Source organism: Primulina huaijiensis, chromosome 14 (genome assembly GCF_012295235.1).
Source record: "Primulina huaijiensis isolate GDHJ02 chromosome 14, ASM1229523v2, whole genome shotgun sequence".
In the NCBI taxonomy this organism is placed as follows: Eukaryota; Viridiplantae; Streptophyta; class Magnoliopsida; order Lamiales; family Gesneriaceae; genus Primulina; species Primulina huaijiensis.
The window spans coordinates 4,033,167-4,103,573 of NC_133319.1; the positions used below are offsets into that span (position 1 = coordinate 4,033,167).

A 70,407-nucleotide genomic window follows, 5' to 3' on the forward strand; every position below is an offset into this window, starting at 1 on the left:
ATACCATTTGAATCAAATCATTTGTTTTGTATACCTTTGAGCAGATGGTAATTCAAGAATTAAATCTTTACTCACGCATATTAAAATTAAAAGTGACATAAATAACAAAAGGTAATCTGTTAGTACACTTGATTAATAGCGGTACACTACAACAAGTGTAAATAGTATCTTTGTCGCTTATCATATCATATATTTTAAATAGAGTAAATATCTTGTGAGACGGTCTTACGAATCTTTATCTGTGACACGACTCAATTCTATCGATATTCACAATAAAAAATAATATTCTTAGCATAAAAAGTAATATTTTTCATGAATGATCCAAATAAGAGATATGTTTCACAAAATACGACCCGTGAGACCGTCTCACACAAGTTTTTGCCAATATGCATTTATAGATATCAATTTCTTAGGTAAAAAAATGCATTTTACTTCTGCAATAAATGTTATCTGTCAAGTAATATCAAATATGTAATATTTGGTTTCGTCATTTTTTTTTATTTCAGAAGTAGTTCGATTTCGAACCGGTTTTGCCTCTTGACCGGTCAAAGATTTTGATTTTATATTGACCACGACTTCAGTTTTTATGCAAAGTAAAATATATATTTTTATTTCACATGGACCCGATTCTGATTCAAATCAAACAAATTTCCATGTTTCGAAGCAAGCGTAGATATAATTTGCAAGAAAAAAAAAATTACAAATCACAGAAATTTTGTTTTTCACTTTTTCATTTACAGAAATTAAGTGCCAGCTTTATCTTCTGTATTATTAATTGAATTTTTAGGGATAAATGCATCCAGGTTCTCACAAATTGTGTAACATTTCCAAAAATTAACTTACGTTATTTTCCCCCTCGATGAACCTTGCTCAAGAATCCAATTTCAAATTCGCACTTGTTTAGGACACAATAATTGGAAAAGCTAATGTCAAGGTAATAATTAAGGAAAATCTAATTGGATTTAGCCATTGACTAAGATGGAGATATTTATTTTAAAATACTACATTGAAATGTGAACTATATTTTTAAAATTAAAAAAAAATTTTATTACCGAACCATATTTACGAGTTTTAGCTTCCAAAAATATTGGTATATAAGTTGCTATATGTTGAACCAAAGCAATGAATTTTAAAATAAGTAAACTCAATCTCTTCTATATTTAATTTAAGTTGATATTGGATTCTTATTTTTAAATTTTGATTGTTTCATTCCCCATTAACGGTATGTGTTTGTTTACCTTAATTAAAAATACGATCCTATTTTTCATTTATATATGTGAAAAAGATATATTTATTATTTTTAATTTATACATATCCATTTACGTATGCATGCATGATTATTATTGACTGTATGTACATGTTATTTTGTTGATTATAGGTTATATTATATAATAAAATATAGAATGATAATTCTACAATAAATTGATCTAAGTAGTAACAGAAGACAAGGTTCCTAAAACGAGGGAAACTTCAATTTTTTCCTTGAGAATTTAAAGGAAAGTGAGCGATGGGGTTTCCATTATTTATTTTAGAAACTTCCCAAGATTCCGTATCAGTTTTTTTTTGTTTTTCCTATTGCGAAAAATGTAAAATATTCAAATGTGAAATGGCTTGTTTTGTGGCTTCTTGTGATAAATTATTTTAATTTTATCATATTTAAAAAGCCATTGTTTTATTCTAAGGTTGCTGATTCTTTGTCTTTTAGCAAACTTTCCATTCTATATAAACCTCAAATTCTTCTCACTCATACTGTTATTCAAGAACATATCATTTCACAAAGAAATGGTGATGGGAGATATGGCTGATTTATGGGGATACGATGAGGTGAACTTCTGAAAGCTATGCTTCGTTTCTTGATTTTTTTGGTCACTTTTTATCTTGAATTGATTCCCATTTCAAAGTTAATGGTTATTGTGTTTTGTGCTAAGTGACATTTAGTCTGAGATATCAGTATCTTTGATGGCATTTTAATGCTTAAAGATGTTTAGAATTGGCTTTAAATTCAACAATCCCCTTGAGTCCCATTTTAATTGAGACTCAGTTGAGTGGTGTTTGGTGGAGGAAACCACCCCTGAATCCTTTGTGAGTGTAACTGCAGATCTTGTGCAAGTATTTCTATTTATGTAAAGCTTTGAATGTTTTTTCGATAATGTCGGAATCTTTTGTTCCCCTGTTCAGAAAAATTTGTCGATGATTCACTGAAAAAACTTGTTCTCCGTCTTTTATGATAGGAAACAACGTTCTTTCATTCTGTTTAAAAATAACTTCTCTTATTTATGCAGTATCATGAAGCAGAGCAACTGGGGCAGAAGCTTCTTGTAACGTCCCTCGAACTCGAAAAGTTGAAGGCCGAAGCGAAGGAGGAAGTGAGGAAGAACAACGAGTTAAGCTACCTACTAAGGTTTGCCTTGAGAGAAAGGGATGAAGCCAAGATTCAACTCCAAAACCTGCTCAACACCACCGAAAAGAACCTACCCTCCATTCCTCGTTTCCACGTCGATAGCCCTGTCCCAAAACCTGCTGCAAAGGCCAATTCAAGCGTAACAGAATCCAATAGTCTCTCAGAAACATACAACTACCACTCACACGGGTCCTCCCCTGTGGACTGCCTTTTTGATTCTGTCCCGTCACCTGAATTCACAAACATCAACTTTGTTGTCACCAACAACCCTTTGGTCCAAGAACCAAGTGGTACTATTCCTAACAGCCGTGTCACGTCCGAGGTTATGCCAAGGTTCGACGAAGGCTCGTTTGTGATAGACAATCTTGTGAGGGGGAGACCATTGCCTCAACGAGGGAGGTTTCTGCAGGCTGTTCTTGATGCCGGGCCACTTGTTCACACGCTTTTCATGGCTGGGCCGCTGCCTAGGTGGCGGAATCCTCCACAGCTTCAGGCGGCTCAGATTCCTCCTGTATCGATCAAAGGAAGTGACACCGATATTTTCGCTCAGAAACCGCCAGCTAATTCAGGACTTTTGCCTCAAAGATTACTAAATCTTCAGCCTTTCCCACAGATGTCTTGTGGGCCGTCCCAAGTTTTGTCAGCACCTATGTTGAGTTTCGCTAATGTGGCGTCCGGATCATGTCTGAGTAATAGTTCAGCGACGCCTTCTGGGTTAAATGTTAGTGCCTGTGTCCCTTTTGGTAAGAGGCAGAGGCTATGCTAAATTGATTCAAGTTGTTCCAACAATTTTTGTACATTTCGGTCGGGATTGGTGTAAATGCTGTAGTTTGATTTTGGTCTCAAGTGGATTAGGGTTTGAATTCTGTTAAATGTAGTTGATTTGAATGTTTGATAAGTTAAGGTTAAATTTTCAATTCAGCTTATTTTAATTATCGTATATTAGAAAATCTATATGGATAAATACTATGGTAAATAAACTACATGACCCGTAGAATATGAAGAATCTCCATGACTGGTGGACGGCCTAGATTCAACATCTTTTGGGATTTTGGTATTTGAGACAATTTGAGCCATTAGATATCTATGCTTGGGACCCATTTTTTTCCTCTTAAAATATACTGGGCCAGCCCGTTATTGAATTGGGCTAGTCTTTTTTAAATTCCCTCTCGTATCATTGGGCTGAATTCCAGCCAATTGCTCATAACTATGCTCCATGAACTTGTATTGTTCACACATTATTCTCAAAAAGCAGTAAAATTAATTTAAATTTTAGATCTCTAAAAATTGGCAAATTAAATTTATCCTACAATGCACATGTTGTAATGTATACGTATATACATACATACTGTAAGGTCCGAATTATGTTATCCCAGTGTATGAAAGTCCACAAAAATGAAATCCCATTAAATTGGGAATATTTCGACGGTTTGAGAGTTTGGTCTGCACACAATGAGGAAGTTCATCCGCGATCAATGATCGTTGAAGTCCGGTTAAACTGCTTGGAGAAATTAACAAAAATACATAGAAGATCACTGGAAAAGACTTTACACAACTCAGAAGTCCGGTTAAACGGCTTGGAGAAACTAACAAAAATACTTAGAAAATCATCGGAAAAGACTTTACGCAACTCCTCAATCAACAACTCAATCAAAAATGCTATGTAAATTTCGTTATTTATAGTTTACTTATTTCTAGTTTCTATGATTTTAGTATTCTTTAGCTTTAACATATTTCTTCAGTTTTTTTTTCAATTTCTAGTTATAAAAAGGTCGTTTTATAAAAACATATTATATCTTGAACGAAAAAGTACCTAAACTTTATCATCAGAAAGCAAGAACGAGGGAGAAAGAAAATGATTTCTAGTGTGTTTTCAAGTTTAACACATCCTCTATTTATACAAGCTGATCAATAGACGCCGAAGCACCAATAGCAAGTAAGATAAAGCATCAACAGTTAGACATGTGTAAAAAGTAGTATAACCTAGTGTGTTTTCAAGTTGAACATGTTACTAGTAATATTTTAACTTTACTTAAAATCATTCAATTTTTTACTCTTTGTTTTTGCTTTATTATTATTTGAAATTACAATTCTAGTAGAATTCTCAATGTTGTTGGCTACTAATATTTTCAAATCCAAATTCTATATTTTTTCGTGCTGCCAAAACAGATTATAAATGTTTAGTTTTCAACTCGTCCAAATTTTTTTTTATTACAACGCACGCTGGGAAAGGAAATCGAACCCGAGGAGGGAGCCAGCTTAAGCTGGTGGGTGAGATCATTGGGCTAAAGCCCCGGTCTCCAACTCGTCCAATTTATGTGAGTTATGATATGTTAAATTCATTTTTTAAATATCTTATCCTATCCTATGAAATCTCGATTCAATAATTTTAATGTACCTGCAGACGTGGAGCAAAAGTTTAGCTCCAAGAGAAAGGCTGAAGAGATCTTCTTCCCTCCGCCAAAATTAAATTCACCAATCATTAATCTCTTCCCATTTTGTTTAATTCAGTAATAATTTTTTTAGCAATAATCGTTAGGAATTGGAACACTTTATTATTTTGTTTCTTTTATTTTCAGTTTATATTATTTAACTTTCTCATTTTCATTTTTAAATGGATGCTAGCTATTAAATTATTTTATCATGGTTTTTTCGGGATGTTCGAAAGTTTAAAATAATAATAAATATTTCTTTCCACCATAATTTTTTGCACCGTCGATATTATATGTTTCGTATGGTTAATACGTTATAAAATTAATTACGTGAAGCACATGTGACAGAGCTTGTTGGACCATCATCCTCTGGTAAAACTCAAGCATGAGTGCTTTTCTTGCATGATTAACGAAGATCACCAACTGATCAGGATCAACTGGTCCACAAAGCTGATATTTTTTTAACCTTCAGTAATTTCGTTGTATTGATCTGCTGCATAGCTTTGCCTGCAAGCTGCGTCAAATTTTGCCAAAAAATATTCGGGCATGGTCGTGTACTTTGAGTCAGGCAACTCCGTCTCACCAAAAAGAATGGCACAGCTTCTCAGTCCGTCTTCCAATCCTGCTAATCCAGAGATTCAAAATGTAATTTTTCAGGGTTGTTTTGCTATCTCTTTCTTTACATCTGTTGCTTTTCCAAACAATCATTAGAAAGAAATCAAATAAATTTCTGATTCAATCATATAGATGCCCGTTGCTCTGGATTTATTGTTGTCAATTTTGCAGTTGTCTTTCCATTCATTTGACAACAGCATATGACTCAGTTGATACTTGATAGTGAATCAAATTTATATCCAGAGTCTAACACAATTATGTTTGCAGAGAGTTGAATCCACATAACATGTCACGGGAAAAACCAGTAACTATTTCTATTTTCATATGTTTAATCGTTTTGCAGGTTAACCAAATTCTTGAACAACTAATGAGCAGCATAGTGCATTACTCTGTATTTGACATCTATACTCTACTGGATCTGCTTCATCGGTTGTTGCATGGTTTGAAATCTCAGGTTTTCATGATGCAACATCGTTTTAATTTTTACATATTCTTATTTTTTAGCCTCTGGAATATGATTTCGTTGTATGTATAGGCGGAGCCAAGTGCATTTATACCCGAGCTGGCTCAATTTTTTTTTAAAAAAATTATATGTAAATTTTGTATAATTTTGAAATAATATGATATTAGAAAAAATTATATGTAAATTTTGTATAATTTTAAAATAATATGATATTAACCCAGATAAATCAATTTAAAATATTAAAAAATTATAAAGTTTAAAATTCTAGCTCGGGCAGAGCCATATTTCTGGTTCCGCCACTGGTTGTATGTATCAAAAAATTTCATTCAGATGTGTTGCCAAGTCAGGATGCTTATAATTGATTCACTTCCATCATTTATATCCCCAGTTCTTGGAGGTGGTGGTGCACATGGTATATGTTCCATAAACACAATTGACACTTCATTATCTAGTATCGATACCTTCAAATTTCTTATGAATCAAAATTGTGTTTCACACTTTCTATGTTTTTAGATAAACAAGGACTAACTTGTACCATTTGTGCAGATAATTATCCCAAATAAATGTGTTGTATAAGTATATTTTAGGATAGAAAGAGTGTCCTTGTCTTTACCAAATAAGATTGTTTAATATTTTCTGTATGTCTTAAGAATTTACTAACCAAACTTGGGATGTTATATGATTTCTAGCCTGCAGTGAAATTATACATGTTTTTATAAAATAAGTAAATGATTTCTCGTGCAGTGAAATTACTCGGTGTGATTTATTTTGACAAGGCGCATGTGCCGCCTTGAGCCTGGGTTTCAATATGCTCTCCGAATTTAACGCCTATGGTGGTCCGAATAACACAAATGACTGCTGCCAGGTGACCAACCATATGGTGGCTGGGGAGGCTGGTGCTTCTAAACCAGCATTGGGAGAGAGTTGGAAGAACATCTCGCACGTTAAGGCTTTTGCTATTCAGATACATGCATGTTGCTAATCCTTCCTGCATTTCACTACTCGGATGGTGTGACGGTACTATCATCATCATAAGCTCTAGTAGATTGATTTGATGACGAATGGCCTCTCAAGCCAGCAACCGAATCTCTTACTGAATCCACGCATAAAACAGTCTCATATAAATTTTTATGTAACAGAAAATAATTAGAAAGGTAATTGAAATCGAAGCCATTCCTTATGAGTTATTAATTATATTACTGCTGCACAAACACACGTATTGCGTATTTGTATAATATTTTTTTATAATTCATTTGGTTTATATTTAAATAAAGATCAAAATATAATTATAAAAAATAATGAGAAACTGCATTGCAATTTTGATATATAAATTAAAAAAATAAATAAAAAAAAGAAAAAAAAACCTAAATAAAAAATCTATCCACTTAATTATATATTAAAATTTTAGCACTTTATTAATATATATATATAATTATTAAAATAGATTATGATATTAAAAATTAGTTATTTTAAATATCTTAAAATTAATAATATATATTATAAATATAATGAAGTTGGAAATGGAATTGATTGTTGAGCCCTTGCTACCAGCTGTTCGATGAGTACTTTATTTTCTTTTCTTTTCTAGTTTTTAATAGGCTTTGGTGAGTTGCACGCTATTATTCTACCATTTATGTGGCTGGCAATGAAATGTTCAGATTAAATACTTCATTGAATGGGATATGAGATCTAACCACTTACAAATTAATGTCATTTTCTTATTATTTTTTATACATTTTATTCCAAGCAATTTCTTATTATCAATTTATCATTTGTGTATGTATTTCATAATAAATTATGATAACCCAAAAATAGAAACAAAATTCTATTAAATTGCTTCGTGTGATGTAAACTGAATAATAAAATAATGTTTTTTTAAAAAAATATTGAGATTCGACTAGAAGATGCTGAACCAATTGATTTATTTTGTCCATGTTATATCATAATAATAATTTATTTATATGTTTACTTGGTATAAACAATATATTAGTTTATACATATAAAAAAATATGTGTATATGTTATGTGTAAATAAATACATCATATGTCACCGCTCATTTCCTCTCCCATTGAAAATAGAGACGGATTCAAACCGTGAAAACAAAAACATGTCTGTCTTAATTAAGTTCTAATGGATAAATGTATAATTATAGCAATGTTATAATAAACTTGTTTGAGAAATGATTAGTGTTTTGTACGGTTAAACATGCTTATTAATCTCAATTAAGTGTTCCGTTTTTAGTTTCGACATTAATTCACGAGCTTCATTTATTTTAGGTACAATCGTTTATCACTTTAACAAAAGTTAGAGTAGGTTGTAATGGTGCTACTGACATCTTTTAAATTATACATCAACTCAAACATTATTTTTCGATTTTTCTATCCAGCAGAGACATTATTACATCCAAAAATTTATCTTCTAATAATAGCAATTATTGTAATCAGTGGAAATTGAACATGTGACATAAGCTCTGATATTAATTGTAGATCGACTCTGTGCTACTATAATTGTACTTGTACACTTACTATTTATTTGAACATAAAATTTATTTTATTAAAGGGATTTTACATTGCAAAAAAAGTCATCTTAGGCCATCTCCAACCCTGTGCCAAAATAGTGTTTTTACGCTATTTTGGCGCATGATTCATCTCCAATAGAGGTAATAAAATATAAACAAACTAAATCATCAATAATATTTCTAATTTTTTATTTTATTTTTGATATTTTTAACTCTCGTAAATATATAATTGATAAAATATCAGAAAAACCAACAGCAAAATTTTGAAATTAAAATTACAATACCCAATTGAAATACAAATACAAAGATAATACAAAATTGGAATACAAATTCGAGGATAATACATAATTGAAAATTTCAAAGATAACAATGCGAATAAAAACATAAAAATGACAAACAAAATAGATGATCCATAATCTCTTAAATTAGATCCCGATTAACTATTCATATTATAAATATTAGAGTTAATATATATAAGAATCAAATAAATAAAATTAACTATTAATAAAAATAAAATTATAATTATAATACTAATATTAACATTAATTATAATTATATTGTTAAATTTCTAAATAAATAGTAAACAAAAAGAATATTCTAGGAATATATTTTTTAGTGTAAGATTTGAAATAAATGGGTTGAAGATGAATGTTATATTTGGTGCAGAAATTACACTAAAATAGATTTATGGGTTGGAGATGACATTAAGACAAGGCTCTCGATATGAGCAATTTGTTTTTGCTTTTTCCAGCAATTAATTATATTATATCATATATATATATATATAGTGTGAGTAGGTGAAAAAACTACAACAAACCGGAAGTTAGGGTTGTTCTCCCACCCATCGTGCAGTTGAAGTAATTGCATTATTTGGATCACATGCTTAACAATTAAATTGGATCACGTGATGCAACCAGAGGCATTCCTTTTTTCACGTTTAATGTAAAAAGTAATTGTAGCATATGCACTTGTTTTGTGACCTACGTACATGATATTTTAAAGGCTCGAGTTGAGTTTTTAAAATTAGAGTAGGTCTATTATGAAAAAGTCTCACGAAATTTTTTATGTGAAACGAGTCAATTTTATCGATATTCATAATAAAAAATAATACTCTTAGCATAAAAAATAATATTTTTCATAGATAACCTAAATAAAAGATCCGTATCACAAAATATTATTCGTAAGACCGAAATTTTGCCTTAACCAAAATAAGATTACCTTCAAAACACTTTTCCCTGTAATAAAAATCAAGTTTCTTACTATTAATGACAATCCTATAAAGCTGACATACAAAGTTATGCGTAATTTGATTGAAAGAAATACCAAATAATTAATTAATTATTTGATTTAATTAATATTAATATTACACGTGCTGGCTTCGCCACCATTCGTGCCACCAACCACACACATGGACTTGGTGATTATGAGTATAAAAAAGACAACACAACCGAAACTACGGTATTAAAAACCATGGATTTGACCCAAATCGGTGGTGTAGTAATCTTCTTCGTATCCACACTGTTAATCCTCAGTATTTACAAACTAAGAAGAAGCCATCTCCCCTCTCCTCCGGGGCCATTCGCCCTCCCAGTTATCGGCCATTTACATCTCCTCGGCCCGAGAATCCACCAAACTTTCCATGATCTTTCGCGGCGCTACGGCCCCTTGTTCCAGATCCGCCTCGGATCCGTACGCTGTGTGGTGGTCTCAACACCTGAACTCGCTAAAGAATTCCTCAAAACCCACGAGCTTGTCTTCTCTTCGCGCAAGCACACAACAGCCATCGACATAGTCACCTACGAGTCTTCGTTTGCTTTCTCCCCTTACGGACCTTACTGGAAGTATATCAAGAAACTCTGCACCTATGAACTGCTCGGTGCGAGGAATCTCTCCAACTTTGAACCCGTAAGGAAGTTTGAAGTAAAAGATTTCTTGAGAGTTTTGTCTAACAAGGCAAAAGCTGGAGAAATTATTAATGTCACAGAAGAGCTGGTGAAGCTCACGAGCAATGTGATATCTCACATGATGCTGGGTCTCCGGTGTTCGGAGACGGAGGGGGAGGCTGAGGCGGCGAGGAATGTGATTCGAGATGTGACGCAGATTTTCGGGGAGTTCGATGTATCGGATATCATATGGTTTTGCAAGAACTTTGATTTACAAGGGATAAGGAGGAGATCGGAGAACATACAGAAGAGGTATGACACTTTGCTGGAGAAAATAATCACGGACAGAGAGAAAAAGCGCGGCGGCGGCGGTAGCGGCGGAGATGCGAAGGATTTTCTTGACATGTTGCTTGACGTCATGGAGAGTAAAAATTCGGAAGTGAAATTCACCAGAGAACACCTTAAAGCTTTGATTCTGGTAAGAGATCCAATTCAAGTCAATTTAATTTATCATATTATTTCGACCTTTTATATTTAATAAAATAATTAATATCAAAACGGGACACATTCACTAGCTTTTTATAAATGGTAAAAAAAAAAAATTGACTCAAAATTATATTGAAAAATAGATGCTGTATAAAGAAATGAAATTATTCTATACTATATCCTATTTCTTTATGATATGAATAAATGTTATTTATCGGACCATTAATATATATGTCGATTTTTATATAAATGTAAAAGAATTTAACTGTACTGCATGTAAGACGATAGAAATGTATTAAATGATATATTAATCAAATAATAATAGCAATAAGATGAATTAAGGGGCTCTCCAAAAATACAGTAATGTTACAAAATATTAATTGCTTATATTTTGAGCTTGTAATTATTTTTATTTGGCCAAATCAGTATTATATTGGATACTTTTTTTTGGATATATCGAATACAATATACTTAAAAATTTATTAATTTTTTGTATATCAAATTTTAATATAAACAACTCAAAAGATATTTTATATTTAACATATCTGTCATATCATACATAAAATATTGATGAAAAGTCGATCTGTCGACGCGTCCCAAGTTGAAAAGCAAGTGGTCTAGTTGTGAGAGTAGGACCTGAAACACGACCCGTTAAAATTTTGAAAGGCAAGAGATCCAAATTGAACGGGTTGAACTCGCAAGATTTGTCAAACATTTATATTTATATTATTATATTAAATAATATGATGTTGGCATATTTAATTTTTAATTAATAATCAACACATTATTTTTGAAGTTCTTCTTGATATATTGTTTATGTTTGAATTTTATCTATAAATAATGACATAAAATTTGTAAATGAATTTTTTCTGTACTGTAATGAAAGTAGAACTCAAATATATATATTTACCAATTGCATTGTTCTATGATTTATATATTTAAATGCATATATATATATATATATATATATATATATATTAAATATTAATATTGGTTATTAATTCATCCCCTCGCTCTTGATTATTTGATGGTTTCACCGCTAAATTTGGCCTCCATGTGTACTTAAATTGGCAAGGATTTCTTCACTGCTGGCACGGACACAACTGCCATTGCAGTGGAATGGTCGNAACTCGCTAAAGAATTCCTCAAAACCCACGAGCTTGTCTTCTCTTCGCGCAAGCACACAACAGCCATCGACATAGTCACCTACGAGTCTTCGTTTGCTTTCTCCCCTTACGGACCTTACTGGAAGTATATCAAGAAACTCTGCACCTATGAACTGCTCGGTGCGAGGAATCTCTCCAACTTTGAACCCGTAAGGAAGTTTGAAGTAAAAGATTTCTTGAGAGTTTTGTCTAACAAGGCAAAAGCAGGAGAAATTATTAATGTCACAGAAGAGCTGGTGAAGCTCACGAGCAATGTGATATCTCACATGATGCTGGGTCTCCGGTGTTCGGAGACGGAGGGGGAGGCTGAGGCGGCGAGGAATGTGATTCGAGATGTGACGCAGATTTTCGGGGAGTTCGATGTATCGGATATCATATGGTTTTGCAAGAACTTTGATTTACAAGGGATAAGGAGGAGATCGGAGAACATACAGAAGAGGTATGACACTTTGCTGGAGAAAATAATCACGGACAGAGAGAAAAAGCGCGGCGGCGGCGGTAGCGGCGGAGATGCGAAGGATTTTCTTGACATGTTGCTTGACGTCATGGAGAGTAAAAATTCGGAAGTGAAATTCACCAGAGAACACCTTAAAGCTTTGATTCTGGTAAGAGATCCAATTCAAGTCAATTTAATTTATCATATTATTTCGACCTTTTATATTTAATAAAATAATTAATATCAAAACGGGACACATTCACTAGCTTTTTATAAATGGTAAAAAAAAAAAATTGACTCAAAATTATATTGAAAAATAGATGCTGTATAAAGAAATGAAATTATTCTATACTATATCCTATTTCTTTATGATATGAATAAATGTTATTTATCGGACCATTAATATATATGTCGATTTTTATATAAATGTAAAAGAATTTAACTGTACTGCATGTAAGACGATAGAAATGTATTAAATGATATATTAATCAAATAATAATAGCAATAAGATGAATTAAGGGGCTCTCCAAAAATACAGTAATGTTACAAAATATTAATTGCTTATATTTTGAGCTTGTAATTATTTTTATTTGGCCAAATCAGTATTATATTGGATACTTTTTTTTGGATATATCGAATACAATATACTTAAAAATTTATTAATTTTTTGTATATCAAATTTTAATATAAACAACTCAAAAGATATTTTATATTTAACATATCTGTCATATCATACATAAAATATTGATGAAAAGTCGATCTGTCGACGCGTCCCAAGTTGAAAAGCAAGTGGTCTAGTTGTGAGAGTAGGACCTGAAACACGACCCGTTAAAATTTTGAAAGGCAAGAGATCCAAATTGAACGGGTTGAACTCGCAAGATTTGTCAAACATTTATATTTATATTATTATATTAAATAATATGATGTTGGCATATTTAATTTTTAATTAATAATCAACACATTATTTTTGAAGTTCTTCTTGATATATTGTTTATGTTTGAATTTTATCTATAAATAATGACATAAAATTTGTAAATGAATTTTTTCTGTACTGTAATGNTCCTCCGCAACCCAAAGGTACTCAAAAAGGCTCAGGAAGAGATTGACAACGTCGTAGGTTCGCAAAGGCTTTTGCAAGAATCCGACGCCTCAAATCTTCCCTACATCATGGCAATAATCAAAGAAACATTCCGTCTGCACCCCCCGATTCCTATGATCGCAAGAAAATCTGTTTCCGACTGCGCGATCAACGGGTACATGTTCCGTGCTCAAACTCTCTTATTTGTTAACATTTGGTCCATTGGCCGGAATCCCAAGTACTGGGAGAGCCCGATGGAGTTCCGTCCAGAGAGATTTATGGACCCAGGCTTTGGTTCAATTGATGTTAAAGGGCAGAATTTCGAGTTGATGCCGTTTGGGACAGGTAGAAGGGGCTGTCCGGGGATGCTGCTAGCAATGCAGGAGTTGGTTTCAATATTGGGGGCTATGGTGCAGTGCTTCCATTTGGAGCTTCCCGATGGTTCGCAGAATGTCGATATGACGGAAAGGCCGGGGTTAACGGCACCTCGGGCATATGACCTGGTCTGTCGTGTGGTGCCAAGGGTTAATGTCGCGGTGGTTTCGGGCAATTGATCGATGCCTAAGATCAGGTATTGTCAGTATATTTGCATAATTTCTTGTGATTTTGCTCCCTAGTTATTACTTGTTTTGTGTGCATTGATATTCACGGCTTGGAATAAGCACGCACGCCTAATCCTAAAGGGTTTTTTTTTGTCAAACTATTTTTGTTAAGAAAATGATCTCTAAAAAAAATTGATCAAAATTATTTTACAAATTTTTCCTCTAATCTACATGGCATATTCATGTTTTAAAATAAAAATCTTTTTGCCTCAGGTCTGAATTATAATGTAAGATCCTGCATTGCTCAACAGAAACGCTTCAAAAAGATTTTTTGGAAGATTTTATATTTAAATTAAGGTCATGCTGGAATTTTGAAAATAGTGAGAGACTAATTTGTAATTTTGATAAAATTTATGAAAAAAACAGAAAAATAGAAATGGAGAGGTGGCTTATAACCTTGAACTTCCAAGTTTACAAAATGTATATATACTATGTAGCTTAACTATTATGTGTCTTTACTAATAATTTGTCATTTTGTTAATATGATTAAATTACAAAAATAGAGTATTGACATTTTGTCTTTTAATTCTATGATAGGAAACTTAATGAATACTAACAGATAAAAATTCGACAACAAGAACAAATAAAAGGGCCATGAAATCATTGTAGCCTGCAAAAAATGGTTTTATTTTATTATTATTATTGTAGTGGGAATATCAAGGAAAAATACACAACTTTTAATTCTTATATTCTTACTAAAAAAATTTTAGTCCATAAAAAGCAATGGTGAAGATTAATTGAATTTTTTTTTTTTTTATTATCTTTTTTAGTTTGAAGACTAATAGTATTGCGATGAAATGTTTAAAAACCAAAAATGGTTGTGAGAATATCAACTATAAAGTATCATTCATAGCTAAGCATTGGTAGGTAACATTGTTCTAAATAAATTTTAATTGGGCATCTGTGTCTTCCAACTGTTTGCAAGTTACACTCGTCACGGTATTGACATTTAATTTATTTTGATTAAATACTAAAAGTATATTTTCCCCCGAATATTAAGAGAAACATTTTTAAAAAGTTAATATTAATGGTTGGTTGGCCACAAAGAGACCATACTCGGAACATGTGGGTGAACTCTGTGCAGCGAAGCTCACTTTTTTATTTTAATATTTTTAAATATGGACGGCTAGATTTCTATGACGTTGTAGATCAGACATCATCATGAGATGGAAGTTATTTCATTTTTACCATTGCGGAACAATGAGATGATTTTTATCAACGCTGACGTAATCATGAGATGGAGTTACTCACCAACTTTCTCTCATCCTTGAACATGTTTTTACCGACACTTTTTTGCAAGAGTATGTGTTGTACATCTACCTAACGTTGTTTTCAAATTACTGCATAAGCACATAGGTTTATCTAATCGTATTGAAGATAACAATTGTGAGTTTTATCATATCATCATAAATTAAAGAAAAAAGTTGATTTAGGTTATAGGAAATTGAGAGAAATGAAAATGCACAATAGAATCTAAAGTGTTTGAGTCACATTAATTAAACTATTTTCATGATATTTTCTTAAAATTTTCTAATAATAATCAAATCAAGATTGTTTTGGGTATTTTTTTAAAATGTTTATGCTTGAAAGATCATATTGGGCATTGGGCAAATCTTTTGAAAGATAAAAGACTAATTTGGGAACACTCAGAGGAAAAAGATCGCATCGGAGTTTTGTTGAAAATTAAATATTAAATTGAGTTTTTACCCTAGATATATAGATTTTTAATTTGTACCTTTGCATAAGAATAAAATCCAAGCTATCTCGCTTCAATTATTGGGTCCTCCTGAATTCCAAGTCACCTTCCTCGTTAAATTTGTGGGTTTGATTCAGTAATATCCAATATTACAAGTGAAGAACAAAATTTATCGAATGTGAGCTAAAAAGTAAAAGGTTGCTCGAAAGGTAATGGATTTATCAATAGACACAATAAATAAATAAACAATCTTTTTTTTAATGGCATTGTCTTTGTGGACCTGTAAGGATTAGAATGCTGTCATACTTTCGAATAAAGTAAGAAAGATCAAATTCTTGGTGTGTGAGATATCTTAAATTTCAAGAACAAAATCAGCAGTTCACAGTTTGCAAAAGTTCAAATGGGATGAATCTTGATTCACTTCTTTTCCGCGGCATCTACCATCAACTTATAGAGGGCAAATCCTCCTTGGTGACATCCAGGCATTTTAGACGAAATCTCAGCCACTTCATTCTGACAACAAAAACATAGCGAATGATATTTTAACAGGAAGCCGGAGCAAAAATGATAGCCGCAAAAATGTCCTAAATTTATCTTTTATGATGACGTGAATGCAAAGATGGTTCAAATGGTTCCTTCTCTGTGATCCAGTAGAAAGAGATACTTTTCTGATGGAAGAAACTGGAGGCCTATTAACTTGACGTCTTTTATAGAAGGTTTTGATTATTAGATCATTCATAGTGTAGCATAAATAAGGACAAATATCTATCTTCTTTCTAGTCAATGGAATGTAGCATGTCGTCAAAAGATATATTTCAGAGAATGTAATGAACTCCAAAGTCAGAGAGTCGAGAGGAAATTTTACTAACCATTGACATAGTACACAGCTGAGTAGATTCAAATCTGTCTTGCGCGTTATAATATAGGTGTTGAACCTCTTTCGACTGAAGACTGCATTTGATGAAGAAAAATGCTGTTGGCCGAACGTTCAACACCCTCTGGGAGACACCAATAAAGACAGGATTTCCCTGCATTATAAGGAAAAATGTTGAGAAACCATTATCCTTTTCTCATGACAAATGTGAATATAACCTTGAAAAGATAAAACTTTGGGAAACCAAATTGATACTTGGCACGAATACAACAAGTTCCAGAACTGTTTGTAATGGCCTGTACCAAGCTAACTTATATGTACTACCACACCCATTACAGAAGAAAAGGTGCAAGTAAAGACAGTTCGTTGTACAAGAGTTTCACAGGTGTTGGAAATTGATGGAAGAAATAAAACATACAAGTGAATAAGCTGCTAATTATCACCAGTCATGGCTGGGTTTAGAACTATTAATATTGCGGACTATCAAGCTGAGACGTTAATTCTAGAGTTTTATTAAAAGCAATTGTTGCTTCTCAATCCCACACTCGCCGCAAACAAGCATGGCAACATATAGAAACTAAACATCGCCACAAACAAGCATGGCAACATATAGAAATTTAACATTTGAATTCTGCCATCTAAGTATTTCAGGCTGATTAATCTGGTGATAAAAATAGGCAGAAATAAACAGTCAAAGCAGTACCCTGTAATTTATAATTAGATGAAGGGACAAATATTCAAGCCGCTTGCAAAAAGCAAAATACACTGCCTAAACACTTGAAAAAGAAATTGAAAAGGTGGAAAAGAAAAATTAGCTGAACATTAAGACTGAAACATGGAAGCATATTCAATACATCATGTGGGGCATTGAGCACAAATCCAGGCACCTCTAAAATACAAACAGCAGAAAATAGTTGCTACTCACTAGGGTAGCAGCTGGAACTCCAATTTCTTCAACTACTTCCCGGATGATGCTGTCAAACATTTCACGAGAAACCATGTCATTGACCATCTGATGGCTTAATTCGAAGTTACGGTGATGGCTTGTTATTCCAACTTCTTGGGGCTGTAAAAAAATACATATGGATTTATTGTTTTATGCGTAGGATATTAAATTCAAAATTGAGAATAGATGACTCATGATAAAGTACTAGGAAAGATAAACTTTTGATAAATAATAGAATTATCGATGTAGGTAGAAAAACTAGAACTTCTAATATGACTGGTCTCTAGCAGAATATATTAATGATAAGACTGTACGTGAAGTTTCGAACACATTATATCCCTTAACAGTACTTGCCTTTTGTGGAAAAGAGCTAGGTAGTGAAATCTATGAACATGCATGTAGTGACTATACCTCTGGATGGCCACCAGGGAAAACAAAATGTCCAGGAAATTCACCTACATTAGTACTTCTTTGAAGCACGACTATATCATTTTCAGCAGTCTCTACGATGGCCCCATTGCCAAGAGGATTAGAGGTATGTTGGCACCGTCTCCAATCATCTAGAAATAAAACCTATTAATAAAGCTGTCTCAAATATAAATATAACAGTCTGTAAATATGCCAAATGGATATTTTGCCACATTCAAAAAAAGAAAATGGGCTGTTTTGTCAATTATACTCGAGATATTTCTTTGGCTGTCAGAATTTCGGGAGCATTTCCCCTTACAGAAATAGAGTGATCTATGCTATTTCCTGCCAATATACTCCCCTAATTTCATTACCACAATTTGTAGAATTTATTGCACCAAAGAAACCACCGAGCATGTAATGTATATACGTGTGTGTGTGTGTGTGTGTCTCCAAAAGTACTAACCATCAGCAAACTTCGAAAAGCATCATGCAAAAAGTAATTAAACTTACGTTTGTGTGTTCTCTCAGTTTCTTTCTTTTTTAATGAAGTACGTTCTCTCTGTTTCACCTAGCAGAACATGAGAATTTCGTACCTTCAGATGGAAAAAGAAATCTTTCCCACAGAGGATTCAAGTTTGTTCCCACAAATGTCCTGAGCATGAAAAGAGTTGGTAAAATAGCTTCACACTGAAGCTTTTGCAAACACTATTCTCGAAAAAAAAAAAAAAAAAACTTTTGCAAACACTAACGAGCCACACGGATTTTGCCATTTATGCTGGTAACGTCTTCCACGTGATTCAATGAAAACTAAGAAACTATATCTAGTCCAAAAGATGCGACGAGAACTTTCTTCCTCGTATTATCATACCTTTGACTTCATTTGAGCAAACTCCTATTGTACTTGTAAGCAATAAGTATCACATAATAAGCAGAGAAAGAGAGAACCTGTAATCAGTCAAACCAAGATGAAGGCACACATCATGCTCCTGAGAGGAATCAGCCCCACCACGAATGTTGTTTCCTCCATACTGTCAAGTTATCAACTGAATAAATAATATTGCGTAACCCTGTAAAGAAACTATAAATGGCTAGATAATATCGACAACATAAATAGCACAACCTGAATCTCAAATCTTCTTAAAATCAAAGAAATTATGCAACTCTTAGTACCCCTTCATGATATAATAAAAGAAACTATCAAAATTGTAGCTTGGGTGATCCCATTTAGCACACAACAGCAAACTCTACTCGGAGTCGGAGAAGACATAATCCCCGTGTAACACGATGCATCATTCTAAGATTTTGAAGGGTAGCGTGCAGTTCAAGCAAAAATAAGCAAATGACTATAATTAGATTAAATGAATCCTCCACATACCCTGAATTTCAGCCCATTGTACAAAGATGGGTTTTGCTGAACTCTGCGATCCCATATCTGTCAATTGAATAAAGATTTCAACCAAACATCCCAAACGCATCCAACAGCCAAAAAAAACGCCGTTTCAAAGAAGCAGTGTCTTACATTTTTCAACACGATTTGACAAATACCGGGAAAATTTAGATTAAAACATTCAGATTACGAGATAAAACAAGCTATACTCTCCACAGTAATATTTACCTCTGAAATGGAATTTTCCAAGCTGGTATCGGGATGATGGATTCTATCATAGACTGGATCAAACAACACTGATAACTGGACACAAATAGCAGTCACAAAAATACAGCTCACGTCTCAAGCGAGAAAAAGGTAGGTAGCTAAGAAATTCACCTGAGATGGTGAGAGACCAGAGGGACACGAGACAAGAAGCTTGAATGCGGGAGGGCAGGGATCGTCCGCTTCAAAACGACTCTCCTCCATAGCTTCCCAGCTGCGCACCACGTGGTCGATGAATTAACCGGGCTTTCGGCCCCATAAATTAACATCTATTCTGATTCCCCATTACTTCTGACCTTTACCACGGGCAAAAATCTCAATTCACAAGAAAAAAATAATTCTGTCTAACACAATTCTTAGAATCCAAAACTATCTTGAAATCTCATTTAATTTCTTTTATGATAACCAAAGAAATGATCTTCCATCCAATTAACTGGATAATTCCGATCGATTTTTTTTCCCTTTTATAAATATAATTTGGTTACCAAAAAAAATTATGTGGGACGATTTCATTGATCAATTTTGTGACATAGATATTGTATTTGAGATTGTTGGTTAGATCAATTACAATAAAATTAGTTCTTTCCTCGGGATAAATAATAATTGTCATCCAACATATTTTGTTAGCAAATAAAAGAAACACACCCAACATTCCATTTATCATTATATATTTATATTAGATAAAAAATTTATAATAATGCGATAAGAAGGAAAATGTAATAATTAACATATGAAATAATTAAATATATATTTAAATTTGTAAATAATGAGAAGGATTTTTTCATAATTTCAATGTTTTGCATAATATTATAATTTAAAACCAAAGGAAAGAAAAATCGAGGTATGACAATAATAATTCTCCATGTTCAAACTCGAAAGCAACTTTCTCGAGGAGGATATGGTAGATATAGAGGAAATATATTTTTACTAAAATAAGTTTATATGTTTTTTTTTTATTAAATAAAATAGATTTTTTTTGGTAATTTGACAAAAAAAAATGTATTTTTAATTTATCAAAAAACATATAATAGAACTAAAATTATTAGTTATTATAAGTACCTTAACTTTAATAATACAAAAAATAAATATAAACACAACTCGAATATCCTCGAAATTAATGCCAATATTCGAACATATCTAACACGGAACTATTTGGTGTGAGGCGTCCCCCAATTCTGTGATGATTTTTACCGCGAACGTTACACCATCGTCGCCTCCTTAACCAACTTGATGAATTTAGGATCTATTCGGGTTGAATCAGCGATTTCAAATGTATTTTCATTGTTTATCTAACATAGATAAAAAGAAATTCAAACCAACCTGACGAGTATTTATGATGATTTCAAATGTATTTTTTTTAGTTTATCTAACAAGTGTTACATAATACGTAATCACTCTCCACACACCAATAGCATCACTCGAAAATACTCTTACTAATTTACNACAAAATCGTGTGTATATATATATATATATATATAAAGAAAAAAGAGAAAAAATGAATTAGCTAGTGTAGTACGTGGCCCGTTTGCAATCCTTAATCATGTTGGAGTGCCAATCCCGCGTGCACCACTTGATTTCACGTCTCACATCTTAGTCACAACGTGTCCCTCTCCATTTCCCTTCTCTGTCGTTATCATATGTCTGTGGTTCCAAATAAAAATAATTCACAGATTTTATGTATAAATTTTCTAAAAATTTAAATTTTTACTTTTGAGATTTGTATAATACTTTGTACTACTGTTTAGACCGACCAAAGGTAGAGAGGAGGGTAAAAGGTAAAGCCTCAAATCCCAATACGGCTAGAACTCTATGTAAATATAAACCGTCTAAAAGAAGTTGCGAAAATTTTAATTCAAAAAAAGAGGTAATTAATTGCTCATCTGGAAAGGAAGAAGCAGACAAAATGATATATTCAGACAACACACATGCACGAATCTGCAAAGAAGGGACTTTCAAATTAAAAGAGACATAATTGGGACGTGCAAAAGACCAGGGGTACTGTTAGTCTGTTCCCAAGAAATTATCGTATGTTAAGCAATTTAAAAGATAAAGTTTCTGCAACATACAATACAACCATATAAAAGCTTACAAAACCAAGAATTTAACGTTTTACAATTCTGACATTCACAAAAAAAGTCGTGCATCAACTAATACTCTTATATTATATTTGACGAGGTATATGTCAAATTAAATCACCAATAAAACATACGTCGCATATGTCTCCCAAAGACATTGCATCTTTTTTTTTTGTGTCTATTTTGACAAATATTTACGAATAGAAACTTGATTGTTTTAGCATGATGATAAGATAAACCAAATCACCTTATCGAAATACGCTACTAGTGAGAGCGAGTCTTGGAGACTGCGGAGATGGAGATGGCCATAATTGTGCATTTTTCACCTTGGAAATACTTGCAAGCACACCTAGGGGTGTCACGTCCCCGATTACAGTCACTTTTTTTGTTGGTAAATCGATGATAAATGATGCAACTCCTGAAATATATATACATATACAACTAAATTGTTAAAAAAATAAAAGAATTCGGATATATAATAACGATTGATGTCGTTTTATTGTCTCTTGCCTTCCATCTTGGAGATGTGTTTCCTCAGTTTTCCTTCACACCCCTTGCAATGAATTGACACCATCAATTCCACAAGCTGCAACAAATCAAAGCTAACATTTTAATAAACTCGAACCAATATTGAAAATTTTCAGTTGAGTTTGAAATATGTAGCAAACAAGAAATTTTGGCTCCATGCTGCTGATGAAGTATGAAGTAATAGTAATAATTAAAATCCCAAAAACAAAATTAACACAGGAAAACAAACAAATTAAAGACCCAAAAATTGTGGGAATGCTGCCAGAAAAGTAATCCAGAAGGAAAATAAAAGAAAGGATTAAACCTGATGATTTGATGGGAGTACTGGTGGAGATTCAAGAACATTCATTCGACTAGTCAACTTCAAATCCAAATTCTTCTGAGGCGAAGCAGCATGTGAACTTGCTGTTGATGAAGGTCTAAAGACTGGAGATTCAGTAGAGCGGCTGGAGAAAGATCTGAAACCCGAATAACCATCCGAGTTCAACCTCTTATATTTAATATTGCGAAGATTGTCATCTCTTCGGAGCTGCCTGGAAACCATCGCACGACCCGATTCTGGTATAAAATCCAAGAAAGGTTTTTCGCTCAACAAATATCTGGAAGAGCTGGAAAGATCAGTGGCGTCCGCCGAGCTTTTTCTGCGTAAGATTTTGTCAGTTTTCTTGGCAGAACAGGAAGAAGAAGATGTGCTCTTTCTTTCGTAAAATGGCTTGATGGGATCAAGCGGTAAACGGGATGAGCATGGAGCTTCATTTTTTGGATGAGGTTTGTGTGAGTTATTGAATCGATTCAGTTGACGATCTTTCCTTCGCAAATCTTGAGGGAGAATTGCTCTCGAGTCAGTGTTTGAACATATGGCTGTGGAAGCTGGACAGGCACAGAAAATGTTTATTGATTTCATTTTTCACAGAGATTTTTTTGCCAAATAATGGTGCTTCGGAAGAATATTAGCGATATTTAAGGGGGATTGGAGATGGATCTTCGCAAAGTTAGTGGGTTTGAATTAATTTTTACCATATCATTACATCAGATTTTAGTATTATTATTGTGAGATTTTTATATGATAGACATGTCAATCTTGTCTATATTTATAATAATAAGTATTATTTTGATATAAAAAATAATATTTTTTTTATAGATGATCCAATTAGTAAACTCATCTCGCAAAAATGACTTAGGGAATCATCTTACAAAAGTTTTGTGTAGATTTTTTGAGTGATCGGATTACTGTGGGGTCTCCATGTAATCAGTCTAGAAAATAGATGAGCTAATTAAAACTATTTTTATGATATTGTCCATTCAATTATTCATCTTTATTTATGTTGGGTTTATGATTTGTAAATAAAAATATCATTTTTAAAATAATGTCTTACATGTAGCATCTCATAATCAAAATGAATTCCGAATTTTTTTATGGTTAGTTGGATATCTTAGGTATGAACTTGTTGTACAAACATATATTGATATCTAAGTTGGTAATCGATAAATTTGACTGTTCTAAATGTAAAATACATACATTCATATATCGGTAAGATTTTGTTGATGATTTCGTTATATTTAGATAGTGCTATTTTATCCATTTAAAGAATCAGTATTGCTAATTATTCTACAGTATACACACACACACACACACACACAATATTATAACACACAATATCTATTTTCTCTGACTTCAATATTATCCAAATTTTATTTATATTTAATCACACGTATCATATCATTCATTTGTGTTAACCTATTTATATTTATATTAATCATTATTTAAATTGTATAATTCAAAATATATTCTCAAAACACAAAAACTTTTGTGAGACGGTCTCACGGATCAATTTCGTGGGACGAATATCTTATTTGGGTCATCTATGAAAAAGTATTATTTTTTATGCTAAGAGTATTACTTTTTATTGTAAATATCGATAGGGTTGACCCGTCTCAAAGATAAAAATTCGTGAGACCGTCTCACAAGAGACTTATTATTCTCAAAAATATAATAAGTATACACACACATGTATGAAAAGATAGCGAGTTATTGTGTGTGTGTGTATATATATATAGATCATATATTAAAGTGTATAAAACATTTTATTAGAGTTGTTTTATTCTTTTTATGACATTTTTTTTGGTGTCGAGGGGGATTAAAAAAAGCCGTGAATCTGCCCTTTTTCTCCCTGACTTTATATGATATATGATTACCGCCACTATTAACATAAAAATCTGGTTAAAATTTTCAAACTTCGTGCTTACTTTATCGTATTATTATTGGCATATCATTTCTTAATATATACATATATATATTAATTAGGGCAGAGCCCACAAGAATGGACTTAGCAGCCGAAAGTAACCCTTTTAAGACTGCTTGTGTCTTTGTTCTTTGGCCAAAGCGGAAGTATATTGTTTGGAGGAAAAATTCTAATTTCGGTAATGTATTTTTTGTTTTTATTATTTTGATTATTTATGTTGTCAAATTTCAGTTTTCGTGGAGTATATTTATATTTTGGTAATTTTAATCATTTTTTCGCAGGAGTGCTGGTGTAACACAATATATATATGGTCAGTGTCACGTTAGCATCATAATAGAAAAAGAATCAAAATTGAAAACAAGAGTAAGAGAGCGCAAAGCACATATTAAGACTGAAAATTTTTCAAATATAAATATAAAGTACTAAAATTAAAACAACTAAAAAATATAAATAATCAAAATCATAATTTTACCTTTTGTAATCCTACTATATGGAATATGAATATATGATACTACTGCTATTGCTATTTAAGGTTGTTAATATACCCCAATTAAAATCTCTAAAAACTTATAAATAAGCCTACTGCTACCAACTTATCTTTAAACCATGTCCCGACTAATGGCACGTGTCTTTTGTGCAAATTTAATATTGGTGTTTGTTAATTTTGCCCTGTGATTAATTAAACATGCATGTGTGGAAAAATTATATATACTGGAATCTTTTTAGCAAAATGAAGTCAAAAACTTTTCTGGATTGTGTCTTGATGCTTCAAAAAGTTTTTAAAAATATGATTTGGAAATGTTTGCAATTATGATGCATGTGGGCAGTGTTATTAGAACGCATGATTATAACCGAGGGAGCATGGGTTGGTGAAGATTGATCGGGTGTTTTCTCTGTTGGAAATCTTGCTAGTTGGGTGAATGCTACTTCGAACTCTTGAATTGTGGGTTATTCAGTACTGGTTTGAAGTGCAGCGAGGGAGGGATCATATAAGAGTCGACGTGGATGCAAGTCTCAATACGACTATGAATTTATGTAGCATTGGAGCAGTTATTCGAGAAATTTCAGTAACCGTGGTAGATGTTAAGTCTTGTGTTCTCTGCCATACGGGTTCAATGAAAAATGTCCCATAATTCCCTTTTATCAATCATATGCAGAGGACGACAAATGAGGCGGCACACCAACTAGCTCGCTTCGAGACGAATACTGAATGGTGTAATAGTGATTGTCCACATTGGTTTATTAGTATTGTATCAAAAGACTTCTTTTTTTTTTCTTTTTTTTTTAATATGAATGCATTTTGAGTTCTTCTTCAAGAAATAAGCGAACAAAAATAATTCACGGTTTCTGATCGCTAATTCCAAGGGGCTAGCTTTATGCAATCAATTCATACCTAACGTGGCACATTAGTCTTCTGAAAACGTAGCAAACTGNGTTTGTATTTTTTTATTTTTCTCAAAAAAATTTCAGGTAATATTAATATTTAACAGTATTTCTCATGTTCTTTACTAACATAGTCATCTCATTAAATGAATTAACTAGCTATTATCATATTTTTTTATTTCAATAAATTTCACTAAAATAAGTACTTTTAATATATAATTCGATTTTCCAGTTATATTTTTCATCCGTGTAAAAACACAAATAAACATATATTTGGGGCGGAGTAATTGTTTTGTTATTTTCAAAATGTGAGTCACTAAAAAATTTCTTTAAATTTCAATAGGTTGAGAATTTTGAATTTGTATGTTGCTTCAAAGAACCAACTTGAGTTGATGTTTGGGCGGATTGCGTAAGGTAATATTGTCCATGCCCATTCGATTAAAAAATAAATCTTAAATTTTAACATTTTTTCTAAAATTTAAATTTCATTCTCATGTAATGAATAATGTATGTATTTGTACGTATAATTTTATTCAACTGATTATTTGCATTCATATCATATGACCCGACAACATATATTAGTAAATCCCAAAATCTGAAGTACGCGATTTCATCGATGATATTCACCCATACTTTCTTTATTGTGCACGCGTTGCTTAATTAACAATTATTTAGTAAATCTTCGAAACACTGAGCAAGTCATGTGTAAATATAAACTATATTAAATATATAATTTGTAGGAGTAACGTGTGAATTAATTTTGGTAAAAATTAAAGAGTTACAAATCGCACCAAATTTTATAAGTACAAAGTCTCTCACTTAATGTAATATTTTAATATAGATATACATATAAAGTTGAAAATGTAAATAAATGGTATTTATTAAGAAAAATATCGTTTAAACGTATAACTTAACGTAAATCATGCATTAAATTATGCGAACAAAACAATAAGTACATGCTACGTTACGGGTAAAACTGACGAATCATCACTTTTATCTATTCGATCCCTCGTCATCATAAACACTATTAATTTTGCACACACGGCATCTGTATAAAATAATGCATGTAATAAAATTTTATATAATTTGTGTTTTTATTTTTTCAATTTAAGTTAATTTGAAAAAAATATATAATGACTATAGGCTATCCAAGATAGGCTCTCTCTTATAAGTGAGCTCTCCCCAAGCTCTCTCTCTCATAAGTTTTCTCATTCACCATTATTTATAGAAAATTTCATACCTGGAAAGTGATTTTTTTCGCATCTCCAAACACTCGAACACAGAATCTCTAATATTTTAGAAATCTAAGTACTTAAGTACGAATATCCTGAGTTCGAGTGTTAGGGGACACGAAAGAAACTATTTTTATAAGAGTTTATGGTTGTAGGGGCTTATTATAATTGTTTTTTTTATCTATTAATAATAAAAACAATCACGCGATTAAAGCAGTGGGGAATTAATTAATGGATCATCCTGAGGAGCTACTTTGGCTAATCTCCAACTTTATTTCGTATTTATTATTTATATTTTTTCTTTAACCTTTTTTTATTGTACTTTATTTATTCCACCGGAAACTTTTCGTGAATCATGCAAGTGGATCTTCTTTCATGTTCCTTTTACTTTTTTTTTTTTAAAGAATTTAGAACTTTAGTTTAAAATGCTTGGGTATAAAATATTGGTACCGGTATAATATAATGGGACGTTAATTTGAATGCTGCGAAGATCTTATTGATTGATCTTGACCATAAAATAAACTTTGTTATTTAGTTATGTGTTACCAAACACATGAATAATTATTTTTATTACAGAGTAGTGAGAGTACCAATAATTGTTTTTTTTTAAAAAAAAAAAAAGAGCTATATTGATCAACGTAAATTCTTTGGATAAAACTGTGTGTAATCATGTTTCAAGTTGAACAAAGCATGTATGGATAGTTTACACTACAAGAAAAACATCGATTCCAAGATAGAGACCGATTAGCGATAGATTTGGTTGCTATCAATAACCTTGATCATTAATTGTGATAGACCGACACCATGAATCGGCCTCTAAATTAGCAACCACATTTATGTCAAATAGAGACCGATATTTTTTTTATGTGGTTTCTTTTTTAGATACCGAATAATAAAAGTCAGTCTCAAAGTTAGAGACTGAATTTATAAACTCATACTCTAAATTAGAGATTGCTTTTTCGCCTTCATTCATTTTTGTTATTTACACCAATCCAAAGAATCACAACATAATCTATAATCATCCAAAAAGCACAACACATTATTAATATCAATCCAACTACTCCAAGCCACAACTTATCAAAACCAAAATCAATACAAATATTTACGCCAACTATTCAAGTGTGAAATATCCCAAAACAAATGTCGATTTATTCTACAAAATGTTCAACCACTTCCAAACATTTCCAGGTCAATCTATTCGAAACTCAAACTTTAACTACCGGTGTCTAAGGGGCTTGAGTCTCATCATAATCTATAATAGGTGAAGAAAATTCTGGAAAAGAAGGACGGTCTAGTGTTTGAGAAAACACCATACGATCCATAAATTCACGCATCTTTTCCTCCAATTCAGTAACTCGAGTCCTCAAAAATGCGTTCTCTGCCCTCAACTCTTGTGTCTCAACATATGAGCTTCTTGGATGAACCCTTCCTATAAAAGCAGACATCGCATGAGGAAAGACAGCTTTTGCTTGGGAGCCAAGTCCATAAATGCATATTTCTTTATCTCCAAAAACCTCGTAATATATGTCGTTTATGACATCCTGTGATGGAGTATGTGGCTCCTCTCTGTTGTAGCTTGATATATCTCAGAAATTCTTGTAGTCATATTATCCTATGTAAAATAAAAAAATTTAACATGTAATATACCAAGTATTCATCAGCTTAAATTTTAGATTTAATGAAGAAAGTATATATTATTTCCCTTAAATCTATTGTTTTTGCTGGCGTGAAAACTCAATTATGTCAAAAACTTACACCAAAATAACGTTATAAATTATGAACAGAGATATAATAATCATATTCCCCACAAGCTTTATAAAATACAATATTTGGTGTTGAAGACCATTCAAAGTTGTTTCCTTTGTAACACATCGTGAATATTTCTAAATATTACGCAATAAATTTCCAAAACTACTTGAACTTGATCGGAATCCAAACAACAGTTAGATTTTACAATAAGAGAAACTGAATTGTCAAATAAAGAGAGAAGATCTAGTGCAGGAAAGAGAAAACCGAGCACTCAAATGTGTCTTGGGATGTAATGTAAGTCAGACTAAGTGAAGACAAAATTATAGAAATCATCATCCCATGGACCATAGACAACCATGTTGGCAGTGATGTAGGGTCAACACAAAAAAGAAGAAAAATTGAGCTAGATGACAATCATCACAAGTTCTCAAGTTTTCAACTATCCGAACAGAAGTCCTAGGAATAGTATTCATTGGTCCGAAAGCAACAGCTAGTTTCTCACTATGACAAGCTATTGCGTGTGTTTTATCTTCCTCACTTATATCAAATGAAACATGGGAAACTTGAAACTCATGAGAAACACCATTTATCTCAATCCAACTACATCCAACATCAGATTGGTTCTTTTGCAACCCCATTATGTGTTTTATTTGAGCAACTTTATCCCATTTTAAATCTGAGATGAAATAAAGTGAGAAAATCACCAAGTATAATAGCATATAGCACGAAGCACTCAAAACCTCAAAAATTCCGATATGAATAAGGATTTTCATTAGAAAAACTTGTGTATCAGTTTCTCCATAAAGAACTCAAAAGAGGAGAAAAAGAGAATAATCCTAAAATTCATAAAATTACCTCTAATAAGACAATGGAGGAGCTATGGAAGAGAGTGTTGTGGTCGGCGACAACCAACAAGGGGCCGATAAGCACGATGGTGTTGGACGAGTTGAAAGCGCAAGATTCTTAGATTTGGAGAGATTACTAGAGCGAAATGGAGCGAATACTGAGAGGAATTTAAAAATATTTATATTTTATTGAAGACCACACTCATATTTAAGTATCAAATTAGAGACCAAACAAATACATCGGTCTCAACTAAAACTCGATCTCTCATTTGTGACTAGAATAAAAATCATGCTACAAAAATAATATTAAATTATAAAACAAAATGAAAATAAATTTAAAGGCCGACTATTATCACTTCGGTCTCTTAATAGAGACCATGGTATAAAATTGGTCTCCATTTAGGGACCCCACTTCTGCCAGTAGTGGCAAAAATTAAATAGATAACTTTTTAAAGAGAATAAAATAGTTAGCGACTGACATTACTAACTTCGATCTCAAATTAGAGATCGATATTACCTTCCGTCTCTAATTCGGTTACAAATCCCTTTTTCTATTGTACTGTTATCTCAGCTCTTAAATGACCATGAATTTACTATAGGTTCTTTATATAAGACTTTGTTTAAATTTTTGAAAAATGAGCATACATTACTTGTGTAAATTTATGTGGATGATATCATTTTTGGATCTACTAACTCTCGATTATGTGATAAATTTGTCAAGTTGATGCCTGATAAATTTTAACTGAGCATAATGAGATAATTAACATTCTTATTAGGTTTGCAAGTTAAACATGTTGAATCTGGAATCTTCACAATTCAAGTGAAAATATACAAAAGAATTGCAGAAAAATTTCGCATGGAAACATGCTAACAACTTCCATGAATTCATCAAATAAATTAGACAGAGATGAAGGAAGAATTTCAGTGGAGGCAACATGTATCGAAGCTAGATTGATTCGCTGCTATATCTAACCATCAGTAGATCTGATATTATATTTGTTTTCTGTATTTGTAGAATCATAAATAAAAACTTAGCCTAACATTATTAAGTTTACAATCTCCATGCCAAAAATAAAGAAAAAAAGAATACTAGAATTCTTGAGAAATTTGGATTAAAAATCTCGTCCCTCTTCTTGCTCGTCCTTCACATGTAGATGGTTGAATGATATCAATTGTGTGCATCTTTCTCTTCTTCATGTAAATATTAGTAAATTGGGTTCAAGAGAAACTCATATCAACTAAAAGAAAACTTAATGTTAAAAAGATATCAAAAAATGAATATAAAATTTTGTATGAAATAAAACTCTATCTAGTATTTATTCATCTCAATAATAAATTATTTCTCCAAGAATTTTTCACAAGTGAAAAATCATAATTAGGACTCTAAATTCCTTGAAATTCTAGTCAGCTTCATTTTGTCACAGACAGCTAAAGAACAATCACAAGACGTGACACCTTGTTCCGGAACTTCTTTTATTTTTTCATCTCTATTTTGAAAACTTCAAATGTGATTACAAAAAATCATATTTTTAGCCAAATTTTCTCCAAGTTCATAAAATTTCCTCCTACAACAAAATAACATAAAAATGTATCACATGTCGGAAGTGAAAACAATAGAAAATATGATATAAAAAATACAAACTATTACGAATCTATCACTACCGATTTCACTTTATAGTAGAATTGAAAATAGAAAAGGAATACCGTCCAACTGAACTTACCGTCCAACTGAACTAAATATGTATCGATCTGTCAGAAACCAATTGTAATGAAATTAAATTGTAGCTTCTAACGATGATTTGTAATTTGTTTAAAACATAAAATATCATTTAAATATTATCAACCATTCGACCAACAATCAAGTTGGTATGAAATTTGCTAACAGCCTACGTAGTTTTGCATCCCTTTTCTCGATTATAATACCAATTTGGTGTTTTGGACATAGAGATAATATTTAGTCTGAAAACAATTCATCGATTGACGGTGCTTTCGAAGTGCTATTATTTGAATAAACGAGCACTTTTTTGAATAAACGACATTTGAAAAAGAAACATAAAGTGTTTTATTTGAAGACAGGAAGTAGTAGTTTTGAATGTATATATTAAAAATAATTTTATCTTTAGATTGAGTAATGGAAAGAAATATCGTACTCCCTTTAATCAAATCATCTCACGAACATTAGTTTTTTTAAAAAAAATTAAAGTCCGATATTATCATAAGCTTTCAATATATCACATATTGTTTATTTATTCACAACATATAATTTTTAATAATATGACATTTTTTAATGAGTGAGTCTCATGTAAGACCGTTTCACGGATCTTAATATGTGAGACGGGTCAACCCTACCAATATTCACAATAAAAAATAATATTGTTAGCATAAAAAGTAATATTTTTTCATGGATAACCCAAAAAAAGATCCGTCTCACAAAATACGACCCGTGAGACAGTCTCACACTTTTGCTTTTTTTAAAAGGGTAACTAGTCCTTGGTTAAAAAAATGTGGGAAATAAAATCCGAGGATGATGGCTCGATAATTGGGTCCGTCCCTGTCCATGTTTGGTGGACATGACTTAAAAAAAGAGGGTATCGCATGCGATCGAGTGGCGAAGGCTACCTATCATTTTTGCCCACACAGGGGAGTGGACCACAAATCCAATGCATGAAAACGAACGAGGATGAATAATTCGGTGGGTTCGACTATATCTTTGTGATTGAAAAACTATTTGGACGTAGATTCAATCACCATTAAAAAAGTCTAATGTAATACAATACATTGATTTAGTAGAAAAACAGATGTAACAATTTATAATTATTAGATCAATCTCTGATATTGATTAAATTGAATAATACCGAAATCAAACGAAAAAATGATAATTAATTATCTCATATTTAATCTATCAAATCAAAAAAAAATCATTTATCAATAAAATCAATTTTTTTATTATCTATTTGTTTTTATTTATTTATTATTATATTAGATTATTTATCTTCATATTATTATTTATCTTTTAACTTCAAACGTATGCTAGTCAGTGCGAAAGGTTTTCTGATATATAGCGTATTGAATTTCACCACTTAGAGATCACCTTGGAATTATCTATGTGGCTTCTGGCCGAGGTATTAGTCATTCGAGTTCAGTGGTTGCTGCATAACTCAATGCTATTTTTTTGCTTCAAGCTCGACGCGCAAGGTAATTATCATAATGTGAGGATGTTTTCAGATTTGGTTCAAGCCGTTCTTGTGTTGACAGATCCTACGAACATTATTAACCATTATAGTTCACTTATTTCGAATATTTGAGAGCTTCTTCATTCGGATTGTTTTATAAGAATTAGTAATGTTAGCAGATGACTAAACAAAATTACTCATTGTTTAGCGCATTTTGCTCTATCATATCCTTCATCGTTTATTTGAGGAGAATATATTTATCCATCTTGATTGATGGATGTAACTTCTCATTATTTATTTGATAAATATATTGGTTTCTGTCTAAAAAAATTACATTTTCCTCTATTTTTATGAATAAATTATTCGTAGAAATTATTTATTTGATGAATAGACACATCCCACCCGTGGGGATTATTCTAATCCACGGGATTACAAAGAAGACAATGGGGACCACAACACGTTCTTTCTCATTTTCCCTCTCTCTTTGACTCGGTCAAACTAATATCTTCAATGTTATAAAACACCCGTCCTTGTTCTTCACTGTCATTCTCACAAGTTATCTCTTTAATGTTTATGCAAGTGGAAGAAATTGGACGTTAAAAATGAATGGTTCTGAATCATCTAGGCCTTCATCTCCATTACAGTCTTATAGTGTCTCCCCTTCTGCAACGCCGTCTCGCAGCCGCCAAAGCTTCTCGGAGACGCTAATGGAGGAGGAGATAAAAAATGCCGAAGCCATAATCAATAAGGTGAAGTTGGATTTCAGCGACAACGATTATTTCTTATCGCTATTTGTGGGGGACGACAGGAAAGATGCGACCATGTTTCTTGAAGCCGTGACCAGTTTGCAGAAGGCGATGCATGATTATGTGAAGCAGTGTTCAAGCTCCGAGAAACTCGTTAGAGCTCAAAGCTTAATGCTGGCCGCCGTGAAAAGAATGGAGAAGGAATTTTATATGATTCTGTCGGCGAATAGGAAAGTTCTGGATAAGGATTCTATTCTGGGTTCGTCGTCCCCGCGGGCTTCACCTCCGTCCAGCTCCAACACTTTAAGATTTACCAAAGATGATAGAGTTCCCGGGAATTTCATCTCGGCTTCTGGGATTGCTATGGCGGATTTGAAGAACATCGCGGATACAATGATTGGTTCTGGTTATGGAAAAGAATGTGTCCGCGTATACAAAATTATCAGAAAATCGATCATTGATGAGACTTTGTACCATTTAGGAGTACAAAATCTAAACGATTCTCAAATACAGAAAATGGATTGGAATATACTTGACTCGAAGATCAAGAACTGGTTGAACGCAGTTACTATCGCCGTAAAAACTCTTTTTTACGGTGAAAGAATCCTCTGTGATTACGTTTTCTCTTCCTTCGAAAGTATCGCGGAGTCATGCTTCACCGAGATTTCTAAAGACGCGGCAGTAAATTTATTTAGTTTTCCTGAATTTGTAGCGAAAAGCAAGAAAAATCTGTCACCAGAGAAAATATTCCGGGCTCTGGATCTTTACGAGGCTGTCTCCAAACTGTGGCCGGGGATCGAATCAATTTTCTCCTACGGCTCTCCGTCTCCGGTGCTGTCTCAGGCGGTGGCCGCGCAAGTGAAACTCGGCGAAGCTGTGAGAATAATGTTGAACCAATTCGAGACAGCGATCCAAAAGGACTCCTCGAAATCAGCTTCAGGAGGTGGCGTACACCCGCTTACCCGCTACGTGATGAATTTCCTCGTATTCATCGGCGATTACAGCGACGCAGTAGCTGACATAGTGGCGGACTGGCCTGTGAACATCCCGACTCAGTTGCCGGAATCTTACTTCTCCATCACCACCGCGTCTGAGGACCCATCATCGGCGGCAATCACCCAACGCCTCGCGTGGCTGATACTCGTCCTCCTCTGCAAGCTCGACACAAAGGCGGCACTGTACAATGACGTCGCATTATCGTACTTGTTCCTTGCGAACAACTTAAACTACGTCGTTTCGAAGGTCCGGAACTCCAATCTGGGGGTTATAATGGGACCCGAATGGATATCGAACAACGGGTCGAAAGTGAAACAGTACGTAGCCAACTACGAGAAAATGGGTTGGAGTAAAGTAACATCGGCTTTGCCCGAAGATCCTACGGGCGAGATACCTCCAGAGGAAGCCTTCGAATGCTTCAGAAGATTCAATCTGGGCTTCGAAGAGGAATGTATGAAGCAGAAATTGTGGGTAGTACACGACCCGGAAATCCGAGAAGCCGTCCGGATCTCACTAACGAGAAAGATTGTCCCCGCTTATCACGTGATGTACTACAAACATAGAGGGGGCTACAAAATGGAGTTAATTATCGGATTTGTCCCTGAAGATTTGGATAATTACCTGTCGAATCTCTTTTCAGCTACTCCAGATAGTAGCAATACGTCGTCGTACGATGAGTCCCGCCGGTCGTCACCTTACCGTTGATAGCCAATGCGGGCATTATTGATCTCCTATTATTTTATTTTTTGTTGTTGATTAAAAATTAGAATAACGCATATAATAATTAATTAAGAGTAGTTAGAATTATTTCTTCCTATTTCTTTTTATCTGCAGAATAATTGAAATACTAATTTCATTAATATATTAAGACACCGCTTGATGTTGACGATTAACACTGACTGATTATTATTTTTGTTTTGTCCAATATTTAATATTATTCATCATTATCTTATTAAAATATATTTCATAATCTATATATTAATATATGGAACATTATATTTAAAAAATAGCTTGAAAAAATTCAACATTCCGTTCATTATATTCTCAAGTTCACGCCGTCATGTGTCAACTCTGCTCATATTTACAGTAAAAAGTAATTCTATTGACATAAAAAATAATATTTTTCATGAGAGAACTAAATAAATTATTTGTCGGATAAAATTGAATCGTATCACAAGAATTTTTATGTTTTTTAACTAGGAGATCTATCTAAACGTGACTCACAATGTATGTGTACGCAAAATAAGCCATTGATATGTTTTGTGGCATCCATGTGGCTCCATTCTCTAAACCACTACTATTTTGTTTCCTTCCGTATGTTAACGAAGTGCTTAAATTCCTATTTTCCTCTCTTTTAATGCCAACTAAATATGACTATTTTTCTTGATCCTCTTGATTGACATAAAAAAGGCTTTTGGTTTTTTAAAGAAAGGGGACAAAATGTTCCTCTTTCTTGGCGACCCAACGTAAGTTTTTTTTTCTTTTTTCTTTTTACTAATTCCCCTTCCAATAATTGTATTTTCGTTGGTAAAATAAGATGGCATCCACGTTGATGCATTGAAGAGAAATTTGGATTCAGCAAAATGAATGGAACACGTTCTGGATGGGTCCTGTTGAGATGATTATTATAAATATCTCAAGGGGACAAAAAACAAATGTGTTGTGTTAATTTAAGAACCTTGATGTTTGGGACCAATTGTTGAACTATTTTATTGTTCTGGGCAGGTCCTATAATTGACTTTAACCGACAAGAATGTATAATTTTCAATGTTTTGTTCAAGTTCCCTACGTTGATGAAAGAAATAGGAGATAGAATGCATGTGTTGATTTGGGTATTTGAGGGGAGGAAGAAAAGGCTTTTAAGTTCTTGATTAGCATCAGTTTCTTGTTTGAGAGGACAATTCTCAGGCTACAGTAATATATAAAATGGAGGCATCACCGGCTGCACAGCCACCTACGACGCCCCGCAAGAAGATGGTGAAACAATTGACAGGAAAACGAGACGATACAGCGTTGCATTCTGCTGCTAGATCGGGGAATATTGTTGCCATTATAGAAATAATCGATGAATCTGGAGAAGATGAATTGGCAGGCTTGTTGTCCAAAGAGAATTCGGCTGGGGAAACGGCTTTATATGTAGCTGCAGAATATGGCTATTTCGAGGTGGTGAGGGAAATGATCAAGCATTATGATTTGATGACTGCTGGGATTAAAGCTAAGAATGGTTTTGATGCGCTTCATATTGCGGCGAAACAGGGGGATTTGGGTATTTTTCTTGATACACACTCGTTTTCTTGGCTGTTTATTTTACTATTCTTTATCATGCTCACCGAAGCATAACTATATAGCAAATCAGTACAGAAAGAGGTTGGAGATCCGTCCGAAGTTGAACTTGAATAGTTATGTTTAAACTTGCTCCATGGAGTAAAGATCAAGCTATGATTTGATCTCGAGACCTTGCTCATGTTCAAGTTATAAATTTATAAAATAATAATATGTGTGTTGAGGCTTGCAAGCAGTTCCCAAGTTAATGAATAAACTAACTAATTTTGATTCGAGTTCAGCTCAAAATGTTTATGATAATGATTCCAAAAAATGGCTACCGGTTTGCACCTCTACACTCAGTCCTTGAATTTAAGGAGACTTATTTTTTATTCTCCAGAAGTCGTGAAGGTGCTAATGGAAGCCCATCCAGAGCTTACAATGACGGTAGATGCATCAAACACCACAGCTCTTCACACAGCTGCAACTCAAGGACATATAGAGGTCGTGAACTATCTTCTGGAGGCAGAGAGCAGCCTGGCCACCATTGCAAAGAGTAATGGAAAAACAGCACTCCATTCTGCAGCAAGAAATGGACATTTGAAAATTGTGAAAGCCCTTTTGAATAACGACCCGCAGATTGTGTTTCGATCGGATAAAAAAGGGCAAACAGCTCTTCACATGGCTGTTAAAGGCCAAAACCTTGAGGTAGTTGAAGAATTAATCAGAATGGATCCTTCGACGATTAACATGGTGGATACTAAAGGCAATACTGCACTGCATATTGCAACCCGAAAAGGCAGGTCTCAGGTGAAGTTATTTTCATTCTTGATATTCATAAATGAATTTAGATTATTAGAGGGACTGTTAGACACATAAGTCCGTTTTTGTAGATTGTAAAGATGCTGCTAGGCCAAAATGTATTGGATACAACAGTCGTAAACCGGTCTAATGAAACTGCATTTGACACTGCCGAAAAAATGGCGCATTCTGATATTACAGCCATTTTGCAAGAACATGGAGTTCCAAGTGCCAGAGAAATCAAACCTCATTTAAGCAATCCGGCTCGGGAGCTAAAACAAACGGTGAGCGACATAAAACACGAGGTTCACCACCAATTAGAACATACACGCCAAACAAGAGAGCATGTCCATGGCATTGCCAAGCGTCTTAACAAAATGCACGCCGAGGGGCTCAACAACGCAATCAATTCCTCGACAGTCGTGGCTGTTCTAATCGCCACTGTAGCGTTTGCAGCTATTTTCACGGTTCCTGGACAGTATGTGGACGACCCTCAGAATATACCACCTGGGATGTCTTTGGGAGAAGCAAGAATAGCACCAAAGATCCCGTTTCTAATATTCTTTGTCCTTGACTCAATCGCCCTGTTCATTTCCTTGGCAGTCGTGGTGGTGCAAACCTCGGTTGTTGTTATAGAAAGGAAGGCAAAGAAACAGTTGATGGCTATAATAAACAAGCTAATGTGGCTGGCTTGTGTTCTCGTCTCGGTGGCCTATTTAGCCCTGGCTTTCATTGTTGTCGGCAAGCAAGAGATGTGGATGGCGATTTGTGTGACAATCATAGGAACTACAATATTATCGACAACAATTGGTACAATGTGTTATTGGGTAATTAAGCATCGAATCGAGTCCAAGAACAGTAGGAACATCAGCAAGAATTCATTGGCAAGTAGATCAAGATCATGGTCAGTCTCAGTACTATCAGATGCAGAGGTTTTGAACGCCGACTTCAAGAAAATGTACGCAATCTGAAAGATGAAACAACCAAAGGTGAATCCTGCCAGGCTGATCATCCCCTCGAATAACTTCAATAAATTTACGTCAGACTTCTCTAAAAAACTGGAGTTTTAGTTGTTCGTTCTCTCTCGAATTCCGGGATCTTGGAGAAAGTTACCCTCAATCGAGCCAAATGAAACCATCGTACATGTTCAATAGCCCCACAAACCACGCTCCAGAAAAATTCTCTCTTTTTTTTGGGTTTGGGACCGGTAAATCCAAGAAAACTTGAAGTGTGCAGTCTTTTGAAGTTTTGCCAACCAACGGTACATGTTCAGTTTCTTGATCAATTGACACAAAACAAGTAAATACAGAATCTTTCTTAGTTCTTTTCCTTCTTGTAATATATAAATCATTTTATTTAATCTAGACAATTGCCTTTAGTTGGCCATATTGAGCAAGCCAACCAAATGCCAAACGTGATCAAATGTATTTTTTCACCTTTCAAGCAGCCTATCATACAAATGATTTCCTCTCCAGAAAACTTCAAGCATACGCGACAACAAAAGAATGTCGTACCAGTAAGTATATCATACACCTTTCACAAAGTTTATAATGAAAAAGATATCGAATTTCACCTGTAACTTTTCATAAATTACAAGCAATGTTAAGGATCTTTCCTCAACAAACAAAATTGCATCCTATTACACATTGAAGAAAAAAGACTTCTAATAAAAATGTAGTCTAATCCACGATAAAAACTCACTCTCACGAAACTTTTGTCACATTTTAATTAAATTAGTAGCACAATTCTTGGAGTAGAGACTTTTAAGTCCAAGAGGAAAAAGTAAATATGTAAAGAAGGGAAAACCCTTCTCCATCATCACGTTGTAGCAGACAGAAAATAAAGAAAGTGGCTGCTGGGGTTTCACTTTTCAAGGCTGTTAGGGTCGAGATTTTCATTTTTCTGACGATTCGATCATGCTCATGGTGTCATCTATCCACCGGTGTTATCTTCGTGCCATCTACAAGAAAGTGGCGGATGGGATTACGAATTTTGAATGTTGGTCTTTAGGTAGGTGTTGCTCTGCCACCATTACGGACTTTGGGAGTTGGTTTTCGTGTTAATAATGATCTGCGAAACCTAGGTCTTTGTATGTTACCATAACTGGTGATTGATAAGAATTTTCGAGCCATATTTCATAAATAAAGTATGAGGATTTTAGTCGAGGAATGTTGAAGAAAAGTTGATTGTTTATTAAGTGTATTTTTAAAAAAATTAATTTGTTATTTTCAAAAATATGGGTGAGAAAAATGATATTTTTATATGATAAAGTTTTGAGGAAAGATTGTATTTTTATATGTTCATGTTTTGAGGAAATGTGACATTTTTATATTTTCAAGTTTTGAGGAAAGAGAGTCTACATATGATTGTTACCTATATATTATTTGTTTTTATACGACACTGCTTCTTGGATCTGTATGCTCATTAGATTTTTTCGATGCAAGTGAGGAAGATTGAGTGGTGTTGGATGGAAAAGAGTGTGGTCTGGAGTTGAGAGCACTTATCCGTTCCTTTTTTATGTTTTCGTAAATTTATTTCACCTTATCAATTTTACTTGTTAAGTTTAAGATTTTTGTAGAGGAAAATATGCTATGTTTAAATTTGTTAAAATTTGCTTCTTTTTTTTATATTTTAATTTATTTGGAATTATTGCAATTTTTAGAATAGATATTTTCTTTATTTAGAAATATAATATTTTAAATTATTATAAAAATATATATACTTCATCTCAATTATAACAAACTGTCAGATCCGAGATTGACTTAGATAGATGAATAAACGATCTCAAAAAATTTGCAAATTAATTAGATGGGTTAGCAACGGTGAATTGTAATTCTTGTCGGTTGTCCTTCAATAAACTAACAGTTGGGTACTGCGCGATAATAAACTCACTGAATTAGTTGAACAATACAAAGACAAGGCTAAATAACATTTAGGCTACCAATCTGAAGAAGTGTAACGAACTAAAATTGGTAAGTGCACTGAACAATTGTTTATGGATGTTCGGATATTTGAACAACTTCTACGTCACCACTTATTTCACTCGTGAACATTTCACTAAAAGACTTTCTCGCGCTAGTTACTCCAGCAGAGGCTTTCGAACCTTATACTGATCTCGCTCTTGTTTTTGCCTCTACTCTAATCTCTGAAGATCAGGAAGTAATCTTTATTCATCCTGAAGAAACTCCTAGAGCTATTGCAGCTAGGAAAAAGGACGTTCAGGAACGGTTTGTCGGTCGGCCAGCAGAATCTCCTCCTGAAACTGATCATCTCCCTGCTCTGCAAACTCAACTGGCTAACATAGAACACTCTGGAAAAGCTTTGGAAGCCATGCTTTGAGAAGTCAAATATGATCAGACTCACGGCTTGGCCTTTTTTGAAAACTTAAAAGATCGAGTTCTTCAGCACTTAGAGACCCTTCAAAATGAATTTCTCACCCTCCAACGGTATTTTTTTCGGTTCAAGGCATTTACTGAAACTCATTCTACTTTTATCATCAATCATAACAAACTAGTTGATACCTAGCATAAGAGTCATCAAGAACTTTATGAAAAGATGGATCATGTGCAAGCCTTCTTTAATGCACAAATTTATGAATATTTGAATATATCAAGCTGATGCCAAAAATAGGGAAAGACCCGAGAGCTCAAATGCAAATTCTAGAGAAAGAGAAGAAGAAAGGGTGCATATTAAAGTCAGGGATATTCATCCTACGCAGGACATAATTATTATTTCAGATCTTCTTTGTATTTAACCGATGTCTATTATATGCATTTGAAGTGTATATCATTGAATTTTAGCATCACAAAAAAGAAGAAAATTGTTGGGCAATTATAAGTTTAGGCGATGTGTTGCAAACATAAAAACATTGTGGTAAAATTCAACTAAAAAGTAAATTTAGCATAAGCATAGTTCAGAAGACCTTTCATGCTTATTGCAGAAGACATCATCTCACTCTCTATAGGTCTACAGTTTAAGAAGCCTTCGCTGAAAATAGACTTAATATCATTTAAGGCCCTATTGATTACTGGTGTCTGCTGAACTCTCAACATTTTCGTAACTGGAAAAACTCGACCATCATCAAATCATATGGCTCGGAGAATGTTTTTAGCATAAATACAAATTGACTATGATTTTAGCATAAATACAAATTTACTATGATTGTTTTAGATCAGTACTCCAGTCATTTATTGTCGTATTCTATTTTGGGAAAAATACAATGCTACTTGGATTTGATTACTATTTTTGTTATGGCCTCAATATGACCGATTCTATCTGTTTAAATCTAAACGTTGCAATATCTCTACATAAGGTCATTTCAAGACTCAGAATATACTTTACGAACTAGACATATTCATTATATATATGAGATTTCCTAGGTAATCTAAGATATACTGAAATATTATCAAACACAAGCTTCAAAATTTTATTGATCGTTTAAAGGATCTTCTATGTTGATTTTATGCTCACAAGCGTATCAAATCATTATTCCAAAGTGTGTGCAATTGTAGTTAACAAAAATAGTCTTTTGTGCAAATTTTATTCAATTGTGTTAAAGTTATGTGCTAAGAATTTCAATAAGGCAGTTCGTAAGTCCTACTGAAGTGAGTAGTTGAAATCTTTGTAATTATCAAAGTATTTTAGTTGTCAGCATTTTATTCATTACGGTCGCCTACTGATTTTTGGTCTGTCGATTTTGACAAAGCTTTTGGTTCGCTGAGCCTGGTTTGACTATTTTCATACTTTATTGGATAAGTTTCAACTGATCTCAGTAGTTCGAGATTTGATCTTGACTACAAAAAATAGTTGTGATCTCCGAACACTTTTAAGAAGAAAATTTTCCGAGATGTTTATTGACCTTCTCTAAACACCTCAATCGATCCTAACAGATAGATTATATGCAGTGTGTTGATGCCAAAAAGAGAGAAAATAAGAGAAAAATAGATGAAGGTCATTGAAGAAGAGGTAGGAAGAAGGCAGAAGGAAGAAAGTCCACGAATATCAAAATAGAGGTGGTGATGGAGGCAGAGGTAGTCAAAGTGGATCTTATCTGCCCTCACATACCGAACATAAGAGATTTAGAGAGGGCAATAAGTGCAATAAGATTTTATTTTATGTTAATCTCTGTTAGCATGTAATTTCATTTTCTTAATGAAATACATTATCATTTTTATGAATTCTGTTGAGTTGTATTTTTGTAATTATTTGAGTTCATCAGCTTAGTTTTGTTAGCAAAAAAAATAGAGAAATTGTTATATTGAAATTCTTAAGGTTTGGTGATTACAAATAACATTGAGATGTTTCAAGATCCAGTTACTCTTTTATTATATTTACATGTTTCGAGTTGAATGACTTGGACTCAAGCCAAACTGTTTAATATTCAAGATTTTAGCTGGACTGTCTCCAATTAGTTTTTCCAAAGTCAGGCTGGATCTTTCCACTTTAACTCAAGATGCTTGAAGACCGATATTTTGAGAGTGCTCAAGCTATACATTGATCTCTGGCCGATATGTTTATGCATCAAGCTATTTCATATGCATAACAACCAATCATTTTATAAGATTATTTTACCAATCAAATAACATTAGCTGATGTCTCAAGTTGCTCAAGAATATCTCATGGTAAGACAAAGATATTTGCATGTTTTTTTTTCCGATGAATCAAGTTTTTCGAGGCTGTTAGTTTTCATATTTGGATACATACCAAGGAACATTAATTAAGAAAAACGAGACAAAACAAAGATTTTTTTTTATGTAGGCTATTAATATAAGTTGAACTTTGAAACAAAAGTTAACGTTGGGAAGATTTCAATTATTTAAAGGCATGATTCAATTTAAGTGGCTACCAAAGCTTTTATAATGTGCTTCTATCAATATCTCGAACACTCTTAATTTTACTATCATCAAGCTTCTCATTTAGCACACTCTTATTTCAATATCTATTCATCAATGATTACTCTGTGTTACCAAATCGACTTAAGATGTTCAAGCTATTTGTCATATAATTGTTTTATATTGTTTGAACTTAGGGTTCTAAAAGCAGCTCGTTTGTGTTTGTTGTTGAGAAATGTACTATGAGTTTCAGTTTAGACACTGGATAAATCTTAACTGAAGTGAGTTGTTGCAAGTTATTATAAAACCAAAATCTTCAAGTGAATTCATTCCTTGAGTGGAAGAATGAGATACCCATAATGATTGTGTCTTCAAACTTCTATATATCTCGTGTTATTTATTTTACCTATAATTTTATTTGTCTGCTTCGGTTCATTAATCTATTTTACTTGTTAAAAAATCATCTAAGTAAATATATAATAGCTCACTAGTCCAGTCGAACCCTTTCGTAACTTGGAAAACCATTTTCTTGTTATTAATTGTGTCTTGCTGGTTGATAAAATAACATTAAAAACTAACAACTGTTAATATCAACTCAAGTTTAGTAGAAAAATTTTAAAATAGTTTATTCATCATATCTAAACTTTATGTTCATTTCTATAAATATATCATTTTTTTAGTCTAGTTTTTATATTATCAATTGGACTACAATGATTATAAAATTATTTTTTAATCACATTATATTTGAACTATTCAAAACTTTGGCATGGTGCTTTATTACTCATATTTTTATGTAATTTGTTTTAAAGTCATAGTTCTAATTAGTCTAAAAAAGAAATTGGTTGCACTAAATTCAGTTGTTTCTTATAACAATCTTTATGATAAAATTTATATTTAAAATATTTTTATAAATTAGATATTTAAAAAAAATTATTTTCTCCCCCTAAATGAGTTTTCTTCTCTCCCAATTTATATATAAATATATATGTATATAACCATCTAATTATCGTGCCATATGTGGATTGATTCATTATTATATTATTTAATCTTGTACGAATGACATTATTTAAGTGTCAATTTTCATAAAAACCGAGTGCCTACNGTTTTGATTATGATTCATGTTTTCAAGCTATCATAATTTATTGATTAATTGCCCGAATTCTTTCATAAACCTTTGATTGCGGGGATGGTTTTCAATCTTCCACATCGTGAGTTAAATAAACATTCAAGTCGAAGGTAAAATTTGGACTGTTCTTGCGGGATAGTGTTTTGATTCTGGCATTATTAAATAATAATTATTTCTGAAATAAAAATCATTAATGAAAACCCTTCCATAAAAATAAAACAAAGTAATAAAGAGTGAGTCTATATTATACCAGAAGATATAATTTCGGTTTTTGTTTTATATAAAATGGTCGACGTGTTATCTTATTCAAACTCACCGGCAGTAGGTGGCATAAACTCACCCGTAATCATGATATGTGATCTCATTTCCAGTATTTTGAAAGTATTTTCTTTTTAAATGAAATATATAATAATTTTAAAAAAATTTCCACACCGAGATCATGACATTCATTCAGATTGTATTTAGAAATATGGATTTGAAACCTATTGATTTCGATTATAACTTTATTGTTAACAATGAAACAATTGATGAAATCTTAAATCCATATTTTACCTATTTACACATTAGTTACACAAAATAGACAAAATAGAATGAATTTTAAATATTTTCATTATTGAGTGAACTTGAAATCTATTATAATTAATATAAAACAATATTTAAACATACAATTTGTTGATTTAAAGTTTATGCCCTACTTTTCTAAAAATACATAAATAAATTTGAATATATATAAAATCTATCAATCCAATTGTTTTTGATGAATTTTTATTCGAATAATTTGCATTCACATCTCCTGTATTACATGTATTTGACATTCAATTCTCTTATTATATTGCAACTATTATACTTGATAACTGAGATAAAATATCAAATACATCAAATATAAATGATGTAACTACAAATAACAAATTTCATTTTAGGCAAAAACTTGTGTGAAACGGTCTCACAGGCCGTATTTTGTGAAACTGATATCTTATTTGGGTCATCCATGAAAAAATATTACTTTTATGCTAAGAATATTATTTTTATTGTGAATATCGGTATGATTGACAAGTCTCACAAAAGACATACTTTTCATTTTATATATGTATTGATATTTGATTAGTTTACATATTTACTTCATTATTATTATTATTATTTCCCCCAAATTATATGTATCTATGAAATGATCCTTATACCCTTTTGTTTATAAAAAAAAATTCTAACTGAAACTAAATAAGGGATATACCGGTTGAGCCATTAATACAAATTAATGCATCAATATACCAATTAATGAATAGTTTATCTTCTTTTACTCCTTTTAAATTAATATATATCCTCTCTCGTCCACCTATTTCAATTACTTTGCCAGCAAAACTAAAACGTATTTTTTATTTGAGGAATAAGCCGAACTTGGTCGTGAATTTTGCAACCATATGACAGTGTTTTATTTTTTAAATATAAAAGTATTTAAATTTGTTTTTTTTAGTTCTTTTCATTGAAGAATTATTAAAGATGACAACATCAACAGAAGGAGACGAGTTTGTCATCCTAATCTCCATCTCGAATTGTATTCCCGCTTTCACACCCGTCCAATACCCACTCTCGAACCCGAACTTTCGGAGATCAAATCATCATTTCGTCGCCATCTTCGTTTCAAAAATTGTAATGAGACGGGGACATGTTCAGAGAATTTTCGAACATTAACTTATCATCATCATCAAGATGGTTTAGCGAATCAAAATAACACTCTTAGTCTCTTATACTTACCTCGAATTATTTCGAGGATTCAAAAAAAATCCTTGGACCCGAAAATTAATCCCCAAATCTACTTTATTTTAAATTTTTTCCACGAGATCCCTAAGTCAATGAGAAAATTATCACATATTCGATTTCTACAATTACTCGTTGAGCGAAGAATGAGAAATTGTGGGTCGGCCAAAAGAAATTTAGACTAAATTTAATAAAAAAAATAATATATATTAATTTTTATTTTTATCTGATTTATATAAAAATATAATAATTATATTTAATCAGTCTTTCCCTCACAACTCCTCTTGTAAAGGTGATGTTACCTCAGCACCTCCTGTCATCTTCCCTAAACCCCAAACCTTAATCTCCTTCATTGATGAGTTTTACCTCCATTTCACATTCCCAAAAAGTCAACCCTCTCCAACCTAACACCACATACAAGTGCCAGGAATTATATTATTCATTTTTGGATTACTTTCCCACCGTATCTTTCTTTTTTCTTTTTTTTTATGGGTGGTTTCGTTTTGTTATTTTTCGCATTTTATATGAACCATGAATAATTCTGATCTGTTGTTTTTTTGAGAAGGGAAAAGAGAGGAAACTTCTGGTCTATATAGCTGGAGGATGTCTATTCAGTCTGCCAAGATTGGCTGATGAGCTATATCGTTGCTGTTCGGCATAAGCTTTTGTTGAGATTATTTTAGATCTGAGCAGAATATTTCCGTGTCCAAGGATATCTGGGTTTTTCTCAATTTTTTCTCCTGGAACTCATTTGATCTGAAAGGTGCATCTTTTTCTTCTTTTCTTTCTCAGTTTCCTTTGACGGCTGTGTGATGTTTTATTCATTTCTTGATGAAATACATGAGTGATTGTTAGTTGTTTGAGCTCAGAGGGGTTGTATTTGTTGGACTTGTTATGATGGCATGTGGAATTTTGAGGTTTTTCATCTGGGTTTTATTGATCTTGAATATGGGATGTTGTTCTAGAGGATTTAATCCTGTTGATAAGTTTTATATAAGTTGCGGTTCATCAAGAGATGTTACTATTGGGAATTTTACTTATGTGGCTGATAAATCAGCTTCAAGATTGCTAACAACTCCACAAGATATTTTGGCCGATAGCAATTTGAATTCTATTACCCCATCTGAAGATGCCCAGCTGTTTAGCACAGCAAGAATATTTACTGGACCCTCCAGGTATACGTTTTCCATTCAACAGGGCGGGAGGCACTGGATTCGTTTGCATTTTTATCCGTTTGTGTACCAGAATTATGATATGAATACTGCTAGTTTCTCTGTTTTCTCCCAAAAGACATTACTCCTCAGCGATTTCAGCCCCAAAAATGCTACTGTCAAAGAATATTCGGTGAATGTGGCGGCTGGAGAGCTTGTAATAACCTTCTCCTCATCGACGAATTCTTTTGCATACATTAATGCCCTTGAAGTTGTTTCAGTTCCGGATTCCCTTATCACCGATGATGCTGCTCTTGTCAATCCATCGGGGGCATTTAGTGGACTCGTGGCACAGTCTTTTGAGACAGTTGCAAGGGTAAATATGGGCGGCCCGTTCGTGTCCTTAGTGAATGATACACTGGGGCGGACTTGGGTTCCTGACAGAAGTTTCTTGGTGCAACCCAATCTGGCGACTAACGCTTCCAATATTCAGTCAGTTTCTTATCCTCCTGGTGGCGCTACATCAGATTCTGCTCCACAGACTGTGTATGGAACTTGCACAAAGATGAATTCTGAAGATGATCCCCGAGGTAATTTCAATGTCACATGGTCGTTCAAGGTGGATCCGGGCTTTCAGTACTTACTTCGGTTGCATTTCTGTGATATTGTAAGCACATCAGCTAATCAACTCGTGTTTAATGTTTATATTGATTCGTTCATCGTTGCTCAAGATCTTCAATTAAGTCTGAAAACCCCAGGATTGGCCAATGCATATTATATGGACTTTGTTACTACTGCGGTTGTCAAAAACAATATTAGTGTAAGTGTTGGCCCATCTCCTATTAGCGCTTACCCCGATGCCTTTCTTAATGGATTGGAGATTATGAAATTGGCCAACTCAAAGGATAGTCTAGCTGGGACATCCATTTTTCCTTCATTTTCAAGTTCCAAGAAGAATGTTGGAATTATTGTGGGTGTGTGTGTAGGGGCAGCGGTTGTTTTGATACTTGCAGGTGTTCTGATTTTCGTTCATAGAAGGAGGAAACAAAAGCGATTGGCCCAATCAAAAACATGGGTTCCTATATCGGTTAACGGGGGAAATTCACTCACTATGGGAAGTAAATATTCAACTGCAACAACTGTTAGCAACGGATCTAACTTGAGCTATCGTATCCCGTTTGCTGCAGTTCAAGAGGCGACAAATAACTTTGATGAAAGTTGGGTGATTGGAATTGGTGGATTTGGGAAGGTTTACAAGGGTGTTTTCAGTGATGGTACTAAGATAGCCGTGAAACGAGGAAATCCCAGGTCCCAGCAAGGCTTAGCAGAGTTCCAAACGGAGATTGAGATGCTTTCTCAATTCCGCCACCGCCATTTGGTTTCCTTGATTGGTTACTGTGACGAAAAGAATGAAATGATTCTTGTTTATGAGTATATGGAAAACGGGACTCTCAAAAGCCATCTCTATGGTTCAAATCTTCCGAGCTTGAGTTGGAAGGAGAGACTCGAGATATGCATTGGATCAGCAAGAGGGCTGCACTATCTTCACACAGGATATGCGAAAGCTGTTATTCATCGTGATGTGAAGTCTGCAAACATATTGCTCGACGAGAACTTCATGGCCAAGGTGGCTGATTTTGGACTTTCTAAGACAGGGCCTGAGATTGATCAAACTCATGTTAGCACCGCTGTTAAAGGTAGTTTTGGTTACCTAGATCCTGAGTATTTCAGAAGGCAACAACTGACTGAAAAATCGGATGTTTACTCTTTCGGTGTTGTTTTATTCGAAGTTCTTTGCGCTAGGCCTGTGATAGATCCATCTCTTCCTAGAGAAATGGTTAACTTGGCAGAATGGGCTATGAAGTGGCAAAAAAAAGGACGGTTGGATCAAATAATAGATGCTAATCTTCTTGGAAAAATAAAGCCCGACTCCCTCAGAAAGTTTGGGGAAACGGCAGAGAAATGCTTGGCTGATTATGGAGTTGATAGGCCCTCCATGGGAGACATATTGTGGAACCTCGAGTACGCTCTCCAACTTCAAGAAACGGTCATACCAGATGATCCGGAGGAAAATAGTACCAATGCTATTGGCCAGTTGTCTCCACAGGTCGGTGAATTTAGTCGGGTCGAATCTAGAGCTAACACCACCCAGTTTCAACATTCAAATGTGGATGATCTTTCTGGTGTTTCTATGAGCCGAGTTTTCTCTCAACTGGTAAATTCCGAGGGTAGATAAAAGCTTGTAGATCATATACTTAATACACTTGACACCTTTTCCTTTATGTTTCTTCTATGTTCTGTCAAACATTTGGAAGTTTGAAATCTTGAATTTGCTTTGTTTTTTTGTATCTTATTGGAATTCAACAATCTTCACACTTGGTGTTTTCAGTTTGTGTATTTGGTGCATTTACATATATATCGAGAGAGAGTATTCGATTGTTTATCGGTATGATGTTGATTTGTTTTGAAATTGAAAGGCTGCTGTTCTTTGGTTTATAGAAATTCCATTTTGGTGCTATGATCAAGTTCTAGTGTGTAATAAGTTGACATCAAAATTTGTTGGCTCATCTCACGTTGAAGTTAAGCTCGAGTTCGAGTCTCGTCTATAAACTTCATTTTCCAGATAATTATGGTCACGCATATATAATATTTTCGTACAAAATTATTTTGAATTGATTATATAAATCTATTTAGAAGCAATGGTTTTCAAATTTTCACATTTTCTATATCCAATGCAATAATATGTAATTTTTGTTGCAGTTTTGAGGTTGGTTGATTTGGCAAATTAGGATAAAAAGCAATGGTTTTCAAATTTTCCTATTTTTGTGGTTAATAATGAACAAGATTTTCAAGACCTACCGAAGCCTGTTTTTTACTACTAAAATAAACACTTTTAAAAAAAAATAAATATATCGGCAACTAAAATAGATATTTTTCACACATTAGATTCGCATGAATGCGTGTTACATACACAGTCATCAAGCACTTTAAAACCAANTCACGAGTGCATATATTTTAAATATGGTCTCCTGTGGACGGTCACGCGAAATAATATAGATGTCAACTTTATCCATATTTGATATTAAAAAATATTTTTTATTGATTATATCCGTCTCACAAGATTAATCTTTAAGATGATCTCGTAGTAGTTTTTATATAATAAATAACATCAATATTTGGAGAGATAATAAAGAAAGCCCCTCGGAAAAAATAAAAAAGGTAGAGTACTTTTACATAATTAAACGGGGCGATAAACCCAACCAAATCTTGCGTTGGANTAATGTAACATTCAAGAAAATATCATTTTAACTCTTCCTTTTCGACTTGTTTTTTTGTTTTTTAGAAAAAAAATACTACCTTTTGAGAGTTTGCAAATGAAGTCCTTCAGTTTTCAAGTTTAAGCATTTAGCTGCATGGGTCAAATTAAAATCCAGCCAACAAATGTTTTCTTGATTTTTCATTTTCAAGAAAATAAGAATGAAATCAAGTAATTACGACTAGATCAAAACCTATTTGGATGCTGACGAGTAGGGCTTTTAGACCCACGAATTTTAGGATATGTGTGTCTAATCCTTGGTCTTGTTCATACACCTTACTAAATAAGTCTTATAATTTTTCATGGTCATGGCACTGCCCTCAACAGAGATCAGTTATACCTCAAACAATTCCTCAAGAAGTATGTAAATATGCTTATTAGGATAATCTAACCCATAAAATGACTCACACCAGTTGTAGGATCGAACAATTGTCATTTTACCAAAAACTATAACTAATAGTAACAATATGATTCTAATGTTTTAAATCGTATATCTTCTCAAACACCAACAATCATTTAGTCAGAATTTGTGAATTTAAGCACAATTTTATTATTTTGATCTTTTAAAAACCAATTTAGTGACAACCTTTCGCATATATTTACAACAAACCGAAAGATTTATTGTATTTTATTCCTAGCAAATGGACGACGAACAACCTTTTGTTTTTGTTTCGAACACGTGGTCAACTGTGTCTGTCATCATACGAGGGCTTAGACATGAAATTAAAGTAGTTTTTGATTATGCAAAAGTTAGACGTGAATGTAATTATGTTGATACTTTGATGAGATCAAACCGTGGTTTGAAATTCGATAACTTTTCTTTAATTTATTAATAAATGAAAACTTATCGTTTTGGCTACATTTGTCAACTTGGCAACGATTTGTAGATTCACTTTTGGTGTTTATTAGAGCAATGTTAGAAAAAAAAAAGGAGGGAATTTCGTGATAGAAGTGAGAACTCCATTGGACGACCACCCCTTTTTTTCAGCACTAGAGGACATTGAATTCATACACGGCATGCAAATATGGGATCACTTTCTTTCAAATTCCACTACGGCCACCTTTATCTTTAATTTCACATTCGAACTAATGTTTCTAGATTTTAATATTTACTACTTTTGAATAATTACTATGATTCCAGAATTAACTTGTGCGTGATATCTAAGGGTTGCGTTGAAATAACCCAAATTTGAAATTTTTTAAAAATATATCAAATCTAATATAAAATAAATTGATCATACAATAACGAATTTCATGATTTTGAAACTCCCCATTCCTTTATATGACAAAATCGATGCACTTAATTAAATAATGGGGGAGAAGTTCCAACAAAATAAAAGTTTGGGAGAGAAATGTTTTCATCACAAGCAAAAGATCAGTATGTCTCTTGTGCAACAATCTCACCGATTTATATATGTGAGACGAGACGACTCTATCCATATATATAGTGAATTTTTTTTTTACTCAAATCATTATGTGTTGTACAATATTTTTTCATTTGAAGTGAAAATAATATTTTAGACATAAAAAATAATATTTTTCAAGGGTCGGATCGAGTCAGAGACTCGTCTCATAAAATTGATTTGTGAGACAATGATACAAGAGTTTTTGTGTAATCAAAATTATTGATGAAGAGTTTAAGTTATTATTAGTTACAAAATGTATTTATTTATAAATAACTTTTACATTATAAAGAAAATAAAAGTATAGCAAGAGATATTGTTAATTAAACATAAAGTATTTTGATCAAATCCTTGAAAGTATATCTACTTTTTTAATTTGTACCAAACATATATAACTTTTAACGTTAAAAACATATAAATTTTTTAGCTCGTCGAAAATAAAAAAAAAAAATTTCATTTTATATATAGGCGATTGAATAGATTTTTGGTCATTAATTAATCAATTAATTAACCAATAAGAGATCTTAAAATTTTGAAATGTTGGATTAAGTGTGCATTAGTGATAGTAGTATTGAGATTTGTAACATCTTGAAAAGTTATCGTGCGCCAAGTTACCGACGTCGTACCGCTTGATCTGGTTGGCTAGACAGACCGTAAAAAAGTTACATCAGATCTTAACTTATCATATTGTCTTTATTGATGACATGACTGGCGATAAAAAAAATAGTAAGACTGATCTCTATATAAGACATCACCAGCATATAAACACACATCTCCCTGAACACATGGGCCTGACAGCCAGACCCGTTAACACTCAAGTAGGTGCATTCCGCGCTACCACGATTATAAAAAAATAAAGTTGCACATAAACTAACTTGTATAATTTTTGGCTTAGTTATGTGTTTGATCTAACTGAGTTGTATTAGTATTATCAACTATAATTTTTTATAATATGAGTAATGATAATTGATATGTGACCAAAACTTGTAGAATATTTCCACTAATATATAATCCAGATTATGTGAGTGAACATTGGATTCAGCCGTCTAGCCAGCGGGAAAAATAAAGCTCACGACTATTATCTTGGTTATTTTATTAANTATATGTATGTATGTATGTATGTGTATGTATGTATACAATTAATTAATTGTAAAATTCATCCAAATTACACCTCAATTAACAACCCAAATTTATAAATTAGATTAACTGTACAAACTATCAAACATTATTATGTATCGAGTGCACTTGTCTACCAGTTGCAAACCACTATGTCAATTGCACTAAAAATCTCCAGTATTTTATGGTAATTAATAGTAGTGCTCATCACTTTTCTAATAATAAAAAAAATAATTTTTCGAAAATCCATATAGAAAACTCATGCAGTTGAAATATAATATATCCTTTCATTCATAACACAAGTATATATAAATTTACATTACTTTTACAAGTGGATCTACGAGCAAGTTTCTTGATATAAAAAGTCTAGATGAATCGACTCTTCTTAATTAACAAAACTAGCTCCATGTATCAATTAATCTATCGATCCATCAAATTCAAGAAAAAACATATATATCATAAAGACATATCATTCAATGAATTGTCTCAAACTTTAAATGGAAAAGAGAGAAATTAGAAAAAGCACACGGTCAATTGGCAACATCAATCTCGGTTGTGCAAGACAGCAGCCGCCTGAAAATTGATCTCAAGGCGGAGCAAGACACCATCTTCGCCCTCTTCATCCCGGCGCTCCTCGTCCTCCTCCTTCCACCGCTGCCGCGGGACTTGGTCGACTCCTTCTCCTTATTACCTTTACCAAGGCACTTAATCGTCTTTTCGTCATCTTCTTCTCTAGAGAAATTGTAGCTCCTCAAATACAACTGCCTACATGAAAGACTATCCACCACCCTCGGGTGACCGTACATAGAATTATTGGATCCCCGGCGGACGTTGGAGCTCATCGACCTCACAAACTCGGCGTCGGATTCCGGCCACTTGTAGAGGTTGACATAGGTGGCTCTCATCGGAACACGGGCGTCGCTTACACAGCTTGATATACATGTAGAGGCCATCTTTTTCAGCTTGGTCGAGAATTTTAATATTCAAACCGATCAGATATGTTATTAAATATATGTATACCGAAAGTTATTTTACATAGATCATATTGGAATAATGGAAATCGAGAGTAGGGATCGAGTAAGGTTTTGGGAGAAGGCCAATGGCTTGCCATCATGTGTAAGTGGGATATATAGATGACCAATTTTTAAATTTAATTTTATTTAATACATTATTAAAACATATGATAAAGAAATATCCCTTTTGCTTTCAAATGATATTTTTAATTTTAAGGATAAATAATTTGTATATATAGTAGAGGTTGTTTCTTGTTAATTTCCTGTCTTTTAAAATAAAATTTTGAACTTCACAATTTTNATAATTTAAAATTATAACAAAATTTTATGAATCAACTCGATCTATTAATGATTATGATAATAATTTATATATATAATAATCATTATTTTATGCATATATCGTATGTGTATCGTTCGCTAGTTTATATGATGCATGCATTAATATAATTTAGACGCACACACACTCATTCACTAGTATACGATAAAAAAAAAACTAATTGGAATATCGTTTGAGGTCGGATATTTCAAGGGAAGAGAAGACAGAAGTCACGCTCTGCTGTGATGTCCTAGCGTGCAAGCTACTTTTTGTAATAAAAAAATATATAAATATAGATTATTTGTGATTTATAAAAATGACCATTTTCGATCATCTAATTGAACTTGATCGATTGATCATATGGAAATTGAGATTACGATCACAAGATGTACTTTGATTTACGCAATGGTTAGTTAAATAACTCATTTTTTTCCATTAAAACCCACCCGTAGGTTATTACTTAAGAGAGTAAAATAAAATTTATATTACCCACAAAATTCTATTCTATGAACGGTAATGGACCAAATTTCTTCATGGACCTTAGTTCGAGAATATACGCAAAAGTTGATTTGAGTATTCAATTTTAAGAGGTGAACTAAACACGGCCCAAGTTACTCCGAGTTCTGAGATCCTCCAGTATTAACGCTAAAATTAGGGTCAATCTGTTTATTAATTAAAACTTATACAAAAATTGATCCGTAAAATTTACGTGAGACCATCTCACGGATCAATGTTTTGATATAAATATCTGAATCGACTAATAAAAAGTATCACTTATTATGTTCAAAATATTAATTTTCATTATAAAAATTTCAATGTATAGTTATGTTATGAAAAAAATATCATATGATATATGATTATTTGAATGAAAAATATTATTTTTTATATCTGAATTATTATTTTCACTGAAAATTATATTTTTTTTTATTTTTGTTACGAAGAAATATCGTGTAATATATATTGGTTTAAATAAATATTTAAAAAATCATGACACATTCAATTTGCCTTTCAAAAATCTACATTGGCATGTGCGGGCAGCTCATAAAACTCGCCACCACCATGGGATGACCGTCTATGCGTACTGAGCTATCATGGTGTACGTTGCCGATGATTGACTCCAAAAACTCTCTTTCGTGGTAATCACCCACGAAATATGCAGTCTGGCTTATTTTAATTATGGCAAAAACTTGTGTGAGACGGTCTCACATGTCGTATTTTGTGAGACGGATATCTTATTTGGGTCATCCATGAAAAGATATTACTTTTTCTGCTAAGAGTATTACATTTTATTGTGAATATCAGTAGGGTTGCCCATCTGATAGATAAAGATTCGTGAGATCGTCTAACAAGAGACCTACTCTTTAATCATACATACGTGAGTCTCGATGACTTATTTAAATTATATTTATCAGTTGATTGCCGGTTTAGTTTAGTAAGTGAACAAATTCTTTACGAAAACATTTGAAAGTTACCGAGAAGTTACAGATAATGAAAGCATCTACGAATTATTGGATTTAAATGTTGCATTTGAATTAATGTATTTGAAATTCATTAATTTTCACAGTTAAATAACCTCAACAAAGAAAAATCAAATTCATCTTTTATTTATTTACACTATATTTATATTAATCACAATGAGTTTTAAATAACTCTCATATTCTAAAAATTTGAAACTCATTGATTGTACTTTAGAGGAGTTTGATTTTTTTTTTCCTTTTAAGTTATTAAACAATGAAAATATATTTGGATTTCAAATCCCATCCACACACTGTATTCCAGGGAATACACACAAATAAGCATCGAATCAAGTATTAATTAAAATTGATGTTAAAAAAATTATACCATAATAATGAAAAATGACTATAAATTTAAATTCATATCCCGATTACTTGGATGGATGAGATGAAATTTTGATTAAAAAAATTATATGATTATTAAAATATTTAAGTTGAATGTGAAATGGTACAATATGTTTGTTTTTTTATGCAATAATTTGATGATAAATGTTAAATAATTAATATATGAATAAGTAAATAATTACAACTAAACATTGATCAGTGGAAAAGAAAGAGGTCATTCATCGCGAAGTAAATGAGGACGTAAGAGTGTTATAAAATAATCGATAATGGTTATTTATTTTATTTCATCAAAATAAATTTCATATAAATATTGTAAAAATTAAATATTTTTAAATATATATATTTTTTAAAAATCGTCATATATATATGGTGCCATGTTGTCACTTGTGCAAGCAATATTATATAGTCATCATTTTAGTCGGAACTATCAAAAGGAAATTTCACTAGAATTTCATGCAATTAATTACCCAGGAAAACGACCCATGGTGTTTTTGGAATCTGTAAAGTCTAAATAAAATTATCAAGTCAATGGATGTGATATAGTCGTCTGTTGGTTTGGCTTCTATTTTGACAGAGCAATCGAAACATGATGTTCATGTTAGATGAAAAAAATTAGAGTTTCATCATTAACATCAGTTATAGCTTTTGGTAAAGTGACAAGCGTTCGGTCCTACAATTGGTATCATAATCAAGGTCATGAGTTCGATTCTCGTTGATTGCAAGAAATGTAATTATTGAGATAAAAATTGTTGAGGTGAAATAATTATTTTTGATTAATAGATCAATCGAAACGATGTGTTTGAACTTATGTACGATTAAATAGATTATAGTTGTATCATCATTATTAAATATAATTTTTTATAAAACGATAAATATAATGATCGTAAATATAACATAAAATAACTTCCAAGAAACTTTCAACTTCAATTATTATTTCTATATAATCTTCATTGGTTATTTTCCAAGAAAAAAAGTTGGTAGTTAATTAAAATAAAATTCCCCTACAAGCAAATAGCATCTCAAGAAAGTAATATGCTTTCATTCGAAACGTCGCCGTGCATCCATTTTCCTTTTTTATCCTCAGCGAAACCCCCTCGAAGTTTCCTTCATTTATATTTAATAAAATGTCTTAATTCTTAATTAATTCTAGAGAGCATCCCGCTACCCTGTTCACACCCACAGCCCTTCGCCAGAGCTCCTCCCACTCATAATCTGACACGTGTAAAGTTGATGGCGTGGCATCAAATTTGCAACGTGGGGTTTTATGATTGGTTATGATCCGTGGGACACGTCTACACGAAGGAAAAGGTTCTTACTGGGGAAAGGAAGTAATGACTATGGCCACTCCCTAAATAGTTGGAAAACCAATTTTACCCTCACTTATTTTTCAAAAGTTGATTTTTATAATATTAATTATTATTTTAGATTTTGGTTATATTTTTATTATAACTTATTTCATTGACAAAAAATAAAAAATTAATATATTTACATATACATAAATAGGGCGACCTCAATTATTTAATCTATTTATATTATTACAATGTGAGCAAAAAAAAATGTAGATGAAATTAGTTTTTGAGAATTCTGTAATTTGACGTATGTTGTAATATAGGGGGAGTGGTGATAGCACTAATTTATAGTTGATCAACTCGCTTGATGGGTTGTACTTTGTTGTTAATAAATGGTACATATCCCAGCGACATCGTGATTCCTTCCCCATTAACAAAGGAAGGAAACCCTCTCCGTCTGGAGATACGAAGAGAAAGCGATTTGAAACCTTCACACGCTTCATCTCTGTTAAAGTTCTAAGCCAGAATTTTATTTGAGAGTTGGTGAGGAGGTGACATAGGGTAAATTTTCCACTTTCGTTTATATTTTTTGTGTAATGTTGTGGATTTGGTGGATCGGTCGGTTTTGAGTTTTTACTGTATGGATAGATGCTGTGCTAATGCATTTTGACGGCTTTAATCATCGTTTTTTGAATTTTTATTTTATTTTTTGGCTTCACTCTTTTTACAGGTTTAATTAATTATTTTGTGGCATTCGGGTGGTTGTCTGGTTCGACAATTTTTTCATTTGTGGATTGATTCCTGATTCGTTGATGGGAAAAGGAGGGCAGGATTTTGGTAGAAGTGAGAGTTTGGATGATAAGAGAGAGCCGAAAGGGGAATACTTTCCAGCTTGGGCCAAAGATGTGAGCGAGTGTCAAGCGAAGTATCAAGTAAACAAGGAGTATGGGTTGTCTGCTGATGATGTTAGAAAAAGGAGGCAGATCCATGGGTTCAATGAGCTAGAGAAACACGAGGGGCCTTCGATTCTAAGGTTGATTCTGGATCAGTTTAATGATACGTTAGTGAGGATTTTACTTGTGGCAGCGGTAGTCTCCTTTGTGTTGGCGTGGTATGATGGGGATGAAGGTGGTGAGATGGAGATCACAGCTTTCGTGGAGCCATTGGTTATCTTCTTGATATTGATTGTGAATGCGATAGTTGGAGTTTGGCAGGAGAACAATGCGGAGAAAGCTTTGGAAGCATTGAAGGAAATCCAGTCAGAACATGCCAGTGTTATTCGAGAGGGTAGAAAAATTTCCCATTTGCCAGCGAAAGAGCTTGTTCCAGGAGATATTGTTGAGTTGAGAGTTGGAGATAAGATTCCAGCTGATATGAGGGTTTTAAGTTTGATTAGCTCAACCCTCCGAGTTGAACAAGGGTCGTTAACTGGAGAAAGCGAGGCAGTGAGTAAAACTACCAAGGCTGTTGCGGAGGATGTCGATATTCAGGGTAAGAAGTGTATGGTGTTTGCTGGAACGACTGTGGTAAATGGGAATTGTGTTTGCTTGGTGACTCAGATTGGGATGAGTACAGAGATTGGAAAGGTGCACTCACAGATTCACGAGGCATCCCAAAGTGAGGATGATACGCCTTTGAAGAAGAAGTTGAATGAGTTTGGAGAGGTTTTAACTGCTATAATTGGCGTGATTTGTGCTTTGGTATGGTTGATTAACGTAAAATACTTCCTTTCATGGGAGTTTGTTGACGGTTGGCCCAGAAATTTCAAGTTCTCATTTGAGAAGTGCACTTACTACTTTGAGATTGCTGTTGCACTGGCGGTTGCTGCTATTCCAGAAGGTTTACCCGCTGTTATTACAACTTGCTTGGCCCTTGGGACGCGCAAGATGGCTGCTAAAAATGCTCTCGTTCGTAAGTTGCCGAGTGTTGAAACCCTTGGCTGCACCACTGTTATTTGCTCTGATAAAACTGGCACTTTGACCACTAATCAGATGGCAGTGGCAAAACTTGTTGCTATGGGTTCTGAGGCGAACAAGGTTCGATCATTTGACGTACAAGGAACTACTTATAACCCTTTTGATGGTAAAATCCAGAACTGGACAGAGGGTCAATTAGATCCAAACCTCATGATGATTGCTAAGATTGCTTCTATTTGTAATGATGCGAATGTCGAAAAATCTGGGCACGACAAATCTGAGCATTTTGTCGCCAATGGAATGCCAACTGAAGCAGCACTTAAGGTATTGGTTGTTGTAACCATTAAGTAACAGACAGTATGAGTAAACTACATTGTACTGAATTCCGAAGAGGTATTTTTATCAAAATATTATATTGTTATTTGTTGCTCTTACTATCAACCTCGTGCCTGGCTAAATTAGTCCCAGTTTCTAATTTTTGGAAGTTGTGATTCCTGTAAATGAGCAAGCAGTTCTTTTTCTGTCATGTCGCATTTTTTTGCAAATATTTCTTGGCTGTGAATAATTAGCACAGTTTTTGAGTTCAAATTTTACATTCTTATGTTACCGCTTAAGCTTTGGCTTGCTGAATATTTCGTAAAGGATAAGCGTCTGATATTTTTCAGGTTCTGGTGGAGAAAATGGGCTTCCCACGTGAGTTAGGTTCTAGTACCTCTTCAGAGTATGATGGTATTTTAAGTAAGTTATTCTTATGCCTTGCAAAATTATTTTGAACCAGTTAATTTTATACTGATGAAGTTTCAACTGGGTCATCTAAGGGTGCTCCTACAAATGGAATAAAATTGAACAGCGGATTGCCACCCTTGAGTTTGATCGTGATAGAAAATCCATGGGGGTCATTGTAAGTTCTAACTCAGGAAGAAAACTGCTACTTGTAAAGGTACATCTCTTATCTCCAGTTATGCTTGTATAATTCGAGTCAACTTTACTGGTACAAATTCCAATGAGGATAACTAGTAAATTACTTGTGATGTGACTTTTTTTTTTGTGATCCTTAATTAGCATTCTTCCGTGGGAAGTTAGCATTTCTTTGAGTTTCCATTCTCTTTCATGTTTTTGCTTCATAAATGTTTGACAACTTAGGAAGCTGTGCATTGCTTTGATTTTCAATTTTCTTTGATGTTTGTTTCATGTCATATATGTTTGATGAGTCTGGAAATTTTTTCTATACAATTTTGCAGGGTGCAGTTGAGAATTTACTGGAAAGAAGCTCCTACGTGCAACTGCTTGATGGTTCTATAGCAGAATTAAATCAAAGTTCAAGGGAAAATATATTAAAGAGCCTTAATGAAATGTCAACACGTGCATTAAGGGTTTTGGGTTTTGCATGCACGGATAACCTTCCAGAATTTACGACATATAATGGCAATGAAGACCATCCAGCTCATGAACTCTTAACGAACCCTGCAAACTACTCGGCAATTGAGAGCAAATTAATTTTTGTTGGCTTAGCTGGTTTAAGAGTAATTTTCTATCTTTATCATTTACTAATTTTTCTTCAACTCCATCTCTCTTGAGACGGATAACCAACTTCTTGCTGACCTCCATAACTTTGTTTGTATTGTCTAAGGATCCTCCAAGGAAAGAAGTGCCTCAAGCAATTGAGGATTGCAGAACAGCTGGCATTCGAGTTATGGTGATCACTGGAGATAACAAAGATACAGCTGAAACCATTTGTCGTGAAATAGGTGTTTTTGGCCGTGATGAGACAATCCGTTCAAGAAGTTTAACAGGGAAAGAATTTATGGAGCTTTCTGGTCTTGACAAAGAGAGGCATTTAGCGCAAAGTGGAGGGCTTCTTTTCTCCAGGGCTGAACCAAGACACAAACAAGAAATAGTGAGGTTGCTCAAAGAATCAGGTGAGGTTGTTGCAATGACAGGGGATGGAGTGAATGATGCACCTGCCCTGAAATTGGCTGATATAGGGATAGCAATGGGCATTACTGGGACTGAGGTAATCTCATTAAAATGAAAAACCAAGGCCAAACTGTATTAATTAAATGTTGTTGAACATGTGCATTATGTATCTCATGTTCTCTTTGCATATTCACTGTTCTATACTTCAATTATGGCTTTGTTGAACCGTCATTTTACCTTCGTACTTGTGTGATTAGAGGCCTATCTGGACACCACGTAGAGTTTTGCATGTTCCAAGACATTCAGTTATACAAGTGGTAAATTGCCAAAGTTTAAATATTTATTCTTGTCCGGCTTTCTAGGTTGCAAAGGAAGCTTCTGACATGGTTTTATCAGATGATAATTTCAGCACAATTGTTGCAGCAGTTGGTGAAGGCAGATCTATTTACAATAACATGAAGGCATTTATCAGGTTAGACTTTATACTAGCTGTTCGTTCCCCATCATCTTCACTTTTAATTTCTCAGTAGTTTCTACAAGAGCAAGTATAATTTTCTATATTTTTTAAATGTTTTATATTATCAAATTATTGTTATAAATTTGTTATAAGAGTGGGAAGCTCCTGATTAATCATGTAGAATGACAATGTTGCAGCAATTTGGTTGTGGAAAGAGAGAAATTTTATCATAAGAGATATTGATCTAGCTTGGATGAATCCTTTTATATGGCACAAAAGAACTCAGCAGTTTCTCAGTGGATTGGAAATGTTATGCTTTACCTCATTTTAGGTTGTCCCATCCAAATTCGAAAAGAAAAGGGATACAATGCGATTTTAGTTTTTAGCTTGCCGTAAATGATGTTTTGCGTAGCCGAATAATCCTTTCCAGCAGCTGTATGTGAAGTGTTTTTCTGTTGCAGGTACATGATCTCCTCGAACATTGGCGAAGTTGCCTCCATATTCTTAACTGCCGCTTTAGGCATTCCGGAAGGTCTGATTCCAGTTCAACTTCTGTGGGTTAACTTGGTAACTGATGGACCACCAGCTACTGCATTGGGTTTCAATCCACCAGACAAGGATATAATGAAGAAACCACCTAGAAGAAGTGACGATTCATTGATCAGTCCATGGATTCTCTTTCGTTATTTGGTATATACATGTTTGTTATCATTTTCTTTTCAACTTTCACATCTCATCTCAAAATTTTAAATACTTCATGTAAACAATGATTCAGGTGATTGGTTCATATGTTGGCCTAGCAACTGTCGGGATATTCATCATTTGGTACACTCATTCCTCGTTCTTGGGCATCAACCTCGTCGGAGATGGCCACAGCCTTGTCACTTATTCTCAACTAGCCAACTGGGGCCAGTGCCACACCTGGCAGAATTTTTCAGTCTCGCCCTTCACAGCTGGAACACTGGAGTTCAAATTTGATGACCCGTGCGACTACTTCCATGAGGGCAAAGTGAAGGCCATGACTCTCTCTCTCTCTGTATTAGTTGCCATTGAAATGTTTAATTCACTCAATGCGCTATCTGAAGATGGGAGCCTCGTATCAATGCCACCCTGGGTCAATCCATGGCTCCTTTTGGCTATGTCAATCTCGTTTGGCTTGCATTTCTTGATCCTATATGTACCTTTCCTTGCTAGAATTTTTGGGATCGTACCTCTCAGTTTAAACGAATGGTTGTTGGTTCTGGCCGTCGCTTTGCCTGTGATTTTAATCGATGAAATTCTCAAGTTTGTGGGTAGATGCACGAGTGGGATCCGAACTTCAAACGCAAGGAGGTCTTCAAAGCAAAAAGCCGAGTGAAGAAAACATTACAGATTTTTTCATATATTATTTCGCACTGTCCTCCACTCTCAAAAACCTTCTCCATATGAATGGAAAGTAAAATAGGAAGCAAGGGGTTTGCTTGACTCTACAGATTTTAATAAATTGGTTAGCCATTGTAAAAACTCTGAGATGTAGGATGGAGTAGAAGTTTTTAGCACGTATGTTTAACCTTGTGATGATGATTTGCCCGAAATTTGTGGGCAGAAATTAATCTCTTTATACTCAAATGGAACGAGATATGGTATGGAACTAACTTTTGTTCTTTCTTTGAGGATTTTAGTTTTGTATCCCATAACCATTAGTATGATAGTGCTATATTTGTTTTCCCAAAACATTATTATTATTATTTGGAAAAAAGTAGAACACTAGTATTATCTTAGCATAACACCGTTATTTTCATGACAAAATAAACCAAAACTAATTGAAAATTAAACACAAAATTTGATATAGTTGCACATTACAATTATACACAAAAAAAACTATTGTGAGACGGTCTCACGAGTCAATTTTGTTAGACGAATATTCTATTAGGGGTAGTCATTAAAAAAATATTACTTTTAATACCAAAAATATTATTTTTTATTGTAAATATGAGTAGAGTTAACTTATCTTATTAATAAAGATCATTGAGATTGTTTCACAAGAAACCTTTAACTGTAACATAAAATATATATGTCCGTAATATTTTTTTATGAAAAACATATTATAGTGGAATTCAAACGTAAAGTTTGATGAAAGAATTATTCCATTATAATACAATTTTCATAAAAAGTTAGCATACTTGAAACTATATTTATGTTAAAATTTTACTATAAAAATACATATCGAGTGCCAAAAAATACTAAAATATAAATAACAGGGCTAACAGAAAAATAAATTTGGTTCCCAGTGTTTCACTTTTAAAAAAACAAAAATATGCTTGCTAAAAAAAGACAAAAATATGCCCGTTTTTAATTTCACTCCTAATACATACTGTATTATTAAACAAAGTGTGATAATGAAAAGAAATGTTGGTATTTAACTTATCATTCCTTTTTTTTAATGATTATATTGTATACATCATTGTTCAATAAATTACGACCAATCAATAAAGTTAGACTAATCACCAATAATTCATATTTTTTTTTAATGTTATATCTGAATGAAAAGCATTTTTAATCTTCAATCAACAAAAATCTTTTTCCTGTATTATCAAATAATATATAACCAAAGAAGAAATCGTTTGTCACATCGGTTAGCGCTTTTCTTACATCCACAAGATACATTTCAAGTTATATGGTATACATGTACATCAAGTTATTTGTATGCATACCAGCCAAACTTTTCTGATACACAATAGCCGAAATCTTCGGTTGTTCAAGAATGTTTACGTGCATGATTTTATTTCTCATAAATCAACTTCTCAGAGATTATTATTTGTCATTTTTTATACATTGCAAGAAGCAATAATTGGAGCATACCATGAAGAGAAGATAGACAAAAGACATTTTTTTTATGTCGGCTACTAATACAAGTTGAACGTTGAAGTAACATTTTACATGGGGAGAAGTTTAACTATTTAAAAGCATGATTCAACACTAAAGACACCATTGAAACATTTTCAATCTGCCTTATTAAGATCTCGAGCACTTCTATCTTTCAATCATCAAGGTGCTCAACCAAGCGCACACATTTTATTTTTATCTGATCATTAAGAATCATTTCTTGCTTCACATTCATTCAAAATGCTCAAGCTATTTGTTTAGAATGTTGTGTTTATAATCTATATGAACACATATTTCAATAGACAATGATTTTTTTGTATCTATTGTTGAAGAGGGTATTAGGAATTTAAATGTAGGCATTGAATAAGTTTTAGTTGAAGTAGATTATTGTATATTATTGTAACAACCAAAATCTTCTAGTGAATTTTTAAGTATGAGAAATGTTTATGGATTTTACATCAGCCTCTTATGAAAATTAAACCTCCCACTCTAAACATTCGAGCCGCTAACATATTTTGATTTGCAAAATCTTTTTAAATTGTTTAAAGTGTATATTAATCACTTCTAAACTAATTTCGATCATAACAAATTTATTTATGTCATTACATTTAAAAATCCGTTAGATTCAATTAAAAAAAAACTCATCAAAATAATAGTAAAAATATGTTAGATTTAAATTTATATAAAAATATTATTAAAAAAATATTTTGAGTAGTACAACTAAAAATACAATTCTCATAACTATAAATAATTAACCACAATTTTTTTATATAATAAAATGAGAAACTAAAAATAATTTAGATTTATATATTTTTTTAAAAATTATTACAAAGAAAACATTATGAGCGGTATAGTTAAAAAAACTGATAAAATTTGTTCTATACAATGAAATTAAATAAATACTTATAAATAAAAATTAATACAAATATATATATATATATATTTAATATGTAGATATAAATATATATTTATTCATATATATAATACAATATAATATATATTATTAACATGGGCGAGGAGACGTAAAAAAGTTGAAGTTTTGTTAATGCCCGTGTGTGTGTATATATATATATATATATATATATATATTCCTTGTATAAAGCACAAAACCAACTTTAACTATTCGGCTCGTCACGCCGCCGTGCCGTGACCTCGCCCTCCGCCTCCGCGGTACGATAACATGGGATTCTTCGACCTGAACATATCCTACCATGAATCCGACCGCCGCGTCACCGATAAATCCTCCCTCAAATCCCGACGTCTCAAGCTCGCTCTTAAAGCCATGGAATTCGGATACACCGGCATCGCATACAACCGTACCCTCAAAGGCGTCATGTCCGAATCCGACCGCTGCTCCACACCTCTCTTCCCCATATCCTCTATCTTGAAGCTCGTTCCTTCATCTTCTGCTCTATCGGCTGCCGTCAAGTTCCATCGTGAACTCCTGAAGGTCTCCGTTTCTGCCCCTTTTCGTCAGTACACACGCATTACTGTAATCGTCGATAGTCCCTCCCAAGTCGCGGCTCTCAATGTTGGAAACCCCGTTCTCAAGAGCTATGATATCGCTGCTGTTAGACCTTTGAATCAGAGTGCATTCGATCAGGCTTGCCAAACATCCGAAGTCCGTTTCTTTCTGCAGACATGAATTGGGTGGTTAAATCTTTGACTGAATTTGGTGTTTTTGGGGTTGCATGCGCAGGTGGATATAATTGCAATTGGTTTCTCTGAGAAGTTGCCGTTCAGGTTGAAGCAACCTATGGTCAAAACTGCTATAAAGGTTGATCCTTTATTGCATTATTTATGTTTATGGTCCTGAATATCTTCTTTTGGAGTCTCACTTCATTTTGGTGTGCAGCGTGGGGTGTACTTTGAGATTACATACTCAGGTCTTCTCGGTGATGCACAATCGAGGCGGCTTATGATATCCAATAGCAAGGTCAGTTTATAGCATCCTACAGGTCTTATTATGATTTTTCTGTATTGGCGAACACTAAGATCAAGTATTGGGACAAGAATCCCATGACATGATTGAGAGGTGTATGTATGTTTTTTTATGTTGAAATTTGAATATAAGGATTACCTGTTGTACGAGTTTGATAAAACTTCAATGGTGGCTACTCTGTTTTAAATAGTAGTTTGACTTCTGGCATCTGGTTGTTCACTTGTGTGGAGGGTTATGTCATATGTGGCTCAGTTCATGACATCATATAACGAAACGTGCAAAAGATTTCATCTTTGGGCAATATCTGAAGTTTATCCTGGCATCTCTGTTGTATTGAGGTGCACATTGAAATTTTTAAATGCAGGGACTCATGGCTTTTAGTGAGGCAGGCTTAATCTGTAGAATTAGGCGCACGGATTAGTTATTCTTGACTTGGTAAATTGGTCCTAAGTCAAGTCTGGGGCATATTAGGTCGCTCGAATCATGGTCCATGGAGTCTCGTAGTTAACTTGGTAAAAAATGTAATTTGTACTCGAAAAGTGAAATATTATCAGTGGAAGTTTTTCTACTACAGCTGAAGTTTTGAGTCTGTACAACTCGTTAAAGTTCTGTTCTTGCTTACATTCAAGTTGGGCTACCTATTTAAGGGGAAAATTACATCCTATAAGTTGGTCTATTTTAGATTGTTACTTTAAACAGACAACATTAATTTTAGCACAGTAAGCTGGTTCATTTTTTTGTTGTTTCTGGTCTTATTTGCGGGAATGCTAACATTGCGCCTGACGTGTCAACAATATCCGGTGTCGCACCATTATTGTCCGGCTCCACGCAAATACTCCGACGAAATAGGACCAAAAATTATTGCATCAAAATCAAATTTTCTTAAAGACAAAATCCTTGACGGTTTAGTTTACAGGACGAATTTTTCTGTTTTCCCACCCATGTAATTAATTATTGGTGTATGTTCAGTAGCTGAAATCTTGCAGAAAGAGTATCATATTATACCATCCCAAACTCCTAAGTTCCTAGACTATGTCGCCACAGCAGTGCAGTGCCCGTTGAGTCATATTCCATGCGGTTTGTTCTGTTTATTGCACCTGTACGTTCTCTGTCACACAGAAGCAGAATATGTCGAGTCATTTTTTGTGCAATTTGTCATGTTCATTGTATGTCTCTCTCTCTCTCTCTCTCTCTCTCTTCCTGTTGAGTCATATTCCATGCAATTTGTTCTGTTTATTGCACCTTACGTTCTCTCTCTCACGGCAGCAGAATATGTTGAGTCATTGTTTATGCAATTTATCATGTTTATTGCACGTCTCTCTCTCTCTCTCTCTATTTCTGTGTGAACTTGTGTTGAGTGAGTGTGATATGTGATATGGGGAAGTGAGGTTCAACTTTCACTCTGTTAAATCTTGCTGACTCCTCAAGCTTCCAGATGCTTGTTGATTGGACACGAGGGAAGAATCTAATTTTCTCTAGTTCTGCCTCTTCTGCAATGGAGCTTAGAGGACCCCAGGATGTGTCGAATTTGTTTTTTTTACTTGGGCTTTCTATAGAACATGCTAAAGCGGCAATTTCCAAGAACTGCAGGTATGCATATTTACTGAGCCTTACTCTATATCCTTATTTTGTTCCATTTTCCTGATTTGTGCAATTTTTCTGCCTGATCACACTCAAATAAAGCTTTAAGAATTCAACAATTCTCGGTTCCATCTTATTTTGTTTTTCTGATGGATGCAATTTTTTCCCCTGTGGCAGATCTCTCCTAGCTAATGCATTGAGGAAAAAACAATTCTATAAGGAGGCTGTTAAGGTTGAAGAAATACCATCACATGGGCAAGTTAATTTAAAGCAGCATGCATTTGATGAGTGGCTTAAATGGGATCCCATTTCTAGTGGTGAGGGAGATTTGCTGCTAGATGACATGGAGAAGTCTTTCTCCTTGTCAAACTGTACAATCAAAACTGTAAAAATGATCGACTTTACCTCATCTCTGAATGGTATGCCTGCGCATGGGCTGCGGGTCAAAGATCTTATTTCTAGGGCTAAGACATTACCTGAGCCACCAGATACTGGCAAGTACTTATCTGATGTGATGGAGACTGAGGAGGCTGTTGCAGTTAGTGAGAATCTTGAAGAGGAGAATGGTCTCAATACTTTCTCGGAAGAGCAACCCAGCCAGGTCAGAAATCAAGTTGACTATCACGCTTTGAGTACAGAAGAACATTGTGGATCTGTTCTCTTTCCTGGATGTCAAATTTCATCACATGGAGTCACAATTGTACATTCAGCCTCCGGTTTCAAGGAATCAAACGTGTCATTAGATTCTCTTCCCAACGAACTAGTTTCTACTATTCCTCTGTCTGAAGAGGGTCAAACTTCACTAAGTGATGAGGAGATAAGATATCAAATATCTGGTATGAAAGATTCTGAAATTATGCCCATTAAGTCCAGCACTTCAAACATTTTATCAAAATTCGAAGAAACTGTATTAGTTTCAAGTAGTGAACCAACTTATTCAAATGCCCCGGAAGCAGATGTTGTTGCAGCTGAAGCACAATTACAAGATAGGAAATCACAAACTTGTGGTGGAAGTGTTTTACCTGGCAATGAGCAAGTTCATATCATCACACTGAGTGACAAAAGTATCACCATTGCTGAAAATCATTTATCTAATGGTTTTCTCAGCCCCTCAGTTAAATCTAGTGTCACTAACTTACAAGTGGAAGAATCCGATTTCAAAAGTAGCCTTGAGATAAGCACCTATGTCCAGGAAGGTGTTGTAAGTGATCAAGTTTCGAACAAGGTCATCAATAAAAGCAAAAGAGAGGGGTCATTGGCAGCATCTGATCTTGCTGTACAAGATATCTGTATGGAGAGAAAAGAATACAAAGAAATGGCATATAGTTCTGTTGCTTTAGATGTTAAATTAACCGTCGATGGATCTTTTAATCTGGTGACAAATCTCGATGAGCCAATTTCAGAGAATGTGATGGGTAAACGGAAGCAAGTAGACTCTGTCACTGTATGCCAGGGGCTTGGTAAATCACTAGCGGGTAGAATTCTGTTCATTTTAGTCCCAACTTCTAACAAAGATCCATTTTTTTATTTTCCCTCAAAATCTTGAACTGTTCTGTTCCTTCTGATGTGACATTTGTTTAAAGCTCTCTGCCTAGTTCTATGTCATTTAATCTATTTTTGTTGCGCTAGTGATAACTTGCACCTTAAGACATAATGTCAGTGGAACTTTTTTTAATTTTGTGATGCTGATTTGTGTTTTTTCATCACTTTCAGGAGGCAAAAGAAGAAAACGGAATTCTCTTCATCAACCTTTTTTATTTCCTTTCAAGCACTTTTTGAAACCCAGCAATTGTAAGAGGAAGGCTCGAAAGTTAAAGCCTCTAACTAGTATTTGATTCTTAATATTTATAAAGAAGCGGTGTAGGA

At 33.4% G+C, this 70,407-nt stretch overlaps 11 protein-coding genes across 16 annotated transcripts in view; 8 read left to right on the top strand and 3 right to left on the bottom strand.

Annotated features, from left to right (window-relative positions):
- Positions 1-1,723: 1,723 nt before the first annotated feature.
- On the top strand, positions 1,724-3,310 carry LOC140957607 (uncharacterized). Its single transcript, XM_073414932.1, has 2 exons — positions 1,724-1,824; positions 2,283-3,310. The coding sequence occupies exons 1-2, from the start codon at positions 1,783-1,785 to the stop codon at positions 3,165-3,167; spliced, it is 927 nt and encodes a 308-aa protein (XP_073271033.1). The 5' UTR covers positions 1,724-1,782; the 3' UTR covers positions 3,168-3,310.
- A 1,849-nt stretch (positions 3,311-5,159) lies between these two features.
- On the top strand, positions 5,160-6,966 carry LOC140957184 (DNA repair protein RAD51 homolog 4; the record flags this gene model as incomplete). The annotated part of the gene is given in 6 exon segments (XM_073414321.1): positions 5,160-5,216; positions 5,335-5,478; positions 5,792-5,902; positions 6,242-6,323; positions 6,688-6,857; positions 6,859-6,966. Coding segments are annotated over 6 exon segments (672 nt in total), but the record flags the coding sequence as incomplete, so codon positions are not given.
- Positions 6,967-9,865: 2,899 nt separating this feature from the next.
- LOC140956800 (cytochrome P450 93B2-like) lies at positions 9,866-14,139 on the top strand. The gene is made up of 3 exons (XM_073413672.1): positions 9,866-10,790; positions 11,874-11,934; positions 13,461-14,139. The coding sequence occupies exons 1-3, from the start codon at positions 9,900-9,902 to the stop codon at positions 14,030-14,032; spliced, it is 1,524 nt and encodes a 507-aa protein (XP_073269773.1). The 5' UTR covers positions 9,866-9,899; the 3' UTR covers positions 14,033-14,139.
- Positions 14,140-16,089: 1,950 nt separating this feature from the next.
- LOC140956799 (nudix hydrolase 9) lies at positions 16,090-20,084 on the bottom strand. The gene is made up of 9 exons (XM_073413671.1): positions 19,773-20,084; positions 19,623-19,697; positions 19,383-19,439; positions 18,953-19,035; positions 18,601-18,659; positions 18,008-18,156; positions 17,576-17,716; positions 16,646-16,804; positions 16,090-16,289 (listed from the first exon to the last, which is right to left on the bottom strand). The coding sequence occupies exons 1-9, from the start codon at positions 19,860-19,862 to the stop codon at positions 16,194-16,196; spliced, it is 909 nt and encodes a 302-aa protein (XP_073269772.1). The 5' UTR covers positions 19,863-20,084; the 3' UTR covers positions 16,090-16,193.
- A 1,039-nt stretch (positions 20,085-21,123) lies between these two features.
- LOC140957406 (uncharacterized) lies at positions 21,124-23,245 on the bottom strand. 2 transcript variants are annotated; one of them, XM_073414639.1, is made up of 4 exons: positions 22,566-23,245; positions 22,244-22,319; positions 21,981-22,151; positions 21,124-21,299 (listed from the first exon to the last, which is right to left on the bottom strand). In XM_073414639.1, the coding sequence occupies exons 1-3, from the start codon at positions 23,163-23,165 to the stop codon at positions 21,982-21,984; spliced, it is 846 nt and encodes a 281-aa protein (XP_073270740.1). In that variant the 5' UTR covers positions 23,166-23,245; the 3' UTR covers positions 21,124-21,299; position 21,981. The 2 variants fall into 2 exon arrangements, with proteins under 2 accessions (XP_073270740.1, XP_073270739.1); XM_073414638.1 differs by lacking the exon at positions 21,124-21,299 and having other exon boundaries at positions 21,915-22,151.
- A 10,157-nt stretch (positions 23,246-33,402) lies between these two features.
- On the top strand, positions 33,403-35,435 carry LOC140956604 (exocyst complex component EXO70H1-like). The gene has a single exon (XM_073413415.1). The coding sequence runs from the start codon at positions 33,489-33,491 to the stop codon at positions 35,331-35,333; it is 1,845 nt and encodes a 614-aa protein (XP_073269516.1). The 5' UTR covers positions 33,403-33,488; the 3' UTR covers positions 35,334-35,435.
- A 507-nt stretch (positions 35,436-35,942) lies between these two features.
- LOC140957679 (ankyrin repeat-containing protein At5g02620-like) lies at positions 35,943-39,077 on the top strand. Of its 2 annotated transcripts, XM_073415018.1 has the most exons (4): positions 35,943-36,094; positions 36,354-36,894; positions 37,291-37,700; positions 37,784-39,077. In XM_073415018.1, exons 2-4 carry the CDS (start codon positions 36,555-36,557, stop codon positions 38,660-38,662), a joined length of 1,629 nt encoding a protein of 542 aa, XP_073271119.1. In that variant the 5' UTR covers positions 35,943-36,094; positions 36,354-36,554; the 3' UTR covers positions 38,663-39,077. The 2 variants fall into 2 exon arrangements, with proteins under 2 accessions (XP_073271119.1, XP_073271120.1); XM_073415019.1 differs by having other exon boundaries at positions 35,964-36,894.
- Positions 39,078-46,679: 7,602 nt separating this feature from the next.
- Positions 46,680-49,994, top strand: LOC140957678 (receptor-like protein kinase HERK 1). Its single transcript, XM_073415017.1, has one exon. The coding sequence runs from the start codon at positions 47,295-47,297 to the stop codon at positions 49,785-49,787; it is 2,493 nt and encodes an 830-aa protein (XP_073271118.1). The 5' UTR covers positions 46,680-47,294; the 3' UTR covers positions 49,788-49,994.
- Positions 49,995-53,916: 3,922 nt separating this feature from the next.
- Positions 53,917-54,339, bottom strand: LOC140957186 (uncharacterized). The gene has a single exon (XM_073414325.1). It carries the CDS (start codon positions 54,337-54,339, stop codon positions 53,917-53,919), a length of 423 nt encoding a protein of 140 aa, XP_073270426.1.
- A 3,899-nt stretch (positions 54,340-58,238) lies between these two features.
- On the top strand, positions 58,239-63,800 carry LOC140956463 (calcium-transporting ATPase 4, endoplasmic reticulum-type-like). Of its 3 annotated transcripts, none has more exons than XM_073413198.1 (9): positions 58,239-58,424; positions 58,594-60,103; positions 60,445-60,517; positions 60,598-60,719; positions 61,021-61,302; positions 61,410-61,793; positions 62,059-62,168; positions 62,615-62,843; positions 62,929-63,800. In XM_073413198.1, exons 2-9 carry the CDS (start codon positions 58,676-58,678, stop codon positions 63,508-63,510), a joined length of 3,210 nt encoding a protein of 1,069 aa, XP_073269299.1. In that variant the 5' UTR covers positions 58,239-58,424; positions 58,594-58,675; the 3' UTR covers positions 63,511-63,800. The 3 variants fall into 3 exon arrangements, with proteins under 3 accessions (XP_073269299.1, XP_073269301.1, XP_073269300.1); XM_073413200.1 differs by having other exon boundaries at positions 58,240-58,402; XM_073413199.1 differs by having other exon boundaries at positions 58,262-58,406.
- A 2,311-nt stretch (positions 63,801-66,111) lies between these two features.
- LOC140957490 (protein GAMETOPHYTE DEFECTIVE 1-like) overlaps positions 66,112-70,407 on the top strand; it is a 4,422-nt gene continuing 126 nt past the window's right edge. Inside the window, exons 1-7 of one of the 2 annotated variants that reach the window (XM_073414779.1) lie at positions 66,112-66,639; positions 66,718-66,795; positions 66,874-66,954; positions 68,396-68,550; positions 68,719-69,377; positions 69,498-70,016; positions 70,255-70,407. The exon at positions 70,255-70,407 is cut by the window's right edge and continues 126 nt beyond it. In XM_073414779.1, the coding sequence (XP_073270880.1) occupies positions 66,199-66,639; positions 66,718-66,795; positions 66,874-66,954; positions 68,396-68,550; positions 68,719-69,377; positions 69,498-70,016; positions 70,255-70,376 (2,055 nt within the window). In that variant the 5' untranslated portion in view covers positions 66,112-66,198 and the 3' untranslated portion in view covers positions 70,377-70,407. Of the gene's footprint in view, positions 66,640-66,717; positions 66,796-66,873; positions 66,955-68,395; positions 68,551-68,718; positions 70,017-70,254 lie in introns of both variants that reach the window. The other variant, XM_073414778.1, reaches the window with a different exon arrangement.

Bases quoted from the DNA above. Each gene is read 5' to 3' on its own strand.
- LOC140957607 (XM_073414932.1), top strand. From the start codon at position 1,783: ATGGTGATGGGAGATATGGCTGATTTATGGGGATACGATGAG. The intron at 1,825-2,282 runs GTGAACTTCTGA...TTATTTATGCAG, and splicing joins ATTTATGGGGATACGATGAG to TATCATGAAGCAGAGCAACT.
- LOC140956799 (XM_073413671.1), bottom strand. From the start codon at position 19,862: ATGGAGGAGAGTCGTTTTGAAGCGGACGATCCCTGCCCTCCCGCATTC. The intron at 19,036-19,382 runs GTATGTGGAGGA...ATAACTTGACAG, and splicing joins ACAATGGGCTGAAATTCAGG to TATGGAGGAAACAACATTCG. The intron at 17,717-18,007 runs GTATAGTCACTA...ATTTTTTTACAG, and splicing joins TCCCTGGTGGCCATCCAGAG to CCCCAAGAAGTTGGAATAAC.
- LOC140957406 (XM_073414639.1), bottom strand. From the start codon at position 23,165: ATGAAATCAATAAACATTTTCTGTGCCTGTCCAGCTTCCACAGCCATA. The intron at 22,320-22,565 runs GTTTAATCCTTT...GATTTGTTGCAG, and splicing joins TACTCCCATCAAATCATCAG to CTTGTGGAATTGATGGTGTC. The intron at 22,152-22,243 runs GCAAGAGACAAT...TATATATTTCAG, and splicing joins ACACATCTCCAAGATGGAAG to GAGTTGCATCATTTATCATC.
- LOC140956604 (XM_073413415.1), top strand. From the start codon at position 33,489: ATGAATGGTTCTGAATCATCTAGGCCTTCATCTCCATTACAGTCTTAT.
- LOC140957679 (XM_073415018.1), top strand. From the start codon at position 36,555: ATGGAGGCATCACCGGCTGCACAGCCACCTACGACGCCCCGCAAGAAG. The intron at 36,895-37,290 runs GTATTTTTCTTG...TTTATTCTCCAG, and splicing joins GGCGAAACAGGGGGATTTGG to AAGTCGTGAAGGTGCTAATG. The intron at 37,701-37,783 runs GTGAAGTTATTT...CCGTTTTTGTAG, and splicing joins CCCGAAAAGGCAGGTCTCAG to ATTGTAAAGATGCTGCTAGG.
- LOC140957678 (XM_073415017.1), top strand. From the start codon at position 47,295: ATGATGGCATGTGGAATTTTGAGGTTTTTCATCTGGGTTTTATTGATC.
- LOC140957186 (XM_073414325.1), bottom strand. From the start codon at position 54,339: ATGGCCTCTACATGTATATCAAGCTGTGTAAGCGACGCCCGTGTTCCG.
- LOC140956463 (XM_073413198.1), top strand. From the start codon at position 58,676: ATGGGAAAAGGAGGGCAGGATTTTGGTAGAAGTGAGAGTTTGGATGAT. The intron at 60,104-60,444 runs GTATTGGTTGTT...GATATTTTTCAG, and splicing joins CAACTGAAGCAGCACTTAAG to GTTCTGGTGGAGAAAATGGG. The intron at 61,794-62,058 runs GTAATCTCATTA...CCGGCTTTCTAG, and splicing joins TGGGCATTACTGGGACTGAG to GTTGCAAAGGAAGCTTCTGA.